The 60948-nt window shown below is 53.3% G+C and overlaps 3 protein-coding genes across 7 annotated transcripts; 1 reads left to right on the forward strand and 2 right to left on the reverse strand.

Annotated features, from left to right (window-relative positions):
* Positions 1-14623: 14623 nt before the first annotated feature.
* On the reverse strand, positions 14624-18754 carry DOK2 (docking protein 2). Of its 2 annotated transcripts, XR_009746793.1 has the most exons (6): positions 18354-18754; positions 17023-17310; positions 16817-16925; positions 16271-16452; positions 14804-16201; positions 14624-14773 (listed from the first exon to the last, which is right to left on the reverse strand). XR_009746793.1 is itself a non-coding variant. In XM_061472575.1 (5 exons), exons 1-5 carry the CDS (start codon positions 18414-18416, stop codon positions 15311-15313), a joined length of 1533 nt encoding a protein of 510 aa, XP_061328559.1. In that variant the 5' UTR covers positions 18417-18754; the 3' UTR covers positions 14624-15310. The 2 variants fall into 2 exon arrangements, 1 of the variants encoding a protein (XP_061328559.1); XM_061472575.1 differs by having other exon boundaries at positions 14624-16201.
* Positions 18755-19406: 652 nt separating this feature from the next.
* On the forward strand, positions 19407-56863 carry XPO7 (exportin 7). Of its 4 annotated transcripts, none has more exons than XM_061472577.1 (28): positions 19407-19519; positions 29895-30041; positions 31507-31600; positions 31970-32136; positions 33630-33722; positions 35872-35976; positions 36994-37159; positions 37709-37782; positions 38804-38923; positions 39345-39491; positions 40295-40467; positions 41109-41302; positions 42372-42477; positions 43693-43828; positions 44759-44832; positions 45877-45957; positions 46672-46735; positions 47881-47989; positions 48424-48530; positions 48993-49081; positions 49786-49893; positions 51281-51363; positions 51895-52109; positions 53182-53320; positions 53808-53968; positions 54800-54898; positions 55198-55325; positions 55404-56863. In XM_061472577.1, exons 1-28 carry the CDS (start codon positions 19409-19411, stop codon positions 55495-55497), a joined length of 3384 nt encoding a protein of 1127 aa, XP_061328561.1. In that variant the 5' UTR covers positions 19407-19408; the 3' UTR covers positions 55498-56863. The 4 variants fall into 4 exon arrangements, with proteins under 4 accessions (XP_061328561.1, XP_061328562.1, XP_061328563.1 ...); XM_061472578.1 differs by having other exon boundaries at positions 45877-45948; positions 46663-46735; XM_061472579.1 differs by having other exon boundaries at positions 33630-33695.
* Positions 56864-57320: 457 nt separating this feature from the next.
* On the reverse strand, positions 57321-59205 carry PBDC1 (polysaccharide biosynthesis domain containing 1). Its single transcript, XM_061472609.1, has 6 exons — positions 59144-59205; positions 58995-59060; positions 58661-58720; positions 58452-58592; positions 58268-58379; positions 57321-57541 (listed from the first exon to the last, which is right to left on the reverse strand). The coding sequence occupies exons 1-6, from the start codon at positions 59159-59161 to the stop codon at positions 57429-57431; spliced, it is 510 nt and encodes a 169-aa protein (XP_061328593.1). The 5' UTR covers positions 59162-59205; the 3' UTR covers positions 57321-57428.
* Positions 59206-60948: the final 1743 nt, after the last annotated feature.

Genomic DNA, 60948 nt, shown 5'->3' on the forward strand with positions numbered 1-60948 from the left:
CCCTTTGTGCCTGGGCTTGTCCCCTGCCTGTGCTGCCTCAGGGAGCCCAGCAGCAGGACCAGCAATAGCTGCTGCAGCCCATTGCCAGGCACCTCTGCCTCCTCCTCAGGAAGGGAAAACCTCGCTTTAATGCCACTTCAGAGGGAAAGGATCTCATCTGCCAGGGGAGGGATTCACTCTCCTTCCTTCTCTCCTCTCTTCGGCCTCACCGCCCTCTCCCTCTCTGCACCCCAGCTCAAGGCTGGGCTGTGGCAGAGGGGAAGGGTTGCCCAGCCCCACCAAGGTGTCACCTGAGGGCTTTTGTCCCCAGAGCAGCTCCCAGGAGGGAGAGGCACAGCTCCAAACCCGGCTTTTCCCTGCATTTTGGTTCCTTCATGTGCAGAGAAGCCAACACAGACCCTCACCCCCCAACACTGCTTTGAGCAGGGGCACTTTGGGCTTCCCAGTCCGCTGTGCTCCTGGAGCATACAGGATCCCTATGGGACGAGTCTCCCCATGTGCTCCCATGGGTGTTCAGCTGAACTCATGCAAAACCTTACAGGAGTCTGCATGCTCTGTCCCTGTCCTTGTCCCTTCCGCTGACCTGGTCCCTGTCCTTATCCCTATGCCTATCGCCATCCCCATCCCTGTCCAAGGCAGGGCACAGGGCCTCTGGGAGAACATTAGCACACCCAGCCATGGCTCATCCTCCATGTGAGCACCAGGGACAATGGGATCTAACAGGATTTGATTCCCTGAGCACATTTATTATCTCGCCCACAGCAGCCACCTGATGGAGGGACCGGGAAGGGGCTATGAGCATCACATCCTGTGGGATTAATCCCAGCAGCACTCCCACTGCAGACATCGACTGTGGTGCATCCCTGCTCCAGCCTTACCATGAGCAGCCAGCTACCTGGCCTCTCGTTTACAATTTATTCCAGGGGGATTTACAGCCCGTGCCACCGGGAGCTCCTTAAATCAGGGGCTGGACATGGGAAGCACCACGTCGAGCAGCCTCCCTCCGCAGCCTGTGCTTTGGGCACAGGGAGGTCTCAGCCTCCTTCAGGAGAAGGGGAGAGGGGTGGGATGGAGGAAGCGGCTCTTCCACCACCAGCTCCATGGGGGCACACGAGGGGCTTCCCCTGCCGCAGGCCTGGCAGCACAAAGAGGGCTCTGTCTGGAGCGAAGCTGCGTGGCCATTGATGAGCTGCTGGTCTTGGCTGGAAGAAGGGAGGCACTGAGGGAGGAGGATGGGAGAGGGAGAAGGGTGGAGGCAGGGATTTTGGGATCGAAGGAAGCCTGCGAGGCACCATCATGCCAGAGAAGCCAAGTGAGCAGCAATACAGCCCTGCGAGTGTGTATGGCTGGAGAGAGGCAATAAAAGCAACACCACAAAGCCAACTTTCTTATTCCACATCTGTGAGGTGACGATGCTGATGGCCAAAGCCCATTGTGAAACACAGTGGCTGGGCTGGACGCTTGTGGGATGAGAGGCAGAGGATGGCAGCTTGCTGCTCCTCTCCCCAGATTATACTCCAGTTCCAGAGGGTCACAATCCGGCTGCAGCACCCCCCTGTCAGCGCTGCAGAGGAAACCCCTCTGTGGGACTCGGGTGCCTTTCCTCGAGCCGGGCTTTGCCTCTGTGATAAACGTGACCAGAGGATTTCTCCCTCCTCCCGTTTGTCTCATTAATTTGAGTTGGATTTTCTTACCCTCCTGACTTCAGGCTTTAATTCTGCAAAGCGTTATCACATTAATAGGAGTCAAGGTTGTTCAAGTGATGGATTATGCATTAACAGCTTTATTCATGGGGGGCAGGACCAGCCTCCGAGCTCTTCCCAACACTCAGCGTCGTCTCCTAGTCCTGAGCATCTCCCTGGGCAGTGAGGGGTGACACAGTGTCCCCAGCTCTGTGCTGGGATCCTGCCCTTGGCACGAGTCGAGCAGGGGGATACGTAGCTAAGGGGATGCGGACGCATCCCTGCCTGGATGCCCAGGGCCTGCAGGGATGCTACTCCCCCTCCACTGGTTCCCTGCCCCTGCTCTCCAAGAAATGCTGTGTTTCAGGCAGCTGCAGCAGTATAGGTCCCACGTGGGCTTTTTTGCACCTTTGAGGGCTTGCAGGGTCCCATGTGGGTCCTGGGGGTGGCTGGAAGGATCTCACCCCTGCTCCCGGTCCTGGGGGCACTGATGAGGAGGGGCTGCATTGCTCCTCGCTGTTCCAGACACACCTGCAGCCATCTGCATGCTTGCTGCTGCTGGGGAAGCCCTGCATCCTCCATTCTCCTTCAGGCAGTGTCTGACTCGGGTTTTCCACCCAAGGGTGCCCACAGAGAGCTGATCTCCAGGGGCTGGATCTGTGGATGCTGTCAGGGCTCACCCTGGCACTGACACTCATTCACTCCCTCTGGGTGTCCCTTGGGGGTCACATTTGCAGCACTGCTGACAGCAGCCAGCTCGTAGCCAGTGGCTATGGGAGTCCTCACAGCACCCCGACACTGATGGACCCCGACAGCTACACACAAAGCAGAGGCTATTTTTTCCCCTGCTGCTGTTTTCTGAACTGTTTCTCCCTCTTTCTCTGCTGGAGAAACCAGCCCCTGCCCTGCTTGACTCCCCATCACCTGATGTCTTGGGGATCACGGGAGAAAAGTGGCACCTCAGAGGCATTGAATGGAAAGGAGCCAGGCTGGTACTGAGCTGCATCCTCGGAGCATGAGCAGCAGGTCAGGGAGGGGATTCTCCCCCTCTGCTGCATGAAGGGGAGATCTTAGAGCAGCTCCAGTGCCTAAAGGGGTTACAAGAAACCTGGAGAGGGGCTTTGCACAAGGGCCTGTAGGGACAGAACAAGGGGAATGGCTTTAACCTGCCAGAGGGGAGGTTGAAATGAGCTCTTAGGCAGAAGCTCTTCCCTGTGAGGGTGCTGAAGTGCTGGCACAGGGTGCCCAGAGAAGCTGTGGCTGCCCATGGCAGGGGGTTGGAGCTGAAGGAGCCTTAAGGTCTCTTCACCCCAAAACAGTCTGGGGTTTGATGGGACAAGGGTGAAGGACAGAGGCTGTGAGGGGCCAGTCGGCCTCTAATGTTTGACCACAGAGAGTCATGAGCCCAGCAGCAATGGGGAGGGGTCCCGGGGCTGTCCCCAGTGTCCCTGAGCAAGGGCAGAGCTGAGCCCGCTCCGGAGAGAAGCAGCTGGAAACGTGGATGCAGTTGACTTGCTCTGGGTAATATCTCCTGATGATTCCGCTGCAGCATGCTGAGGCTGCAGAGTAATCGAATTAGGCAAATATTATGGGGAAGAAAATGGGCAGATAAGTAGCTTAAAGTGATCGAAATGACCTGAAGGTGGCCATGCAAGTGGTCTGTATAATATCCTGTAATAACCCTGTCCAGGCAGCTCCGGGGAGGCTGAATTCCAGTAACAGGGCATCTGACCAGGCTCATTCGCAGCAGCAGGCGAGGCCTGATGAATCCTGGTCCCATGGGAGGCCTCAGCCCTGGACCACCCCCTTCTCCCAGCAGCCAGGCAATAGGGAGCCTCCCCCAGCCTTGGGGTGCTGGGACACCCCAGTTTTGCTGCTGGGGCAGGATATGCTCCCCCCATGGAAGATGCTGTCGCTCCACAAGGCATCCCTAGGGATGCCTTTATCAGGGTCAGGCTCAGCGAGAGACACCACATTCCCATCTCCCAGTCAGCCTGATAAATCACCAGGACAGAGAGCATGAGACAGGGGCAGGAGGGATCGATATGGGATGGCTCACACTGAGAGCTGCAGAGCCCCAAGACCAACCCAGGCGGGTGCACACAGCAGAGACGGGAAAAACAGGGCAAAAGGATTCAAAGCACATCCCAGGAGCAGGATAAAAGCTGTTTTAAACCCCTCCTGTCCCTTCTGCACAGGTAGAGAAGCCGGGAGCACTGAAAGGAGGTGATAAAAATAGTTCTTCTCCCGGCATTGAGCAATGAAAGAAGTCGGAGCCGTCAATCCGGCTGCCTCTCCCCAGGGATGCTGACACTGCTGGCGCGGGCTGGGAGCAGAGCCGACCCCCCCGGGAGGGGGGACTGGCAGGCACAGAGCAGACCTTTCATTCCCCCCCCCGCGTATTGAAGGAGATGAAGGGGAACCAGCGTTGAGAGGGAGCAAAACCAGTCCTGGCTGGAGAGGCACCGCCTGTCACCCTCCCACTGCACGCTGGTGGGTAACGAGACGCTGCCGCCAGTGCCAGCCCTCGCCACGAGCAATTAACCTGACAGCATCCACTGCCCCGGTCCTCCCTGCGCCGCTGGAGCGTCCCGAGGGCAAGCAGGAAGCTGGCAGCAATCCCTGGTGGGAGCCCAGAGCTCTGCCCACGTCCCAAACCCCCTCGAGCATGGTGCGGTGCAGACACGGCCAGGGCAGCGGCTCCTGGCTTTGGGATGTCCCACAGCGCAGCCCAGAGCTTCCCACCCTGTGTCCCCTTCCCTGCCAGCAGCCTGGCTGGGAAAGACCCTGGCCTTTGCGCCACCCCAGGCGTGAGGAGCCCCTGATCTTTGCTTCAGATTGTGCATAGCAATGAGAATGAACCACAAGCCACCTTTATGGAATGGAACCAATTTGTGCCACTGGGTTGCTTTCCAGTTAGGGAAGACAAGAAAACCAAAAGAAACGCACCCAAAGCTGGGTGCCCCGATAGAAAAGGTATAAATGAGATGTAATCCCGTGTGCTCGTGGAAGCAGCTCTTGAATGAGATTGACTTTGACAGCCTAATAAATGTCAGCTTCTGACAGGCCCTGGCTCCAAGATGAATCCTCCAGACTCTAATTGGAGACATGATGCTCCCATTACTCAGGACAAAAATCCCACCTCCCTGCCTCGGGTTTCTCCATTGATAAAATTAACTTCTTGTGTGCCCCCAGTTGACTGCAGCATTGCTCTTCCCCTGGAGAATTTGCTCCTGCAGGCTGGAGGCGATGGAGAGGAGCCTTGGAGATGGCCAGAAGGGTCCTTGCTCTGAGCAGAGAGGGGATGGGGGGTACAGGAAGACCCCCCCAAACCTGCAGCATCCTCAGTGAGCCCATCTGCTGCCTCAGAGGAGGAGGAGAGAGGGATGGGAATAGGGAGGAGGGGAGAGGGAAGCTGATAGCATCTCCCTACCTGGTTTTAATTATCCTGTCGGATTTAGCAGGCAGATTGCAGCCCCGCTCGCAGCTGCTGACAGAGTCTCAGCACTGCTGACAAGCAGAGATTAGCTGGGTAAGCTGGGGATGAGGCTGAGGGCTCCCACCTTGCTCTGTCTCTACCCGTTGGCAGGTCTGGGGTGCAAGGAAAAGGTGGTTTTGCTTCTGAAATGGAGCTGGAAGAGGGGCGGCTGCCCCCTCATCCCCGCCATCCCCTTCCCAAGCAATGCAAGAGGAGCCCTGACCAGCCAAGTAGCGCTGCCAGGCAGTGCTGCTCCAGGCTAATGGTCCATATTTTGTTTACACGTCCCTCTTTCCCACCTAAGAGATGCTCCCGGGCTCGCAGTCATTTCCCTCTCCTTGCTGTTGCCTCCTGCAATTACTCCCCAGCATTTGCATTTAATGATAAAGCCCCGGCTGGGGATTGGAATAGATGTCACACGATCGGTGCTTTAATAGTGACACTGCTCCCTGTGCTGGAAAAGGAGGGGAAGAAGGGATAAGGAAGAAGTGGGAGCAGGAATCCAGGGTGGCAGGACCACAACGAGCATGCACAGGAGCTTTGCATGCAGCTAAACTGGTGCCACATCCCCTCCCCAGTGCTGCCAGCATGGAGCAGGGCAAGGATTTGGAGAAGCCAACCTGGAGTTATCCAGCGAGGATGGGCTCGTCCTGATGGATTTATCCTTAATTAGGCTGTTCTGTCTGCTGCAACAGAATGCAATAGCCAGAACATTTGCTGGTGCTGGCATCTGCAGCACCTCAGTGTCCAGGAGCAATAAACATATTGCTTTGAGAATGATGAGTTCCCCACCTATCACTTAGGAAATAGTACAGAGGTGAGCTCTGATTTCAAGAAGCTCTTTTTGTTCACTGGGCTCCTGATCCCACATTTTGCCAGTAATGGATATGACACACACGGCTGTGTGAAGAGGGATGAAGAGGGAATAGTGAAGCAAAACCCGCAGCAAAGGTGTTTGCACACCTCAAATGGCTCCTCTGTGGAAACCATAGGGGTTCAGCATCGTCTGAGCTGGACCCACCCGCACAACCCCCCCAGCACATGGGCTGGGAGCTAGGGAGGGAGGTTTAAACTCAGAATGTTGGGAAATGGGGGGGAAAGTTCCCTGTTGCAGGAGGGACCCAGGACACCCCATTGCACCCGGTGCGGCTCTGCAGCCTCCACCTGCTAAGAGGCGTTCGCCGGGTGATGAGCAGCAGTGCCTGCGGTTACAAATAGCTCCTCTGATTAATTGCACGGAGGTGACACGGCTTCTGCTGCCGTCTCTGATGAGCTCTTTGGGGACCCGGGTCACATTGTGAGCTCTGCTCCCGCCCGGGAAGGGCTGGAGCCGCACGGGGGGAATTCTGCAGCCATGGCAGAGGAGTGGGAGCCCCAAGCCCCATGCCCGCTGCTGCTGCACAGCCCAGGACCCCACCACCGATGAGATGGGGTGCATGAAATGGCTTTTGACTTTGGAGGGGCTGCAGGGAGGGGATGCCAGCAGCTTCACAGGGGTGGGGTGTGACCTTGGTGCTTTTCCATGGCAGAAAGGATCTGATATCGGGCATACACCACTGTGTGCAGCTTAAACCCCCAGAGTTTAGGACGGGTCACACTGCTCCGTGTGAGCATCCAGCGACAGCACTTGATCCTGCTCTCAAAGTCTCTGTGCCTGCGCTGCAGCCTGCAGGATGCTGCAGGAATGGAGGTAGACGGCGAAAACCTTCTCTTACCCCCTCCCTTCATAGCAGAGGGGTTGGGAGGGGGCTCTGCACCCCAGCACGGGAGAGGGCAGCGGTGCCACGGGTCCCCGTGCAGAAGAATGGAACAGAGCTTGGGAGCCACCGTGCTGCTGGAGGCAGCAGCTCCCCATGAGCCGCGCACAGAATCAGCCACCACCAGCAGAAGGGGAGCTCCTGCCGGAGGCCATCAGCGAGCCCCCAGCGCTTCCAGGGAGAGTCCCCGTCCTCGAATCCAAGCCTGACCTGGCTCCAGCCATGGAAATCACATTTTGTCTCCCAAGGCATGCCCAGACGGTGCAGTTCAGATGGGCGACAGCATCAGTGTGCAGGGTGCCACCCCTCCCCACCGCACAGCGGTGATGAGCAGCTCGGGATGGTCACAGGTTGGTGCAGGAGGAGCTGTACAGCCCCAGCAGCACCGACTCAGCGGGGATGAGGCGCTGGTGCAATCTCAGCCCCATCTGTGTCAGGGACCTAATCGCAGGCGGCAGCCGGGCTCCGCGCCTGCCTGCGCACGATGATATTGGTGTCAGGAAGCATCAAGAGGAGGATGCGCAGCTCAGAGCGGGGATTACATCCCTCGTGGGAGCAAAGCAGCAGCCCCGAGCTTTGATGTTGGATCCCAGGGGATGGGGGGCCTGGGTGGTGTGGGTGTAGGAGATAATGTACGGACACACAGGGACAAGGAGTATAGCCAGGCTGTTTGCAGAGTGAACACGGTTAAAATGGTTCAAGACATAGAGTCATAGAACCCTGGAATGGTTTGGGTTGAAGGGATCTTAAAGCTCATGCAGTCCCAACCCCTGCCACGTCCAGGGACCCCTTCCACTGGAGCAGCTTGCTCCAAGCTCCTGTGTCCAACCTGACCTTGAACACTGCCAGGGATGGGGCAACCACAGCTTCTCTGGGCACCCTGTGCCAGTGCCTCAGCACCCTCACTGGGGAGAACTTTTGCCTGAGCTCATACCAGGACTGAGGCTTTGAACAACCCACCTCTGGCTCCACAGAGATGGGGGGTGCCCAGGAAAAGGAGCAGAATTACCTGGTCATGCAATACTGACCCCGTTCACACCAGGACTATTCCTGCACTGGCACGGAAGCAGCAGAGATGCAGCCTCCTGCACCTGTACCCTCATCCTCAGGCTCCACGGGGTCAGGGAGCAGATCTTTGGCACAGCACCCCCCTTTCAAACCTATTACCAAGGACCTGATTGCCTTCCCCCGGCTCGTCCTGCAGCCCCTCCAGCATATGCAGGAACCTACAGTGCATTATTGCAGCCATCATCTCTTTGAGGTCCCCAAAGCCCCGCTGGCCATCAGCTAACAGCCCCTCCACCTCCACTTTATGCCCTTTACTCTGCTGGGCTAAGTGCCCTCCCCATTCACTCTCACCAGGGAATTTCAGGGTTCCTGCACTCTGCTTCCTGCGTTATTGATCCCCAATTCCCCCCATGGGGATCTATTCTCTTATTGCTTGTTTTCCCCCCTAGCTGCTCTGCTCCTGCTTCTCCAGCCCCTCTCACCCATCAATCCCTCTCTGCTCACCCACTCCTACACATCAAGCATGGAAGCTGCATTGCATAAGGAGCCAGGCCTGGGAGCCCCAGGCTGCCAGGGGAAGCTGAGCAGCAGAGAGCAGAGCCTGGAGCTGCTGAGGAGGAGCAGCGTGAGCCAAGCACCTCTGAGCAGGCTGCGAGCAGCGCTGGCGGCTTCTGAGCTCAGGCTGAGCCCAAACCAGCCTTTCCCCACTGATCTTCTATTCATTACCAGTCCCAGACTGGGCAGTAAGCGGTCCCCCAAAGCGGCTCCGAGCTGATGTTCCTACAGCAGAGATACATAGGAATGCAAGGGTTTGGGAGTCATGTGTAAGGAGTTCTAGGAGAGCAGAAAAGGCATCACCGGCCTTTCGGCTGCTGTGGAGCTGGGATGACTGCTCATGGGGAACAATGAAGTAAAATGGGATCCTTAAGTGCTTTTTCCCACCGGGCACCTCAGCCAGTCTCCACCCAGGTGCCTCTTATCCCCCAGGATCCGCAGCATTCCCAGCCCTTTGTGTAGTTTGTTTATTTGTGCTCGCTGTCTCAGCTCCCTTCCCGCCGCATCCCAGACAGCGGATAGCATGCTAATCCAGTCTGGATTGGCAGCAGCACCCGGAGATGGGGAAAAGCTGCTTGAATTACAAAGGGAGCTTTGATTCTGCACCTGGATTTGCTTCTCAGCCCCAGTCTCTTCTATTGAGGCAGGGATGCTGTGCCCTGGGGCTGCGAAGGCAGGAGATGGGCAGGGAAGGTGGGATGCAGGGAGCAGGATGGAAGGGAATCAGGAGCAGGAGACGGGGGTGACCATGCCCTGGGCTGCATCCCCAGCAGCTTGAACAGAAACATATTGTTTCTATGATTTCGTGTTTGACACTGGTGTGATGCTGCTGGGAGAGAGAAATGCTGGGGAGCAGGTCCTACACATGGGCTGGGGGCTGCAGCCAGGAGTGTTGTTTATGGGATGGGATGAAGACGTGGGGAGGAGATGACGGTGTGGGCTCGGGAGCAGCTGAGGAAACAGCTGATGTTGGCAGCAGGGCCAGGAGACCTGGGTTCAATTGAAGCAGGAGGAGTCTGGGGTGTCCACGGGGGCAGAACTCAGGGAGAAGTGGATCTGTGACTCAGTGACTCAGGGGTTCCATTGCAATTCACTGTTGCCTGCAGCTCCTGGACACAGTGATTCAGTCACCAGCTCCACTAATGGGGACTGCAGTTAAGACGTGAGCTTTACTCCTTGCCCCGCCACCACCTCCACACTGGCACCTCCTGATGATGCCACCCCTTAGTGCCACCTCTGCATCCCTGGGACACGGCCAGGGCACCCCTCCCTTGCCGGGTCCCTCCCTCCCGTAAGGCTTTGGGACAAATCACTTCTCCGCCCCATGCTGGGAGCATCGCGCAATCACAGGGCCGGCGTCAGCCCAACCCCTCATTAGTGCCATGCCCTCACTGCTCCTATTTATAACCCAGCGCTCCCAGCCTGCCCTTGATAACATCCCCGGGCTCCACCTCCCCGCTCCTGTCACTGGCACAGAGCAGCTGCTATTTATACCCCTCTCCCCTGGAGATGCTCTCCCGATTCCAGTCGTGCTGCTCCTGCCTCCCCTTTCCTGGTCTCCGGGGTCAAGACAGCGATGCTGATCCAGGGCAAAGGCTCGGAGGAAGGGAGGAACAGAGGATCTGAGTGTGATCCCTTGTTGTCCATCTCCAGGCAGGAGATGCACAGGCTGTGGAGTGGGTTAATCCAGCAGGATCTCTGGAGCCCTCCAAGGACATTAATCTTGCCAAAGGGTGAAGAACACGAGGCAGGGGGACCCGTGGGAACAGCTCTGCAAACCAGCCTTTCCCAAGGAGAAGGGTCTGACTGGAAGCTGAGGCAGGACCGGCAGAAAGGAGAAACCCTTTGGGTCAGGATCCATGTCCAGATGAGTCCCCATTGCTGTGAAGAGACCTCGCTCTCCCTGCATACCTGCTCCTGTCCATGCTGTCAATGGGCAGCTGTGGGCTGAGCCCACCCAGGGTCAGTGGAGTCAGGCAACAGCTCTGTGCAAAGGCTCCATGGCATCAGCTCATGCTGCCCAGTAAAAATGGAACCCATTCTTTATTCTCACCAGCTATTTTGGGTGCAATTGCTGTGTTTCAGAGAGGAAACACTGCTCTGAACCCTACATTAACACCTATCAGTATGATTTCCCAAGGCAAGTTAAGGAAGCAAAGCAGCTCTTAATGTGTTCTGCGGTCCTGGGTGCCAAAGTGTTCACAGATGGCTCAGGACTTTTCAAACCTTCTAGCCGAGCTGGAAAACACCTCCCCATCCATCTCCACATCCAGGAGATGTGGGTGGGAGCCTAAAGCTCCTCCAGCTCCAACCCCTGCCACGGGCAGGGACCCCTTCCACTGGAGCAGCTTGCTCCAAGCCCCTGTGTCCAACCTGGCCTTGAGCACTGCCAGGGATGGGGCAGCCACAGCTTCTCTGGGCACCCTGTGCCAGCGCCTCAGCACCCTCACAGGGAAGAGCTTCTGCCTAAGAGCTCATCTCAATCTCCCACCCCAGCGCACAGCAGAGGTGGGGGGGAGGCCCCTCCCTGAGCTCTGGGGATGCACCCAGCACACGGGGGGTTTGGGCTCAAGCGCACACTGATGTGTGGGGAGGACGCTCGCTTCAGTGCTAACCCAGGGGGGTTCTGTGACTACGGGCGATGTGAGACGCTGGTGGTGACCCCGGGCACCGCAGCCCCTGCCCTCGGTCCCCGCGCACCTCGCGGCGTGGCGGCAGAGCCGGGCATTAATCCCTCCCGCTGCACATGGAGCCATCTGGCTGGTGCTGGCCCTTGTGCCGCAGCACGGAGGGTTGTTAACACACAGCATATGCTTTGCTTGAAATTAATACTAACTCCTCAGCTCTCAGCAGCTGCTGGGTCTTGGCTCCCCTTTCACAGCGATAACCGGGAGCAGCGGGGTGGAAATCCAGCCGCTTCCCGGCTCCTCTTCTAATGAGCTGTGTCCCTGGGAAAGGTAGCGCTGCTCTGCAGGGATAGCCTGGCACTAGGTAGGGAATGGCCTTTGATAACCAGGTACACGAACCCGGTGCCACAACGCACAAGCCCTGGGACTCTTTAGGGACCCCGGGTTCCCCCCACCAAACCCACGCAGCATCCATGGAATGAGCAAACCCTTCCTGGGCACCGACCTGGCTGGGGAAGGGCAGGTTCCAGCAGCCTCCTTTGCTGTTTGTTGCAGCTGCAGCAGAAGAGTGCTCAGGAGGTGTTTTTTCCCTTTCCTTGCTAACCCATCAGGCTGGGCAGGGGGCTGTGGGGAGGCTGGTGGGGATATTGGTACTATACTTACCCAAAATCTGCAGGTGGAGGAGCTCTGTAAAATATACAGAGCAGTTTCTGTTCAAACACTGCACTCTGAGGCACAGGAAACGTGCTGAAGGCAGCCACTGCAGCCGAGACGAGAAGGAACATCCCCACATTCAATTGAGGTTTTAAACACAACCTGCCCCGTGGTGGCTCTGTGGCTGCAGGGGGACAGGCAGGGACACAGGACTCTGAAATTAGGGCTCTGGCTGCTTCCCCCTTTGCCATCATTAGGGTCCAGCTGATACCTGTAATGGGATTCCCATAATGACAGTGTAGGAGCAGAATGGAATATCCAAAGAGCTACAACGCTCTCCTGGGCTCCGTGCAGCGCTGCTGTAATACAATGTTGGTATTTTAGCCTTTGTCAAATACGTGTCACTGGAAAATGGTAAAGAGAGAAGAGCTTCTCCCTGAGAGCTCATCTCAGTCACACCTCTGGCAGGTTCAAGCCATTCCCCTTGTCCAAAGCCCCTCTCCAGGTTTCCTGTAGCTCCTTCAGGCACTGAAGCTGCCCTAAGGTCTCCCTGCTGATGCCATGTGTCCCATGCAGCTGTAGGCTTTCCCCCACACACACATTATAGCTGTTGGTGGAAGGAGAACAAGAGCCTCTGCTCCAGTCCTGCTCCCAGCCGCAGGAGGTGTGGGCTGCCCGAGCTCCCCAGATCGATGCAGTGGGTTTGCAGGGTCTGAGCACATCACCCTGCAGCCGAGCCGTGGGCAGCAGAGGCCACGGGATCAATGAGGAGTGAAGGAAATACGGCTGCGGACACGCACCTTTACAGCTTCCTTCCCCCTGCAAAGCTGGGGTTTAGGACTTTGGCAATTGCCAATTAATTTTGCTGAAGCCAAGGGCAGGAAGGCAGCCCCGCTCTTTATGGGCACCCAGGCAGTGGGGAAACAGCCTCCTTTCCCCACTTGTTTTCCCATATATTGTGGACTGCTGCCATCCTCAGCAGTGACCACTCCTGCACTTCTCAAGCCACCAAAAGAGAAGAAAAAGCAGGCTGGATGGCGCGAGGAGCTGTGTACCTTCACTTGGCCACCTCCCTGCTCCTCATCCTCCAGCCTTGGCAGCAGCTTCATTTGCTCCCCATCCCAGAGAGGCACCAGGCGCTGCAGAAGGCTGACAGGCAGAGAGAATCCAGACCCTCCCAATTAGGTAATTTTTTTGAATGAAGAGCCCTGCTCCACCCTGCACAAGGCCTGGGACTGATAAATCCCAGGGCTGATTAGAGGCTTGTCATTTAGCACCTCTAATGCCTCCCTCCTAATAGCATTAGGACCTCCTTGGCAAGACACTAATGCAGTTTGCAGCTGCAGCGTGGCGCCTGCAATCCGGCTGCGGAGCAAAAGGAGCACATCTCTAATCCAAGGAGACAGGGATGAAAAAGGAGCTGCCTCGACGAGGTGTGTGGAGCAGGGAGAGGAGAATGGTCCTGGGGTGCCTGGCCCCAGGAGCATCGTCTCCTGGCCATAAGCAGCATCCCCCTCCTGGTTGCTCAGCGAGCTTGCTCCTTCCTATTTCCTCATCCTCACTCTATCCCAGCAATCCTCACACCCCTCTTTCCTCGCTCTGCCTCTTCAAGCCTTGCCGAGCCTTCCCCCGGGATGCTCCTGGCTTTCTGCACACCCCTGGTCCATAGTCCTTACCCTGGGATGCAGCTCTGCCTCACTGCTGGAGGGAGGCCATGGAGAGGGGCAAATCTTAATGCTCAGAACAAACCTGTTTTGATGAGCTGTGATTTATAATCATAACACAATAATGACAATAACTCCCTAATCAGACTAAAACATTCTCCATTTGTCCAGGGCTTTGAGCTGTCATCTCTTCCACCCCTCCTTCCCATTGATTTTGTTTTCTCAGCCCTTCCAGCCTCCTTTCCTGGACTTGATACTCCAGGATATGTCCCCTTTTCCACCTTAAACTCCCCATCCACACAGACAGGGCAGGCAGGGGATGCTGTGAGGAACCTATTCCAGCAGCACCCCCCCAGCCCCTGCTGCTGCCTCTGTGGAATGTGATTAGTGCCATCCCACCCTCGTTAGCCTGCTGCCCTGCTACAAATCTCATTACACCCGGAGGATCTGGAAGCGGAGTATGGAAGGTGTTTCTATTTCTTTGGTTAATGAAGAAAAATAGCAGTGGGGTCGGGCTCAGGAGAGGAGTGTGTTAACACTGATTAATAATAAATAACCTCCATCATCAGCACTAATTCATTATAGCACATGCTTAAGCAATTGATTCCTGCTGAATGGCATCATGCCATCAGGAGATCCCATCGCTCCAGCTAACTGAGCCAGGGGCACCGCTGGATGCTCCCATTCCTGCCCAGGAGATGCTCCCATTCCCTTCCCTTTGGAGATGGGAATCAGCCGGCTTGTGGACAGGGATCATCCCTCGCTGATGTAGGGAGAGACCTGGGAAAGGTTGGGAAGCCATAGGCTGAGGAGCTATCTCTCATCCCTCGATTCACCCTGCCACCTCCTAAACCTTGCCTGTGCCAGCCAGGAAAGTCCCAGGGCATGGCAAGACCTGCCTTGCTCCATGCTCTTCCTTGGGCTGATGTTCAAACCTCCATGAGACTTGTTATTGCTCCTTTTTGGACCAATTTTAGGTGTTTCTGCACAGGCAGCATCCCCATGCCCTGTGTGGTCCTGGCTGGGGCAGGGAGCAGAGCCCACCACTGCCTGCAGAAGGGGAGCACGGACCCCAACATTTCCCATTCACTTCAATCCAGCATGTGATAGATGGATACAGTTTTAATCAGTGTAATATATAAAGCTCTTAATTTGACTTATTAAAAGTCGGCACTTTGGATTTTCAGGATCCAGGAAATTAACTCAAGCACCTAAGCATTTATTTGATTGAAAGAGATTATAAATAATTCATGCCTTTTCTTTGCCTTCCATAGAAGACCTGCCGGGAGGGACCCACCAGGGCTGGATGTCCCCTGGCAAGGGGAGAGGAGAAGGAGGAAGAGGCTGACTCAGAGCAAGTCAGGCTGTGCCAGGCCACCTACTGCATCTTGCAGTGCGGGATGTACATCCCAGGGATGTGCATGGTCCACATTCATCTTGCAATGTGGGATGCGCAACCTGAGGCTGTAAATGGTCCAGCTGCATCTTGCACTGTGGAATGTGCATCCCCGGGCTAAGCATCACCCACCAGCATGGGCTCAGCGCCCCGGGGCTGTGCAGGGGGAGCCGCAGCAGGCAGGGCTGGGGTTCCCGAGCTTTGACTGGGTGAGGAGTGGGGCGTTTGAAGGGGGGGTCCCTGCCTGTCTGTCCCCTCCCTGCCGGTCCTGCGGGCGCACAGTGCCCCCCAGCGGGCGCATCCCCGGCTGCCGGCGCCGCAGCTGGCCAGATGTGCCGCCGCTGAGGAGGGATGCTCGGGAGGAGGAGCGCTTCACCCCATCCCCTGCATGGGTGCGCCGAGCTGGGAGGGTCTCAGCTCTGCCGGGGGTGGGGGTGCCGGCTGTGGGGTGAACCGGGGGTTCCTCTCCTCTCTCCATCCTCCTCCCGCTCACTGCAGGTTCTTCCTGGCAAACTTGAGGACCACGTTGCCGTAGTCAGTGCTCCCCAGCCACTCCTTGCCCTGCAGCAGGAAGGGCTGCCGCAGGGGGACCGCTCTCTTGGGCACGGCATAGTCATCCCGTTGTGCGCTGTAGGGGTACTCGTGCCCCGTGGGCTCCTCCGGGGCTGCCTGCAGCCTCCACGCCTCCCCCTTCACCTCCTCGGGCTCATGGTAGATGGTGTGAGAGGAGAGGCCCTCGGGCTCATCATAGATGTGCTCAGGCTTGGGGGCACTGGGGTGGGGAGGAGGCTCTTTGCCTGCTTGACCCCCGGCCATGCTGATGCTGTTGTAGAGGGGGTCGGGGGCATCCTCAGGGTGATGGGCCACGCTGCTGAACCTGCAAGCTCCAAAGGCCTTGGCGATGGCATCAAAGGGGACAGCGTACTCAGCCTCGGTGCTCGCCTTGGAGGGAGCATCCTGCCTCCAGCCCTTCTCCAGCACTGGGGCGTTTCCCCTCCGGAGGGAATTGCGGGGCTCAGAGTAGGGGCAGTTGTCACCATGGGAGGGTAGGAAGGAGCCTGATGGTTCCCCAGCCCTAGAGGAGCTGCTGAGGGGCATTCCCAGCTTGGCTTTCCCCACCTTCTCCCAGGCTGGCTCCAACGAGGGGCACTTGGTGCCACCGTCAGGATCCTCACGCCCCTGTGCCCAACTGGGCATCCTGGCATGGCCATGGGACCAGGGTGCACCATCCTCCCGCCACGGCTCCTCGGCCCCCCGGCTCTGGTGCTCGTTGATGGCCAGCTCAATGGCCTGGAAGATCTCATTGCCTTGCCTGGTCTCAAACTCAAAATTACCTTCTCCGGATGCGCAGCGCCGCCCGGCCTCAAAGGAGAAGGTGACCTGGGGAGGGACAGGATCAGGTCCTGCACCACAGCCCACCCCAGCCCACCCGTCCCAGATCCCACTTACCTTATCCCGCCCAAAGCGCCGCAGGAAGCGGTAGGGCCAGCTGTAGAGGGTCTCCAAGGTCTGGGGATCCCGCAGCTCCAGTGCCTCTTTGCCAGCTTGAAGGATGCACCGGCCCCAGAGCCGGCAGCGCTCAGAGGACTCGGTGGCCCTCACCGTCACCTTGAAAGCCTGCTCCGAGCCAGCTGGGGGGGAGAGGGTCGTGTTAACACGTGCAAGGAGCAGAGCTGCCTCTCCCACCCCAGAGAGATGCTGTGGTGGCGAGGAAGTGGTTGTCCGACCGATAAGGGCTTGCGGGCCCCTGCCATGCAGGAGCAGTCCGATAGCTCAGCAAAACCCAGCGGTGCCAAACCACAGAGCAGGAAGATGTTATTTTGGGAGAAGACTTTCCACCACGCTGCCTGCAAGAAGCCGCAAGGGGGGCTGCTCACTGGTGAAAAACTGGCTGAGACACCCAGGAATGGGTGATGCGATGCTGCAGGAAACACAGAGCCCTCCTGTGCCAGCAAACCCAGTTCTAGGGCACCTTCCCCTCCGCCCACCACCTACCTTTGCTCCGGGAACTGTACAGGCAGTTTTCCTCCATGGAGAACTCTCCATCGGTGTCCAGTGCACTCTGCTGACCCTCCTTGCTTGCTGCCTGCTTCTCCCTGCTCCTCTGGACAGGGACAAGCAGCGGGTGAGCACCCCCCCGGGATGCCTCCACACAGATCCTGCTGTTGCCCCCAGCCCAGCTATCCCTATCCAGCACGTACCAGGAACGCCAGCGAGCACAGCTTCTGGATCCAGTCGGCCGCCTCGGTGGTGTCGGTGGCCAGGAGGTACCTCCTGTCCGTGGTCTCCAGCAGGAAGGGGACGGTGTCCTTGGGGCAGGCGGCATCACTGCTTGCCTCTGCCACGTACACACAGTCGCTCAGCTTGACCAGCCTCTTGCTGCTGTCGCCCTTGCGCAGCCTCTCAGGTGCGGAGCCCTCCACGAGCTCCAGGCGGGCCATGGAGCAGGAGCTTTCCCGGTACAAGACACCCCAGAACTTCCTCCATTTCTGCCAGGGGAGCAGCAGAGGGGGCAAGGTCAAGGGGGTTTTGTTCGTGTCTGCAAGGAAAGCACCCGGCTCCAGTGGAAGGGGTCCCTGCCCGTGGCAGGGCTTGGAGCTGGAGGAGCTTTAAGGCCCCTTCCAACCCAAGCTACCCTAGGATTCCAGGGGTGAAAGCCCAGCATTGGCCAGCTCCGCTGTCACCCTTTCAGGAGTTTTTATCCCCTTGGAATCACACACGCATTCCAATGTGGGAGGACACTGGCGCAAACCCGTCCATGATCCAGGCAGGGTCCTGCACCCTCACCCTCTCTGGTTGGCCAGGATGGGGCAGCGAGGAAGAGCACCCCTGGCGCACAGCCCCAGCCAGCAGCGTCCCGGCACCGGGATCCATCCCGTGCCTGCAGGATCCAACAGCCTCCAGTGCTGAAGGACCCAGACCCTCGTTTGCTCCATCTTCCCTGGAAGCACCAACATTGAAACCGCTCCCAGCCCGCGCCCCGAGGCGGCAGCAACGGCCGCGGGGAGAGGAAGCAGCGGCGGAGGAAGTCTTGAACAGCTCAAACTCCTCCGCATCGCCCGCACCGGGGCCGGGACCGCGCCTGCACCCTGCGCCCTGCCTGCACCCTGCGCCCTGCCTGCACCCTGAGCCCTGCCTGCACCCTGAGCCCTGCCTGCACCCTGCCTGAAGCATTTTGAGCCCCAGTTGCAGGTGGCCATAGGGACCCAGGATCTTCTTTGCCCGTTCCCTGGGTGCTCCTTCCCCTTCTTGCACAAGCAGGAGCCGTTGCTAACCCCCCCTGAGGACAGGATGCTCTGGGGGCTGCACCAGTTGATGCCCACTCCGCAGATCCTCCGGGGGGGTCCCACTGGCAGGGTTCTCTTTGCAATGTCCCCAGCACCTTCCATCCCCTTGCCCAATGCACTAGTGGAAACCTGATGGATGGGTGGGAAACCAACGGCTGGGATCATCCCATTCCCATCAGACGTAACACTCGTGTCCAGGCCAGCCGGGCCCCCATGCACCGAGCATCCCACCGCCACCTCCTCACCTTGCCAAAGGTCTGCTGCAGCTGCAGGTGGAGCACCCCCTGCTTCACCACCGCCTCCTCCATCACCCATCCACCAGCATCCTCTGCCTCTGTCCCTCCGCCTTCTGAGGTCACGCACCCATCGTGCCGGGTCGTGACGTGTGACGTGTGCTTTGGGTTCTGCTGTTTCCTCCTCGTGGCTGAGCTCTGGCTTCCTGCCCCATGAGCTCCCCATAACGGGCAGTGAGCCCAGCCCCACACCCGGCCAGCACCGTGCCTCAGTTTACCCAGCTGAGAAACAGGACCAAGGCAGTTCCAAGGGCCGCTCCATTGGGGTAACAACCCCCAGCTCTGCCCCTCTGCCTGCTCCCAGCAATCCCAGCCTGACCCAGGGCTCCCAGTAAGGGCTGGCGCAGCCCCAGCCTCCAGACTGGCCATGGTGCAGGTGGGAAGAGATAAGAGTGTGAGTGGGGAGGGTGGTTTGGAGCTGGAAGGAAGGGGTTTGGGGTTCTGTCCAGACATGGGGACAGCAGGGGCTGATGGGGTGCTATGGGGTGATGTGGGGGCACCCAGAGCACCCCAGCCTCGTGAGAAGGAGCACCCAAGGGCGCTTGGTTGGGTGTCGGCAGCACCAGGTCTGAAGCCCACCACCATGAAGCCCCGGATGCTGCCCCAGTGCTGGGCCAGGGCTGGAGGAGACACAAGGTGTGCTCCTTGGCTGGGGAACTGGGGGAACTGGGGTAACTGGGAGCACTGGGAGCACTGGTGCAGGTGCTGCTGGGCACAAGGCTTGTCTCCGGCCACTTAACTGGGAGCCGCTTGTGCAGCACACTGAGACCATGAGGGCAGGGCGCTGGTGCCGGGCACCGGGAGCACTGGTACTGTGAGCACTGGTGCGGGGCACTGGGGGTACTGGGATCACCGGTACCGGGGACGCCGGTACTGGCAATGAGGCCAGCGGCGCTGCCGTTACCGGGTCACGACGCCAGGGTGAGGCGCGTCCCCTTTAAGCGCCATGTCAACAAACCCTCCCTTGCGTCGCCGCCGTCGTGACGTCATGGCGCGGCGGCTGGCGCATGCGCTGTGCCTTTTGTGGCGAGGCAGGGCGGGGGGGCCGCGGCGTGCCGGGCCCGGCGGAGGCGGAGGGAGCGGAGCATGAATGGAGCAAGATGGCGGATCATGTGCAGGTGAGGGGCGGCAGCGCCGCGGGGCCGAGCTGCGGGCGGCCGGGCCGCGCCTCCCTCCTCCGCACGGCGCCCCTTGTCCGCCCGTCCCTGTCCGCGCGGCCTGCCGCGGGCACGGGCCTCTTCGGCGGCGCGGCCGGGCCCGGTGCGGCCGGGCCTGGCGGCGGTGGTGGCAGCGGGCCCGTAGGCCCCGCGGCCCGGTGGCTCCCGGTCTCTTCCCGGGCTGCGGGAGCCGGCGAGCTCCGGAGGCCTCCGGGTTTTGGCTCCTCGGCCCGGCCTTCCCGTGGCGAAAGGCCGCTGGGGAGGCGGCTCCCGGGGCTGCAGCCGCCGGTGTTACCGGCAGAGCGGCCTTTGCCTCGCTGCCGCCGCCGCGGGGTTTCCGAGCGGTGTTAGCCGCAAAGCTTCGGAGGAAGGAGAGTCGGGCATCCCCCGCCGTGGAAACGAGCGGCCGGTCCCCCCCCCCCCCCCCCACTGCCACGGCCCGTCCCTGCCGCCCCGTTCCCGGTGTTCCTGCAGCCGCCATCCCTCGCCCCAGCGTTGGGTTTCGGCTTCTCGGCTTCTGGGTTGTTTTCCAGCCGCAAAGGAGACTTGGTTCTTGAGTAAAGCGCTTTGATGGGCGTTAAAAACAAGCTCCCAGTGCGTGGACAGGAGCCGAGAGGCGAGTAAAGGTGACGGTGGCTTTAAGAGCCGGGTTTGCGCCGTGCGATGGCAAAACCCGCGGAGGGTCGGTGCTGGTGCCGGCACTGGCAGAAAGAGGCAAACGAGGCCCGGGTGGAGGAGCCGGTGAGTCCGGGGGTGTTTGCGCACCGTTGGGCTCGCAGTGTGCAGGAGCCCGGCTCAACCCGAGTCACAGCGGTTACATATTAGCCCTGCAACTTTCAAATAAATATATTCTTCACATGATCCCCTCGTGAACCACAAGGGTGAGCAGTTTATTAACCGAGGCCAGAGCCGAGCGCGCTCAGGTTGTCTGGCAAATGTCTCTTGGGCAATCTCAGGGGAGGAGAGGAATTGCTGTATTATCAAAACAATTCCCAGGCTCTCAATCTCAAGAAACTCCCAATTGGTTGAGCCCTACCTTTAGAGATCAGCTGGGGAGCCTGACCCCAAAAGCACTTAAAGCAGCTGCTCTTGTTGCTTTAGAATCACACGTCCTTCCCTGCGTTCCTTTGTTAAATGGGGACTGGAGCAAATGGAAGCTGGAGCTGGAAGAACAGGACTCCAGTCGCTGTGTTCACCTGGTTAAAGTGTAACAGCAGGAGCCTGGGAGATGTTTGACTCGGGGGAAAACTGATTTGCAAATACAGTTAAAGCACCTGCAGGTGGGGGCAGTTCCTATGTGGGACAGCCAGCACTGACAGAATGGCTGGGTGCTGTCAGGGGATGGGGTTTGCTGGCTTTTCACTGCCTCTTTTCTTCTCTCTACCCCAGGCAAAAGCTCCTTCAGAGCTGCTGTGAGGTCCCCTTCAAAACTCGCTGTGGGTTTTGCGGCTGGCGGAGGTCGTGCTTTGTATTAATACATTGATTTTGTGATGAGGTGGCTTCCCGGAGCCTGAAACACGCATCTCTGGGACATGGCTTGAGCTGAGGTGCCCCATTAGACATCGTGTTCATTTAACAGCGATTATTGAGTTATTCAGTGCCATAGGGAGATGACTCTGAATAATTGAGAGAGTTGGTTTATGGCATATGCTTTGGGAGTTGGTCCTGGGTTTAATGGGAACAGGGAGCTGGAAATAAATATAAGCTGTCAGAAGCTGTGTGGAGTTCAGCAGGTTTGTGAAGTCTTGCTGCTGCTTTGTGAGAGCTTTGCTTTGGGTGTTGCATGTTCCCAGTGGAGCTTCTGGCGTTGTACCTGCTGTGCTAATATGTGGTGAAGCACAAACCCATTTTTTATAGACTTTATCTGTGCTGAAGTTATTTACAGTGTGAAGCAGCAGTAGGGATACAAACTTCATAGGCTGTAATGGAAGAGAATATCATGTTCTTGTCTTTAAAACATGTTCTGCAAGCTGAGAGTGAGCCCCCAGTTCTGTTGGTGGGAACTGTGGTGAGGAGCCCTTTGAGGGGGGACTGTTCAGTGTCTGGAGACAAAGGCTGCAGTGATCCTGAAGCAGGGGTAGAGAGAATCAGATGATTTTGTGTGGCTGAAAAGGAGTGCTGCGGTCTGAAGGCAAACTGATCCCCACCAATTTTTCCACTCCTTGAAAAGCTCCTACCACCTTGCCTTGAATTACTCTTTGTTCCTAGTCTTGTAAAGCATCACTTGGAGTAGAGCGAGAGCAGCAAGGATGTTGCTGCAATGAGCGCTGTGGGCAAACAGGAATCCCCTTCCCCTTTTACTTCCTGCTCTTGGAAACAGCTTTATAGCATCATTGGTTTTCTTCCACTTTCGCAGCCCCTTAGATGTTTTCCGTGCTGCTGCCCTCAGCTGGGATGTGCTTACTGGACGTGCCTATTCCTGTGAGAAGGTTTGTTGTAGGACGCTGTGACTTGGAATATTTCATTTGGCTCGAATTTTAAAAAGATTGGTGCACTGATGGAAAATTGTTGGTGCTTCTGCATGTTAGTGCAGCAGCTTGCCCTGAAATAAAAGTAGTTGGGACAGTGAGTGGCTGCTTGTCATAGGACAATAGGAGATCTGCCATCTAAATAGGAAATTGAACCCCTGTTTTTGTTTTCACACTGTGTGATTCTAGGTTTGGGGCTGTGTTCCTCTCTGCTGGACCTCCAGCAGAACCAGGTAGGCTGCAGACAAGTGACAGAAGTGTACATCGCAGCACAGTTGTGGAGGAAGCTCAGTGCGGGGAAAAAGCATCATGTGAAATGGTGTTTGGGTGTCCCATCCACCACGTGTTGGGTTTTATGACCATTTCCTATGGCAATTCCTTCTCCATCCCTCCCAGGACCCAAAGATGTTTTCCTTTCTGTGTTTCTATATTCTAAAGGATGTTGGTTTGGCTTAGGCACAAGCTCAGATCTGGCCCTGGGAATCTCTAACATCCAGCTTGCTGCAGAGGGAACCCTGGAGCGCAGGTTGCCTGTTTCCCGGTTGAGATCTCCAGCCCCTTGCACTTGCTGCCAAATACAGATTGTTTAGAACACTTTTCTGTTTGGTTTAGTTCAAGCTTTTACCTCCTCCATGTCATCGGATTCACTGAAAGCTCTTAAGGACTTGGGTTGGTCTTGGAATAGCCCAAGGGAACACTCTGGACCTGGGGAGGTAGAAACACTGGTTTGCCTAAAAATAGAGCTGGCAGCATTTCTTTTGCACATTAGGCTCCTTTTTTATTATTTCAAGTTATGTGCTTGTTTTAAAGTGCTCTGTTGGGATGCTCAGTGCAGAATTCCAGTGGGAGGTGTGTTGGGAGTTGGGTTTCAGAGGTGTACAGTTGCATTTCAGTATCTCAGCATCTTGGCAGCCAGACTTCAGTGTAAGAAAAGTGGCTCCTTTGCAGCTCTGGGGACTCTATGGCCAGCAGCCAGCATCTGGAGAGTACTTCGGAGGTGCCTTAGGTAGCAGACGAGGTGTCCCATGCATAGCTTGGGGTGACAGCAGTGCTTTTGCTCCTGAGGATGGTGCTCTGAAGCATCCCAGATGGGAAAGGAGAAGGTGTTGGCTTTATGGGTGTTCATGCTCAGCAGCAGCCTGCTGAAAGCCAGGCTCAGGGTGAAACCCTGACCTGGGGGAAGCTTTGTCACTGGATTCAGTGAGTTGGAGCTACTCTATGTTAGGTTGCAGTCCCATCTGCAGCAGTTCATCTCAAAGCCCCTTCTGTAGCACAGAGGAGAGCCAAAGCTTGGGTTGCTGTGAGCTGGGTACTGCCATAGCAGGAAAAGAAGGGCAGGAGAGTGGCCAGGTCAGGCTGGGAGCCTGCTCTCAGATGCCTGGTCTCTCTCTCCGTTAGCAACCAAGCTGTTCCCTCCGGGGGCCAACACTAATACAATTAAGGAGGATTTGTTCATTTTAATCATTTTAAGAGAACACTGGATGCTCTGTAGCTCAAGAACTTTATTAGTCTTAATAGTGCTGCGTTGCTCTTGGTTTGGGCAGCACAGTGGTGGTTTGTGAGTCTGGGGCTCAGGTCTGCTGAAGTTAGTTACATTTACTGCTTAAATCACCAGCAAAATGGTAAATTTTGTCTTCCTGTTTCTCAGCTGTGGTTTCCAGGTGGCTGTTGTGAATAGTTTGTGGTGCTTTCTGGTCATGTGCCTTAGCTGCAAGACTCTGCATGGGTTTTTAAGAGTGTTACCTGTGTCTGAGGTTACACTTAGTTTAACCAACATAATTCTGGAGCATCTTTGGCTTGGTGTGCAGTAGTAGTGCTGATGCAGCCTGGCCCTGTGCATGCTCTGTGCAGCTGCAGCTTTGATTTGCAAGAAGGAATTTGTTCTTCCTTTGCTCACACAAGTGGCAGAGCCTGGAGGCAGAGCCCACTGAGGAGGTATTCAGCAGCTGGTAGATCCTTTCTGGCCCTGTTACTGACTGTGCAAGGAATATAGGACTTAAACCTTGGAGGGGAGAGTTTGAAACTGCTAGTGCCTCAGCACCCTCACAAAGAAGTTCTGCGTAAGAGCTCATCTCAGTTTCCCCTCTGGCAGGTTAAAGCCACTCCCCCTTGGCCTGTCCCTGCAGGGACAGGATGTTTGGGTTGCTTCTACCAAACTAATAAAGGATGCTGTTGGAAGATAGCTGCTAAACCACCCAGAAAATACCTTAGCAGAAGCTTGACATTTTGGGTTTGTTTGTCATTAAGGACAAAAGGTGCAGTTTGTGCATGGTCTCTGCTAACTCTGGTCACGGGTTGCCAGCGGGAAGCTCGTTGCCCTGGTGTGGTCAGGGTAAAACATCAGCTTCACGCTCTGGTGCTTGCCATCTTACTGGTGGCAGACTTTGAATATCAGGTGATGTAAGATCTCCATTATAAATGTGCTTTGATAGTCTGATCCTTGTCTTCCTTCTCCCCTCCCCTTGCCTGTTGTCCTGTTCTGGAAGCAGAAGTACTTCTCCAGGCTGAAATACGTGCTGCACCTCAGAGCAGTAACACCCCGGAGCGGAGTGCTGTGAACAAGAAGTAATTTTTAGCAGCTCTTTGTCAATTTAACCTGGTTTTGGGTGCAGTTGCCCTGTGATTGCACTGTGGGATGTGTTCTGTTGTCTACCTGCTCTGGGATGTGTGTTCTGCAGTTTTGTTCATGCTGCAGGTGGGTGGAGAAGAGCATCGTGCCAGGATGCTGCTGCGTGTAGTGTATTGCGCTGGTTAAACATTCTGCTGTGTGCTGGCTTAGCAGGACTTACCTCATGCTTTCCATGCATAAAATCAACACCCAGCTCAAAGCAAAAAGTTGTGCTTTAGCACTGGAAGAGAAAACCACGTTTCACCCTTCATCAATTGCCTTCTGCCTTCTCCCCTCACTTGAGATCATTCAGGCTGTGGGTATAGCATAAAAGCCCGCTGCTCACAGCACTTGCATAGTTTAAAGTGTAATTGTGGGTTCTGAGCTGCAGTTTTCAAATTAAAGCTTTTAATGCATTGTTCCGTATTCTGGTGTAGTTTATGAATAACACAAGAACAAGAAAATGGAACAAGCAAATCAAACAGAAGGTATTTACAAGAATCTGACAGGCAAATTGTGTCCTTACCTGCCTGATGAAGACACTATCTGGAGTAGCATCTTAATTTGATTTCTTGTAATGCAGAACTTCTGCTCTCTTGGAGCAGGATTTCCTGCAGACTCTGTGTGTTCTCATGTTGTAAGGTCAGTTTATAAAAGAAATAGCCTCCGTTTTTCTGCTAAATACCCACACTTCAGGGTCATCTTAAACTCCTTCCTATCCTTTTAATTTGTTATTCTGCATCCATGTACCAGCTTGGATGGGGCTTGGAGCAACCTGCTCTAGTGGAAGGTGCCCCTGCCCATGGCTGGAGGTTGGTACTGAATGAGCTTTAAGGTCCTTTCCAGACGAAACCATTCCATGATGCCCCCTGTGGACTCACAACTCTCCATCTGGAAGGCATTTATGACTGTCCTGCAGTGGCATTTTCAGTGATGTTTGGCACTTCAGCATGCCTTTTACATGGCTCATTCCAGCACCCATCAGCCTGACTGAAGTGTTCTCCTGTACTCCCCTTGGACAAGGGTGTTGCTGCTGTAGCATCGGAGTATTTTGGTTGAATTCCTCTTGGAAAACTCTGCCCTTGTATTGCCCATTCAGAGGGTTTGTGAACACAGTGATTGCAGGAGTTAGAGTCCAAGGACATTGTACTGGCAAATGCCAGTTCTGTTGTTTCTCCTCTGGCACTCAGTAATGTCTGTGCCTGACACTGGTTTCACCAGTGATTTGAAGGGGATTTTGCTTGATTCCTTTTGCTGTTTCTGGAGAGTAAGTTTGAGCAGTCCTGGAGTAGCTTTAATAGCTCATATGGTCAGAGATGCAGCTACCAAGAGAGATACGATGTTAATGAGCAGCTCGGGAACATCCATGGAACACTGCAGCGGGGTATTAGCTGTGGCATGTTAAATGAAAAAGTAAAGAAAGCCAGGAGTGACTCATGCTCCCATTGTTGGAGCAAAGGTGTTGGTGCTGCTCCAGCCTCTCCTTATTTATCCTCAGATGTGGAGGAGAACCTCCTTGCTGCAGTTAGCAGACTGATTGTGCTGCTATCCTTGCTCAGGGGCCTGCCGAGTCTTCCCACTGGGAGAAAGGCCTTGCCTGGGGTAGAATTGAGGAACTCCTTAGTTCCCAGGTGTTACATCACAGGGATCTCTCATGACTGCCTCAACAGCATCAGTGGGGATTGAACTCGGGACTGGCTGTCTTGAGTTTAGTAGAGATCTGTCATGGTGTGGAGGCTGTTTCTTCAAAGCGGGATGTGATTTATTGCTCCAGAAATGAGCGAGCTTTAACATTGATTTACTGAACTAAGACGAGGCGACGTGATTCAATGTCACCTCTCCTCAGGCACAGCACGTTTCCCTCAATGCTCTAATCCCTGTTGACTCCAAAAGCTGATGCTTTGGACCATTGTGTCTGTCCATAGAATCCTGGAATAGTTTGGGGTGGAAGGGACCTTAAAGCTCATCCAGTTCCAACCGCCTGCCAGGGGATATGGGGCAGCCACAGTTTCTCTGGGCACCCTGTGCCTCAGCACCCTCACAGGGAAGAGCTTCTGCCTAAGAGCTCATCTCAGTCTCCCCTCTGGCAGGTTAAAGCCATTCCCCTTGGCCTGTCCCTACAGGCCCTTGTCCAAAGCCCCTCTCCTGGAGCCCCTTTAGGCATTGGGGCTGCTCTAAGGTCTCCCCTTAAGGAGCCTTCTCTTCTCCAGGCTGACCCAGCCCAGCTCTCTCAGCCTGGCTCCAGAGCAGAGCTGCTCCAGCACTTCTCCTATAATAAATATTCCTTAGGCATAAAGTGTTCAAGGCAAAGGAAAAATGGGTCATGGTCTCTTCCCACCACTGGGGTGCCCCATCCTGGAGGTGCAAGGGTAAGTGCTGCTGGGGCTGCTGCATGCCCATAGTGAGCAGGGACATAAATCCCTCATTGCCTGCCCCAGCGCTTGCAGAGCCTGACTTTGATTCCAACATATGGGGGAATCAGTTGGGGGATACTAAAATGGATGAATGTGCTTGGGACAAAAATAACTGTATTAAACATGTTGCAGGCTCTCTGGCTCAGGGAGTCACTAACCATAAGGAAGGAGGAAGGGAATGTCTTGGAAACAATGTATGCCTGGAGGATCTACATGCACATCCTTTAGGATATAAGAACCACCACCAGCAGCAGAGTTTGGAAGGATCTTGTTAAGCCAGAACACTCCAGTGCAGATGCTGAATCTGTGGGGTTGTTGCTTGCCTGCTCCACCCTGAGCAGTCAGGGCTGGCTCTTGGCTCCTGCTCACTGTCTGCCTCTGCCATCTCAAGCACACCAGTGTGTGTTTCCTCAGTGTTCTGAAGTGGGAACTCTCAGTGTGGCCAAGTCAAACTCTGATGAACTAAACCTGCCCAGAGCTTACTGCAGCCTTTGGATGGGAAGAGCAGTGCTTAAGCAGCCATGTAATATAGGATCAATTCTGCAGCCTTCCCCTGGGACTCCTTTTAGGTAGCTGTTACTCACCTTGTAGTATTTATCATTTTAAAGATGATCACACGTTGTCTTCACCATGGGGAAAACAGTGAGCAGTGAAGGGCTGTATTTGTAGCTTGTACTATAAATGAGATTGATGGGTTAGGCTTTTACTTCTCTGTTCCGAGCTTCACAGCTGCTGAGTGCCCAAACATCTGAGGCTGTGAGCAAGGGGTGCCATCGATGAAGGAAAACTTATATCTTCAGTGTCTGATGTGGTGCAGAGCTCCTGGGAGGCTGGATTGGGAATTCCTGCTCTGGACTGTGCAGCCTGTGTGGACAGAGCTTTCCCCATGCAGGGCTTTGGTAGAAGGAGCCCCTGGCTCTCTGCAGGTTGTTGGGCTGCAATAAAACTTCCATCCCTGGAGGTTTTGATGAGAAGCTCTGTGGCAGTTTAGGCTTCTCAGTATGAATTGGAGCCATGTGCTCCTAGCTGGGAGATGACCGGCGGTTCAGGTTGTCATTTAGCTTTTATGGTGTGATGTATGGCAGAAAATGGACCAAGTGGGGTTTATTTTTTATTGCATCAGTACTTTGGTTGTGGTAGTTTGTGTTGCTGGAATATGGTGTGTGCAGCTGTAGGGAAATCCTGGGATTTCAGTGCTGTCCTGTGAGGAGCCGATAAGAGCAATTCGGAAGGCCAGGAGTTGGCAGGGAAGGAGCTATCGGCCACTTGGGCCTGCCTCCTGGGACTCAGCACTTCTCCCAAAATCCTGTCCCGAGGGCTGCCACACACTTGGGAATCCCCATGGGCTCCCCTGAGCTCCCATCGCCACCTTCTGCCTTCCTGAGGTGCAGAGGACCCGGTTCTTTTTCCCAAGAGTTTTGGGAGCTGTTCCTTCTCCAAGGAGCAATAACCACGAGGTTGGGTCAGTGGTAGTTGTCCTCGGTGCTGGTTTGCTCCTCCCCTCACTGGTGATACAGCCCATGTGTGCAGTGCTAGCAGGATGCCAGTCTCCCCGTTTCACACACTGCTGGCTCATGCCTTAGGCCTTATCTGGAGTGCGCAGAGCTCCTGCCCTGCATAATCGTTACAGGAAAGAGTATTTTTTTTTCTTGGAAGAGTAAGTATTGCCCAGTGGTTGTAGGGAAATGATCCCTGCCCCTTGCCGCCCCTTGTGCGGATGATCTCCAGCTTTCCAGACGGGCACTGAAAATCATAGAGTTCTGGAATGGTTTGCAAGAGACCTTAAAGCAACCTGCTTTAGTGGAAGGTGTCCCTGCCTGTGGCAGGCGGTTGGACCTGGATGAGCTTTAAGCTCATCCCAAACTATTCCAGGATTCTGTGATTATTTAAAAGAATAAACAAATCAGAGCTCTGGAATATGGTTCAAGGTAAGGGAATCTGCAAAGGGTCCCCCCTGTGTTTCTTCTGACACTGTCTTATCCAACGATCATCTCAGCATCCAAGCATCCAGAGCTTGTGTGTGCTTTTGGCATGGAGCTGCTGTGCTTGTGTAGGAGTGGAGCCACCACTGACCCCATCAGCAACTCGGCTTCGCAGAGCTCTCTCCTCGGAAGCTAAACCCAGCAGGCAATATATCCTTCTTATACAGAGCACAGACGTTCTGCTGAGCTTGTAATGCTTCACCTCTGGAAGCTCAGAACAGAGCCCTAAAGCAGGTGAAAATACCTGCTCATTAATGTAGCAGCAGGAACCCGAGGGAATACTTCTATCCATCTGGGAAGTCACTTTTTCATTAGGAGACCCAAGATTTCACTGGGGGAAACCATCTGCCTGGATCACAGCTTATGGCAAGTATTTTCCAGTTGTTTGAGCACAGAGAGTCTGCCTGGTAGTTTTATTTCCCTTCAGAAGTGTTCACAGAGATGCTGCTCAAAGGCTCCCATCTCATTCTTCATTTGCTCTGCTCTGCTTTAGGTATTTGCATGTGAAGGTTTAACACAAGATCCTTCCAACATCCCAGGATGCTGAAGTCTTCCCTTATGATGCCCTGCAAAGGGAATATAAATGAAGTTTGTAGGGATTTGACCCTGGATGACAGAAAAGGTAGACTTGAGGATGTTTTTTTTTCCCTTCAGTTCACTAGATTAGGATGATACGTTACAGGATGAGGTGTAAAAGGTTTTCCAGACCCCAGAAGCCATGTGGTGAGGTGTGTTTCTCTTTGTGCAGACAGTGAAGTTGTACGTGTGTATATGTATATACATCCCTATAACCCGGGTTAAACTGCTGCATAACTGAACTGTAACCCCTCTTGTTTCTAACTGCTGTGTTTTCCTGTGTTCCAGAGCCTAGCCCAGCTAGAGAACCTGTGCAAGCAGCTCTATGAGACCACAGACACCGCGACACGGCTGCAGGCAGAGAAAGCCCTGGTTGAGTTCACCAACAGCCCCGACTGCCTGAGCAAGTGCCAGCTGCTTCTAGAAAGAGGGAGTGTATGTAAAGCAATATAATTGTCCAGAGGGTGTCTTGGTGTTTTGGGCATTGATAAGGGAAACAGCCTCAAGGTGTGATATGCAGTGTTTATATCCCATACCTTCTGTGCTCTCATGTATCTCAATCCATGGGCAGCCTGTGCCAAAAAAGCGCTGGCTCTGATGGCTAATTCTGCTGCTGCAGTGGTTCCTACAAATAGTTGTCAATTCTGATGTCTTGTGGCCTTGCTGCGTTCCTCCCAGGCTTCCTGAGACACGGCAAGCTTCAAGTTGAAAACATTATTATGGCAGTGGTATTTCAAAGACTGTGGGAACTGCTGCCTGCTCTGGAGGCTTTGGGGAGAAGAAACTGGTGTGTGTAAAGAGGTGCAGTGGGGATAAAGCCAGCAGTGCTGCTTCTGGAATGTGTCATTGGAATGTTTCCCTGCTATAGTGTTGTCTTAATAATCTAGCAGTTTAACACAGGGAAAATCAGATCATGTGCTTTAGAATTAGTGTAACAGAAAGGATGTCAGAGATGCCAGCAGTAAATCGTGCCTGGTGCTTTCAGCTTTCTTTTTTGAAGTGGCCATTGGGTTCTTACATTGCATCAGCACAAAGAATGTTTAACAGGCTGAGCAAATGTACACACAGCAAAGGATTCCACATTTGGTTCAACTTGAAGTCCAAACCAAACTGATTGAAGCGTTTATGTTCGAGCTAATGACTGGTTTACCTGAGCATAAATCAAGTTTTAGATATATAATTAGAGGAGCTCCTACAGCCCAATTTCATTTTGTGTGTGATCCATTGCCCCTCCGACCCTTGCCAGAGGGTTGTGGGTTTTTTTGTTCAGTCTGGATCTGATTTATCGCCATTATCCTTGGGAATGTTGGATCTCCTGCACCTTGGATACTCAGCTTTCTGCAGTATGTATATTCCAGAAATGAGCATGCAGAATGCTTGTCATCTCCCCGGCTGTGATCTGCAGTCGGGTGCAGCCAGGCTTTGAGGTAGTTGGTTGCCCTCATCTGTGAGTCTGACTTAGGTTACAGCTCAGTGGTCCTGTGCTGTGCTGGGAGAAGCAAAGTTTTACCTGTGTTTAGTGGTCAAGCGGAAGTTACAAATGCTTCTTAAGGCACAGTAATGTACTCCTATGGCTCAGAGGGCAGATTGGCTTTTCCAGCCAGGTGTTTAAGGTAACTTGGTGTAGTTTGATGCTTGCAGTTTACTCCGGCCTTCAGTGGTGGTTCTGTTGTCTTCTGATTTTCAAAAGCTCTTTAACACTTCAAACACTAATTTGATTTACTTTAGTGTCTCTAAACACAGAATAAATGCTATGGAAAGTATTGAGATTTACCAATGAAATGAATGCTTTAAACTCAAATTTCTAGAGAGGAATTGGCTTAAACCCCAGCACTGCTGCTGATCTGACATGTGCAGTAAAATCTTCCTTGTGTTTTGCTTTCTGACTTTCTCTTTGCAGTCATCCTACTCCCAGCTGCTGGCAGCTACCTGCCTTACCAAGCTCGTGTCACGCACAAACAACCCATTACCATTGGAACAGCGAATAGATATCCGTAAGTGCAAGCCTCAGTTCTAATCACACTAATGGGAATGTCCTGTGGGCTTTCACCATGGCTGGGAGGTTTTCTGCAACCTACTGGGCTTTGCATGGACATTCTGAGGTACAGGATGCCCGAAAGGCAAAGAAACATTTCTGTGTATCAAGAGTTCTGTATCAAGGGTTTGTAGGGCAGAACTTTCACCTGCTTCTAACCACTTCCCAGATCTGTTCCGCAGCTTTCATATGTTAAAGGTACAAGTAAAAGGTCAATATTTGTATCTGACCTGCTACTGGTTATTTTTTGTACTGCTTTCCTAAAGCAGTGTTATCATCAGTCCCTTCTGCCAAGTTTTCCTTTGCAGATACTTATTCTCTGTTTCAGGGAACTATGTGCTCAACTACCTTGCCACGAGGCCAAAGCTGGCAACGTTTGTCACGCAAGCCCTAATCCAGTTGTATGCCAGGATCACAAAGTTGGGCTGGTTTGACTGTCAGAAGGATGAATATGTCTTCAGGAACGTGATCACAGATGTCACAAGGTTTTTACAGGTCAGATTTTCTTTGTGAGATGAATACACACCTTGTGGCACTTGCAAGTCCGTGCTCTTCCAGCTGTTGTGTAGCACCTCAGTATCCTCTGTGCAGCCCTTCATCTGGGCATTTGTTGGTGGAATAGTGACTGCCAGGGCTGAGCAGCTGACAACTGGCAGGACAGGTCAGTGGTTTACAGCTTGAAGCTTGGTGTGGCAGGGGTTTATTTCTGGATGCTGCCACCATTAGTATGCAGTGGTTAAGACCCATCTTCTAGCGTTCCAGTTGCACAATTCTTCTTTCAAGCTTCAGTACACCCTGCTGATGAGTGCAAAATGGTAAACACGTGGGTTCATTGTCTAGGAGGGAAATAATGTGCCATGCTTGACTTGCTTCCCTTCACTGCAAGGGTGACACATGCCTGGAAATGGTGTTAGATATTTAGCTGAGTTATCATAACAAAATATAGCCCAAAACTAGCGTGTTAAACATGTTCCTGTTTCAAATTGTCTTTAAGAGCCTCTTAGTTCATAAACATACGTGCTACCACCACAGTGTAAGGGATTCATTCCCAACCCAAAAGACTTGTGTAGGTGGAAGGTTGCCTGCTTAGGTTTCCTGTTCTGGCTACTCTAGTGTACAGGAGGCTGCTCTTGATTTTAAAGCTGTGGTTCAGCAAGGTTTGCCAGTGGCTTCTATCAGATATTATCATGTAAATACCAAGACTGTCATCAGGAGCTGGTCCAGGAAAGAAGTGACCATGTCCCAGGCCTAAGTATGCCTCAGTTTCTCTTGCAGCCAAGTTGAGATGGGGGTCTGCAAAGCAAGGTGGAGCTGGGAAAGGAAACATCATTTATTAGTTGCAGAACAGAAACTGGGGCAAAGGAAGAACACAGGTTGTTTCTCTTCAGTCAGTTGATAAATGGATTAACGTTCCCAGAGAGGAGGTGTCTGTGACAAGCTCAGCTCACAATTGGCCCCTTGTTGGGTGTCTCCAGTGCAGGCAGAGGCTGAGCAGGCTATGGAGAATGGAGTCCCTTGACTGGGAGATGGGCTCTGTGTGGCAGGAGGGTGGCTGGAGAAGCCTGGTCAGCTGCTGCTTGTGGTGTTTGAGGCCTGGAGTTTAGAAGGGAGAGTTTATCTGGCAGTTTTAATAGTCAGGTTCCCACAGAGCCTCTGCTAACATGAAACTGACTTTTGGAAAACAAACCCTTTCAGAGCTCAGGCACAAAATGGTTGATTAAACCGTTAAATGAAAGGAGCCTGGTTTTATTAGCTCCTATCACCCAGCTCTTCAGACCACTTTGCATTGCTCGCAAAATCCTGCATTTCAAAAGCATGTTTAAAATTCTCTTTTGGGGTTGCTCGTGGCGTTTTTCCAGTCACAGTTCTACAAAGGTAAAGCACTTGTACACAAACGTGTCTCCAAGCAGAAAGGTGTTTGTATGCTGGTGAAGCTTCATAACCCCCTGGCACTGCTAACTGCATTCCTTGTCCCTTTGCTTTCCCAGGATAGTGTAGAGCACTGCATCATAGGAGTGACAATCCTGTCCCAACTAACTAATGAAATTAATCAAGTAAGTGCTACAGCCTTCCTCAGTGAAGTAAGTGTCCCAATTTTCTCATTCATATTGTTGTGTCCTGCTGTGTGGTGTTGGGGGTTGGTTTGGGTTTTGGTGTGGGGATGTTGTGTTGGGTGGTGTTCTTTTTTGTTTTGTTGTTTTTACCCAGTCACTGTTGTGAGATGCTGAAACCTCCTGTCCTGAGAAACTGTTTTGTTTCACTGGCATCTTCCATCTTCTCCCATATTTTGATGTGATTTGAGATAGAATGGAATCCCAGACTGGTTTGTGTTGGAAGGGACCTTAAAGCTCCTCCAGCTCCAACCCCTGCCATGGGCAGGGACCCCTTCCACTAGAGCAGCTTGCTCCAAGGCCTTGTGTCCAGCCTGGTCTTGAACACTGCCAGGGATGGGGCAGCCACGGCTTCTCTGGGCACCCTGTGACCATTTCCATGCCCAGGCTTTTGTACAACCCCAGCTCCATCTCCACAGGGGCTGGTCCTTCACCTCCTTACATCAGGGATAGAAGCAAGTGTGATGACCTCTAGAAATGGTTCTGTTTCTGTCAACATCTTTATCCAGTGCTACACTCCTGCTTGCAGGAGGATGGGCAGCACAGAAGCTGGCACCTGTCCCAATTCCAGTCTCTACAGGTTGATACTAGAATAGGCAATGAAGTTAAAGCCTGATCAGAAATCTCTTCCTAGGCTCTTGGCTATCAAACCTGCCACAGTTTACTACTCCTTCCTGAGCGTGCTCTGTGCCAGCCAGTGCTCAGGGCTGCATTCAGTGACTCATCTGGGAAAGTCTAAAACTGCCATTACTTGCAAAATAGTAAATGTGCCAACGTGGCCACTCATCAGTGAGGTCTTGCTTGTGTACATGGCAACCCCCACCCCCCCCCAAAGCTCCTTCATGGGGCTTCTCTTCAGGCTTTTCTTGGTAACTGGTGAAACTTCCAACTGCACTGCACGACAGTTGAAGTTCCTCAAGCTCTGTTTGCCAAGGTGCTTGTTCCATAAGCTCCCAGAACAAATAAAGCAGAGTGCTGGTAACTGTTGGGAAGTCTCAGTTTTCATCCTGTGAGTACTGCACAGGCTTGCCCACGGGTGCTGAGTATCCCCTGTGCTGCAGCAGTTCACTGGTGGAAGGTACGTGGCCTCCTGGTGAAGGAAAAGAGAAATGCTTATTCACTGTGAGCCCAGACCCACGTGAGATCTGCAGTGACCACAGAGAGAGGAAATAAGGCTCATTTCCTGAAAGAGCCTAAAATCTAATAGCAGGAGGTAAGGGATGGTAATTCAGTCATTAGAGCACCTGAGCAATTTAGGTTCAGTTCTGATCTGCTGGGTGATGCAGGGCTTCTTCTCCTTCTCACCTGCAGTATAAGAGACAGGACTGTTTGCAGCCTCCATGGGGTTGTTGTGATGGTTCATACATTGAAGTGAGGTCTGCGGTGGTTAGAGCTGCAGACTCCTGCAATGCTGGATGAGAAGGCTGCATATTTAAGGTTAAAAGAGGTGTAGTAACAAAAGCATAAGGAAAGTGGAGCTTCACATTGTGTGCCTCTGCTTGAACCAGCTGGAGACTTTGTTATCCAGTATAAAGCAGTTTGTGTGGATTTGCCTCTTGAATCTCATCTCGCCTTTTTATTCTGCTACAGTGAGAGGTCCAGAACTGGAGCTTGCTATGATAGGTACAGCACAGTCCAAACTGGCTGGCAGTGGTTAACTCTCCTAGTTTCTTCTCATCTGTGCAGGTTCAGGAGGGGAATTAGGATTGCTGGGACTTGACCATGTGTCTGCCCAGGGCTTCAGATAGGATCGAACTCTCAGGAGCTTGGAGCACTTTAGAAGGCAGTGTTGGAGTTTCTAAAATGACTGAAGTACTTTTGATCCTGCTTTGGAAGAGATTGAAATGAACTTGAGGGTAAACCCACCCTTGCTGTCAGGCAGGGTGCAGGGAAGCTGCACTGTGAGTATTGGAGGTGGAAGGTCCTGTCATCAGCAGTATGATTTTATCCATGGAAGAGCCATAGCACAGTGCATCCCCCTGGAGTAGCCAACTGGTGTGACATCGCTTTGGGGAGGAAGACCTGGGTGTCCCAGGGCTTAACAGGGCTCCGCTGTGTCCTGCTGGTCTTGTTCCACCTCTGCCCCTCAGGTCTAAGCATTGCTTTTCTCTCTGCTCAGGCGGATACTACTCATCCACTGACCAAGCACAGGAAAATAGCCTCTTCCTTCCGTGATTCATCTTTGTTCGATATTTTCACGCTGTCATGCAATTTACTGAAACAGGTAAGGAATCTGTCATTTGGCATCTCTTTTGGGGCTGCGTGTTGGGTAACAGGCTTTGGGCTCTTCTGCCTAAGAGCTCCTCTCAATCTCCTCTTTGGCAGGTTAAAGCCATTCCCTTTGTCCTGTCCCTACAGGCCCTTGGCCAAAGCCCCTCTCCAGTCTTCCTGCAGCTGCTTTAGGCACTGGAGCTGCTCTAAGGCCTCCCCTTCAGGAGCCTTCTCCAGGCTGACCCAGCCCAGCTCTCTCAGCCTGGCTCCAGAGCAGAGCTGCTCCAGCCCTCGCAGCAGCTCCGTGGCCTCCTCTGGCCTCGCTCCAACAGCTCCAGGTCCCTCTTCTGCTGTTGCCCCAGAGCTGGATCAGGACTGCAGTTTTGGGGTTTATTTTGTTATTAGTTTGGGGATTTTTGGTTTGGTTTAAGTACAGAGTGATAATACAAAGCACAGGCAGGCTGGCCTGTCCCTGGATCCCAGACCCAAATGCTGCATTTCAGCTGCAGTGAAATGACCTGACATTTCATGTCCATTGAGTTCTTTGTGTTACTTGAGAGTATCCCTGTGTTCCCTGCCCATGGCAGTGTGTAACCAGAGCAGGGTTTGTGCAGATCATCTGTGCAGCAGTAATGGAGGCCCTCATTTCCATAGGAGGGGTAGGTGGAGCAACAGGATTCCCTGCTGCAAAGTGCTCCTCAGGCAGGAAATGTATTCTTGTGTTTAACCTTAATAAGAACTTCCTTATCTCTGGAATCTCATGGTATGATTGTATGCTGGCAAGCCTGGCTAGTTTTCCTCCTGTGCAGTACAAGCTGAGTGAAAAAGAAAGTGCTGTTTATCCATCTCTTGTGAAGATAAAGCATGTAAATACACATGCTGCCTGTGAAAGTATGTGATCACTGGTGTTGGTGCATGTGGCATGTGATCCTTATGATTGCCACATCCTGTTTCAAGTTAAATTACTGCCTCAGACTCAGCTGTCAACCTTGATTTCTTTTTCCTTTTTGTAATTCCATGTCTTTTATAGGCTTCTGGGAAGAACCTGAACCTGAACGATGAGAGCCAGCACGGGCTGCTCATGCAGCTGCTTAAGCTCACACACAACTGCCTGAACTTTGATTTCATTGGCACATCAACAGACGAGTCCTCAGATGATCTTTGCACTGTGCAGATCCCAACTAGTTGGAGATCAGGTAAGCTGGCTGTGATCTACGCCACAGCAGCTGAGAGCAGGGCTGACCTGCTCCATCCCTTGCTGTACTGCAATAAACGGCCATGTAGGATGTCAGGTGTAAAATCCAGCCTTTCCTTAGCGCCATTACAAAAGCAATTCAGTTGGGGTTGGCTCTCTTGGGCTATAAAAACACCCTCTGCCCTTCCAGTCTTCCACCTGCCAATTCAGGAAACAGCAAATGGTTGGGCTGCTTTAGAAATGGCAGTACCAAGTGACTGGGCACCTGCTCTCAGCATCCTTGCTGTTCTCACCAGTCACTTTGCAGGCAGTTTCACAGATTGTGTGCTTAAAATATCTCCCTATAATTTTGTCTTAGCAGCAAGTACCAGGAGATTTACTTTATTTCTAGGAAAGGAAATGGGGTAAAAATGTCAAATCCCTTGGGAATGTGTTCCTAGAGTGGTACTTCACATGACAGTACACATGCCATGGTTGGTAAGCTGAGCTTTACACCTATGGAAAGCAGTAGATGGAGGTGTCCTCAGTATAATGCTCTGTTCTCTTTCAGCATTCCTGGATTCTTCAACCCTTCAGTTATTTTTTGATCTTTATCATTCCATCCCTCCTTCGTTTTCTCCTCTGGTAAGTTCAGTGTTTATTTCCCTTACAGACTCCACTACCAGGCAGTGTGTGTAGGATTCATCTGGGAGACTTACTGGTGATTAAAATGCCTTAGGCTGGCTTCACACAGCTGCCTCCACACTGATGACACTGCCATGTGCCATAGTGACAAAGGATCCAGTGCTGCTGCTTGTATCTTGATGCATCTGCAGGTTTAGATTTGACCTAAGAGCAGCTTGTTTGCTTCCAGCCCCCTTCCTTGTCTTTCCATAGCTTGGAGCCTGCCTGCTCACTCTCCCAGCCACCCCTTTTTGAGGGATGCTATTCCCACTGCACTGCTGAGTCAGTCCTAAAACCGTACTGCGAGTAGGTAGGGAGCACAACTGATCAATGTACTTTCTCCTTCCACACTTTCAAACTAGGCCATGTCCCAGTTGGATGAAGTGGCCAGTAGAGCAGCTGAACTGAAAGATGGATTATTTCTTCTTTGAAAAAAAAGACCTGCCTGCCAGGCATTGCCCTCTCTGACAAATACTTCTCAGTCAGAGCTGGTCAGAGGGAATGAGGTTTTGCCTCTGGGTAAGGCTTGCAGGGTGCCAGTCCTAGCTAACTGCTGCTGCTCTTCCAAATCCTATTCACTACCCTGTTACTACTGCAGTGGCACCCTGGGAATTCACTCTGGATTTAAATTCCAGAGGGTGGGTTGAGATCGACTTACTTATTTTTATTCCTGCCTTTCATTCTGTCTCCAGCGATACTTCTCCAAGTCTGAGTTAAGTTCAGCAGCTTTCCCTGCCAATCCGGGGGCATGTTCAGTCTGATGCAATCTGTATTCTCCATCTGAAGAAATCCCAGCATCTCTGGGAGCAGAGTTTGGAACACACCTTTGACATACCCAGATGACACAGCCGCAAAGAGAAGGAGCTGTTCCAGAGCATGCAAAGGAGCAGCAGACTGAAATGATTCCTTATGTCATGAAAAGGAAACGTGCTGTTCACTTTATTGCTCTGATTCCTTCCTATTTATTCTTTGCCCCTTCCAGGTCCTGTCCTGCCTGGTGCAGATAGCCTCTGTGCGCAGATCCCTCTTCAACAACGCAGAGAGAGCAAAGTTCTTATCTCATCTCGTGGATGGAGTTAAACGAATACTGGAAAACCCCCAGGTGAGTATTTGGATGCAGGCAGTGGACTTGGGTCCCTGCTTACTCAGCATCATGTTTTTTCACCAAAAATACTCTCTAATGTGTGTGTCCCACTTGTGGCAGTGGGGTGAAGGGTGCAACATAAAATCCCAGGCTGGTTTGTGTTGGAAGGGACCTTAAAGCTCATCCAGTTCCAGCCCCCTGCCATGGGCAGGGACACCTTCCACTAGAGCAGCTTGCTCCAAGCCTGATCCAACCTGGCCTTGAACACTGCCAGGGATGGGGCAGCCACAGCTTCTCTGGGCACCCTGTGCCAGCATGTCAGCACCCTCGTCTTGCTGCTCTCTTCCTTTTCCTACCATTCCACCATCTCTGCACCTCCTGTAGCTCACCACCAAGCACTGGGGAGTGTTTCTCAGTTCTCCTCCTGTTCTTCTCTCAGAGTTTGTCAGACCCAAACAACTACCATGAGTTCTGCCGGTTGCTGGCCCGGTTGAAAAGCAACTACCAGCTGGGAGAGCTGGTGAAGGTGGAGAACTACCCCGAGGTCATCCGACTCATTGCCAACTTCACCGTGACCAGCCTGCAGGTACAGAGTGGTTCTGCTCCCCCTCGAGGTGTGCTCGTGCCCTTTGTCTTCTTTTCAAACAAAATCACAACCCTCTTAGCTGTTCTTTGCCCTGTAATTTGCTGTTATTTTACCACAAAGCCCCACAGGCTCTGACAGAACCCTGTGGAGAAGCATTGATGATTCTCTGAATTCCTCCTGAATGGAGCAGGATGTGAGGGAAGGCAGAGCTGCTGTGCTTCCAGAGCCTTCCCATGTCCTAGCAGAGGGCAAAAAACCCAGCTTGTTAAATAAGATTTATTTTTAGACTTATGTATCAATCACTATTAAAATGCAGTTGAAGGGGTTGCTTGTAATATGAATATCATGCCATATTCTCACTGTGTTTTCCACTGGTGGATACAGCTTGTAACTGCACCCCTGCACAGAATATGGTCAAGGAAACTGTATAGCTTGCATAATGCCTTTGTCTCTTAAATCTTAATATTTATCTGGGAAACAGCTTTAAGCTGTACATTCTACTGGGGGAGCTGCTCACAGCACTCTACAGCATGAGCTCAGCAGCAGTTTGGGACCAAAGACTTTGGCTCAGCTGCACCACCCAGGAGCTAAGGATTGTCTGTCAGTGTTCACTGGATGCTGATAATGCCCATTGCATTCAGGTGTAAAATTCGTTGCTCACATTGGCACCCACAGTATTAAAGCTGCTAGATACTGCCTTGTCTGTGCTGTGAGTGCAGATAACCTGGGTGGAAGAACCAAGATCATAACTTGGTTTCCTCGCCCTCTCCTCCCTGCTTTCCTGCCCTCTCTTTCTCCTGCAGCACTGGGAGTTTGCCCCAAATAGCGTTCACTATCTGCTGAGCCTGTGGCAGCGCCTGGCTGCATCAGTGCCCTACGTTAAAGCCACAGAGCCTCACATGCTGGAAACATACACCCCAGAAGTCACAAAAGCTTACATCACATCCAGGCTGGAGTCTGTGCACATAATCCTGAGGTAAGCAGAGCAGAGGGATGGCAGCAGCCTGCCTGCCAGCACCAGGCTAACACAGCAGGCTCCAGTGTGTTTCCATTCTGAATTCCTGTTTAGAAATGGGTATGGCTGCAGGAAGTTCTGGGAGTCACCATTGGTTCCTAAGGCTGGTTCACCTAAACTGCATGTTCTGCCTCTGAAGTTTGTTTTAAGATGGCTTTTTTGAGACCTTGCTCAATCTCCAATGGCTGAGATTGACCTGAGTGGTCTCTGGTTATGTTTAGAATTCATCTTATCAAACATCTGCAGCATACCATTTACACTGCCAGCAGAGAGGAATATGTATACAAAGTGTGACTCGGTTGTTAAATCTCTGCTGTAGGATGGCAAAATTACCTAAAAGTATCTTTTGTTTTCCCTTTGAGTGTTAGTGCAGCCTACAGGACTGTTAATGCCTGAACTGGTGTGGGATGAATTCCACCTTGTGTGTGTTTGTGTTTGATGAAGACAAATGATCAAATAAACTAATGCCTCTCCTCAGGAAGACTGACCAGCTTATACCGTTTTAGGTATCTTAACAGCACGGTTACCTGGTTCTGGAGTTTGCAGTAAACTTACTGTTGAGGTTCGTGTAATCTTTTGTAATCTGCTTTCTTGCTCCTTAGGGATGGTTTGGAGGATCCACTGGATGATACTGGCCTTGTACAGCAGCAGCTAGATCAGCTGTCCACCATTGGCCGGTGCGAGTACGAGAAGACCTGTGCTCTGCTCGTGCAGCTCTTTGACCAGTCAGCCCAGTCCTACCAGGAGCTGCTGCAGAGTGCCACTGCCAGCCCCATGGACGTTGCTGTACAAGAAGGTGAGCGTGCTTGAGAACTGTGGCCTATGAGCTTGCAGTAGGTTGCCCGTTCTCCTGAGCACCCTGTCAGAAGCCTGCACTCATGGTGAAAGCCCTGCACCCAAAGCTGGGAGGCAGATCTCACAAACAGGGTGGTGCTCGTAAGGTGTAGAATATTTTTGGCTGTAGACAGACACAGCATTGCTGCTGAAGATATTGCTGTCCTACAGCTGACTCCATTCCTTTTGGGGGGAGATGTAGCACTTCCTTCCCCAGGCTTTCAGAGATGAGTTCTGAGGATGTTCCCCCATCCAGAGGTGGTCAGCACTGCCTGGCCCCCTCCCTCTTTTGTCAGTGGCAGGTTATGGAGTGCTCATTTGAATCTCCCCACTGAGTACGGGACAGAGACCTCCAGCTGCTTGTTGGTAGTGAGTAACTGGGAGTGAGGTTTTCAGCTGATGCCGGTGCCTGAAGGATGAAGGATGCCCACAGTGTTGGGTGCATTCAGCGTGCAGGTTTTGTACTTGCCTGGCTGGTTGGTTTGAGAATTGCTTAATCCTGGTTGTAAAGAAACAGCTCCTTTGGAGGCTAAAGTTTAGCTGTGTTATTCCCCTTCTCTGATAACATAGCTGGCTTCCTTGTCTGAGGAGGAGTTAGGCACATCAGCACAGGTGTGGAAACTGTTCCTCTTCCTTTTGAAGCAGTATTGTCTGATCTAACACAGCACTTCTTTATTTCTCTTTGTATGTGTGGGCAAAGCTCCACATGAGGTTGTCTTCTCCACCAGCCACATGTACTTTGAAAGAATAAACACTGCCTGCTGGTGTCTACATGTGTTGAAACACCCTGAACACAGTTTTACAAGTGGCTTTCTGCAGTGGAATAGATTTAAATAATGAAATCTTTCAGGCAGACCTCACGTTCTTGTTTCCTTTCTAGCAAAGCTGTGCCTGCAAGTGGAAAACGGAGTAATTTGGGTATAGATGGGCACAAAAGCAGGAAGATCCTCCCTCTGAATCCTGCCTTTGCCAAAACAAAATGCACCTTCCTCCTTGTGATGGGCTGGTTGTGATGTGTCTGTTGGTTGCAGGGCGCCTGACATGGCTCGTCTATATCATCGGGGCAGTGATCGGTGGCAGGGTCTCCTTCGCCAGCACGGATGAGCAGGATGCGATGGATGGCGAGTTGGTCTGTCGGTAGGGATGCTCTTTTCTAGCTGCACCACCACTGAAGACCACAAAAGAATTGCCCTCCTGAAGCTGCCACCATGTTCTTCCCCTCTTGTCACTGAGCAAGTGTGGAATTGGCCACCCTGGAAGAAGAGATTGGGGCGCTGGCTGGAGCCACTCAGCAGCCTTCTGCTGTGGCTTGGATAAATTGGGAGATGTGGGTCATGAGAAAGAGAATGAGGGAGGAAGAGCATGTGAGAGGGGGATTACACCAGGCTTAACTGCATGCATTGAAGCAGAACTAAATGCATGATGGTTATTTGCTGGGGTGGGGGGAAAAGTCTTTTTCCTAGTTAATGATCCAAAGTGATAAATACACTGTGAATATTGTAGTTCTCCTATAGCTTTAACACATCATCTAACCGATGCTAAATATTTGGGATTGTAAATCCTCTCTAGTGCAAGCTTTATTTTGTGGATGTGAGAACACGTAGAGCGACCTTGAGTCACACTGAGTGCCTTCTGCTCCAGAGCCAAATTGCTCCGCTTGGAAGCTAGGGTAGGAAAAGGATGTAACTGGGAGTGTATGGAAGCTGGCTTGTTGGTGAGCCAATGGATAACGTCAAGCCCTGGCTTCCCATGTAGCTGATGAGTTACTGAAGGGGAAGTGGTGAGACCCTGCATATATTTCAGCTGCTTCAGAGCCAGCATATGTGAGAGATGTTCAGAAAAGTCTGTTTTATCTTTTCCCACTTTGTGCTTTGTGGCACTTGCCAAAAAGAATCTCATTGCTTTTGCTCCCCTGCTCTGCTGCATATGTGTTACCTCAAATCCCTTCACCCCTTCCTTGCCAGCCAGGCCTGCTCACTGTGCACAGGTCACAGCAGTGCTGCTGCTGAAGTTGGGGTTGGCGTTTAGAGTCTGGCTCTTGTGAGGGGAGCACATTGCTCAGGTGGTTTTGATGGACCAGTCATGGGGCAGTGCTCTGAAGCACCTGAAAGTCACTTCTGCAGCAAATTAAATCCAGGGCCTTGCATCCCTGTTAAAGGGATACGGAATCCTTACAACAGCCTTGTGCTGAGGAGGAATGTGCCCTAGTGAGAGTTTTACCAGTTTTATCAGTTCTTGGCCCACAATGCCCACAGAAGGTAACAGATACTGTTGTACACAGCCGGGAAACAGCAGAAATCCCTCCTTTCTGCCTGTGTCCTTCTCCAAGGTGTGTTTTTCCCCTCTGTGCAGGGTGCTGCAGCTGATGAACTTGACAGACTCTCGCCTGGCACAGGCAGGGAATGAGAAGCTGGAGCTTGCCATGCTGAGCTTCTTCGAGCAGTTCCGCAAGATCTACATTGGAGATCAGGTGCAGAAGTCTTCCAAGGTAATCAGTCCTCTTGGCTGCATCTCTGTGGTGATGCAAAGTCCAGTAATACCTACCCTTTTAAAATAAGAGCAAGTGGCATTATTTATTCTCTCCTCTTTATAGCTGCAAACACTCCAGACATGTGCCAGGTGGTTTAGATGCGTGTCCAGTGTTAAACTCTGAGCTGATTTTGAACTACCCGGTTCTGAAAGTGTCAGGAAGAGCCCATGACTATGGCAGCAACCTGGAACTTGAGACCTGTGTTCAGTTTTGTGACTTGCTGAGTTTCTGCTGTGACTTCAAATGATAACTGTGGAAGTGTGTGGGTTGCACCACCTCATACACCTATGAGGAACCTGAGCTTAGCATCTGTACCTTGCTTCCTCAGCTCCAAAGTATAGATAAATATCCATCCTCTTCATCACAAGGCAATTGTAGATGTACTGGACTTTGCCTTGATGTCTCTTTAGAAACGCAAAATACCTTTTTTAAATAAAGAACATGTAAAGAATAGGAGCATCATCACTCCAGTCAGGTTCTCTTCCTTTCCAGTCACATATGGCTTTCCTTCCCCACCCCAGAGACTTTGAAGCAGTGGTATGACAAGGGGCTTAAGAGTTCCAGACAAATACACTTAAGATACTGCATGAAGCTGCAGATGGAGGAGCACAGTGATATCCCCTTTCCTTAGGCAAAGCAAGTGCTCCAGTATCTGTGTACAGTACCTGAACCTGCTGTGACGAGGGATATAAAGAGGTAGCAGTGATGAGGGCGAGTATTGGTCTGGATCAGACCAGTCAGCACAGAGAAGCTTGTGGTCTGGGAAAGTCCAGATGTGCCCCCCCCCCCCCCCAGGCATGTGTGCTGCAAAGGGAGGGCAAGAGAAGAACCTTTGATCAGAACTTGTTTTCTTGACAGCTTTTAATTGGTGTTGTTTCCCCCTTCCAGCTCTACCGCCGCCTCTCAGAGGTCCTGGGGCTGAATGATGAGACCATGGTCCTGAGCGTCTTCATAGGAAAAATGTAAGTGTTCCTGATGCAGGCATCACAGATTCCAGGGTTTGTTTGAAGGTATTACCAGGAGAACTGGCATATAAGGGAGTGTTGTTCAGTCTAAACCTAGTAACATCTGGTTACTGGAGAGAACACGGGCTTTTGTCAGGGCCTGAGCCACGCGCAATGTCCAGGATTGATTTATCCGTCGTGGAGCCACCACAATAAGCTGTACACCAGGAGAACGGATTCTCTTTGCAGTGTCTGCTCAGTAAAACCACAGTCAGGGAGGGGACAGCCTCAAGCACTCATGCCCTATCACTTGACTATTGGCAATCACCAGCCACGAAAGCTCAATGGGGAGGGGACTGCTCCTTCAGACTGTACTGTTCAGTCCCAGAGTAGTGCAGGTCCTTCCTTAAAACTCCTCCACTCTGGTAGGCACCTATTTGGCCTATTCTTGGCAGCTCTTCTCTGGACCAGACCTGTCCACTGGCTTTTTGTCATGGCTTTAGCAGCCTCCATTAGTGTTTTTGAACCAATTCAGTAGCTCCAGTGCTGACACCCAGTGCCATGTGCCTGGTGAGGTGCAGCCACTAGCTCCCCCTCAACTTCTATATCATCACCCCCATCTTTACATGCATGGGGGTGATGCGTTGTCCGCAAGGGGTGAAATGGCTCTCCTGGAAGGAGCAAGGGCTATTAGAATTCTGCAGCTGACAGTGGATGGTGCAGGTGCAGAATTGCATACGTCTGCATGTAGTCACTGCCGCAGAATTCTCTTACCCTTGCTGCAGAAACCAGCCCTGGAGTGCCACAGAATTCCAAGGGCCTGGGTATGGGCCAGTGTAGCTTGGGACCCAAGTAGTGAAGATTATCTGAAGGATAATTTTCTAGTCAACCAAATGTAAGTACAGTAATTTTATACCAATATTTTGTGGCTTGTGATGTCTGTGGTCTCGGTGGAGGGTGGAGCTGATGATGTTGGGTGGCACTTGAACTGAAGAATCCGCCGCACAGCAAAGGGGAAGCCAAGCAAACCCCTCTGATCATCCTTATTGTCCTCTTTCCTAGCATCACCAACTTGAAGTACTGGGGTCGGTGCGAGCCCATCACCTCCAAGACGCTGCAGCTGCTTAATGACCTCTCCATTGGATATCCTTTTAGAAGAGCTGTTGAGTCTGCAGAGCACTTGAACCTCAGGATGGGGGAAGAGTGACCCAGATGTTCAGCTGGAACAGGAGCACTCTGCGTGGAACAGATTTCTGACCCACCTCATCTTCTGGGTAGTGGGAAGAGCAGAGTGAGAGTGCGAGCACTTGGTCAGCGTCTTGCCTAGATCCATAGAGCCCCAGACTGGTTTGTGTTGGAAGGGACCTTAAAGCTCATCCAGTTCCAATCCCCTGCCATGAGCAGGGACACCTTCCACTAGAACAGCGTGCTCCAAGCCCTGTCCAGCCTGGCCTTGAACACTGCCAGGAATGGGGCAGCCACAGCTTCTCTGGGCACCCTGTGCCAGTGCCTCAGCACCCTCACGGGGAAGAACTTGTGCCTAATATCTAATGTAAATCTAGCTGTGGAATTCCAGTGGATGGCTATAATGTAGGTTTTCTCTTTTGGGCCATAATTTTGTAGCTTTCCATCCGCACTTAATTTGTCTTATGGTCTTCTTCCTGACAGAGTAAATAAAAATGGTCACTGCAGGTCTCTGCAGTAGAGCTTTATGCAACTTAGTTGCTCTTGAAACAAGTGGAATTGAGGCTAGAATGTATTCAGTAGTACAGACATAAGTCCCCTTCCAGGTTTGCCTTTGCAAGCATTTTAAGAAGTTTTCTGCTGACTCTGCTGCTTCCTTAACACCCCATTTACGTACAGCAGTGTTAGAAAGCTGGTGAAGCTGAGCGCTGTACAGTTCATGCTGAACAATCACACGGTGAGTCCTTCCACCTCCTGCTTCTTGTCTCACAGCAGCCTCCTCCATCTGCCTGTTGCAGCTGAGATAATCCCCTCAGTTTAACACCTGGACTCACTTCTGAAGCTTCCCTGTCTCCCAGATGCTTCCATCCTAATAGATGCCACGTATGAGCCAGGATACTCTGTGTTCCATCTCTGTTCCATTTGGAGGGGCTCTAATTATGTGGTACCTTTCATCCCCAAGGTGTTAATGGGGGGGATCTCTGCTCTCCACTGAAAGAGCCGTCTCCAGAGAGAAATGCTGCAGCCAGGCAGTGCAGCCAGGCAGTGAGCACTTTGTGCAACTTATAGCATTATATATATATATATATATATAAAAATATAACAGCATTTCACTGTTCCTGCTCTCATTCTGAAAGTGCTGATTTGGAAGAAGTGCCATGGCTTACAGTGCTTATGATAGCAGCCTTGGGCCTTGGTCACTGCCACTGTGGGGGTACTTCCAGGGTGGTGATACTCATTGTGCACACGTGGGCTGCTGGTTGAAATCAGGAATGTCAGACTGAGCAACTAAAGCCAGCAGTGAAGTGTCACATTTCTAACTCACTTCTGTGTGCGTGTGGTCATCTCATGACTCCCAGCACCACACCCAGCAGGTTTGCATTGACCAGCGGCAGCAGGCACTGTATTCCTTGAGCAGGAGATGTTTTGCAGGCAGTCCCATGTCCTGTGTTTAGTCCAGAAGCTGCATTCAGACTGCACATCATCTGGGGATACTCTTTCCATGGAGAACAATGGTAGAGTAACTGGGTTTTCAGCAATTTAATGCTTACAGGGTCCCAAGAGAGCAGACTGCCTGTCTGCTCTGGAGGCAAAGCAAGACTTCCTTGTTCATCTGGTCTTGGGGAGTTCTGAGATGAAAGATGACAGATAGCACTGCTGGCTTTGCCAGTGGGCAGGGCACGGTGCCTGTTGCCCTCTGGTGGTATGTTCTCTGAGATGCCTGGCAGATGTGGTTAGCAAGGTACCCATGTGCCTCCCTGCTTCTCATCCTTGCGTTGGCTGGGCATCAGCCAGGGGAATGAGGGCTCCTCAGCCCTCAATCCAGGAGCCTGTTCGGGGTGATGGTTCCCCTTTAACCCATCTCTTCTCTTCCCTTTGCAGAGTGAGCACTTTTCCTTCCTGGGTATTAACAATCAGTCCAACCTGACTGACATGAGGTGTCGGACTACGTTCTACACTGCACTTGGGCGTCTTCTCATGGTGGATTTAGGTACTGGAGTCTGTTCCTGGGAACCAGAGCAAAAACTCTGTGGTTTGGGGGTCAGGCTCTGCTGGGAGCTGTGAGCTCCTTCAGGAAAGGATGCTGGGAATGAGAAAAGCCAAATGGGATAAGAAAAAGCAGGGGAGAGAAGCTTGAGAGTGGGTTTGATGCCATGTCGCAGAGTACAAGTAGGCCACAGGTACATGGCACCAAGACTGGGGCGAAATTTTCCCTTTGTAATATTCCCAATGTTTTCCTGATTTGGCAGTTTGTTCTAACCCTTATCTAGAACCTGGATATTGGCATCAGTAGACCTGTGTCTGTGTGTCTCTGCCTTGAGCTCTGCAGGTCCAGCATAGGCAGGAGTCAGGGTCAAGGATGTGCACTCTGCTTCCTCCTTTCTTATCTCCCTCTTTCCTGATTTCCTTTTCTTTCTCTTTCAGGGGAAGATGAAGATCAGTATGAGCAGTTCATGCTTCCTCTCACAGCTGCCTTTGAGACTGTGGCACAGATGTTCAGTACAAATACTTTCAATGAACAAGAGGCAAAAGTAAGTTGGGCAGGATCTTCCCTGTTATCCGTGCTCTCCCTGCTGTTTCCCTCAGGGGCTTTGACATTTTCAGTTCAGGCAGACATGAGAGAACAAGTAACTCATGCAGAGTGAGAGCCATTCTTCTGAATGAAACAAGCAGATGCTGGAGGGATGGAGGCTTTCCTGCCAGTGTATGGGAAAGCAGTGGTGCACCTTGTTTGTACCCTTTGGGGTGCAGGTGGAGTTCATAGTTGGAGCCAGCTTTCCTTCTGTTTGGAATGAAAAACCCCAATACTGTCACTGCACTGGCTCAAATGAAAGAGGCACTGAAGAGGAAGAACTATGTCTGACCTGGGATTGGCATCTAGCACAGAAAGGCTGTATTCCTGTTGGGGTGGGAGCAGCTGGGCTGGTGGAGACAGGGAGGGAGAGGTCCATATGTGTGGCAAGTTTTAACATCTCTTTTCTTTTGCAATGCAGAGAACTTTGGTTGGCTTGGTGAGAGACTTGAGGGGAATAGCCTTTGCCTTCAATGCCAAGACCAGCTTCATGATGCTGTTTGAGTGGATGTATCCTTCTATTGCCCTAAAGCTTGAGTCCTCATGTCCCTCAGAGGGGAGAGAACGCTGGCTGACTGCATCCAAATGTCCTATTTTCCCTGCTGAACCCTGACTGGGGTTTCTCTTCACTTGTATAGTACTCAGTATCCTGTCTCTGAGCCCTAAAATAGGTCTGTCTGTAACCAAGTCAACCTAGAAGTCTGCTCAAAGCTGCTGTTGGGGTTTTTCCGAGTGGTCCTAAAGAGATTTGACCTGCAAAGCACAAAGGCTTTTAATGGGATGCGTGCTTCCCGGCAGCAACAAAAGCTTCTTCTCTTGCTCACCAAAGCCAACAGCAGTTGGTATCCTTGTCCTTTTGGTGAGAGCATAGCTGCTCAAAGAGCAGGCGGGCTGGGGAAGGTCAGCTGTCTGCACTGTCACATCTTTGGTTCTGGCTTCCCTTTCATTGAAGACCTTTTTGGTTCTTGTTTGTCCTAGCATAAGAAGTGTGTTTGCAACTCCTCAGCACACTGATGAAGAGGTTCTATTTTTAATTATGTTCATTTTTTGTGTGATAAAGCAGACCCCAGCAAGCAGTATCTCTTGTTTAACCCTGTCACATAAGCTGCTTCACAAGGTATGGGTGCAGTACACAAAAGTAAGCTTTTTGGTAGAAATCGTGACCTTTTTTGCTTCAAGCAAAGTCACAACATTCCTTAGCTTTCACCCTGCAGTTACCCATCCTACATGCCAATCCTGCAGCGGGCCATTGAGCTCTGGTACCATGACCCTGCCTGCACTACACCCGTCCTCAAACTGATGGCTGAGCTGGTACATAATAGGTATGAACCTGCTGCCTCTGAAAACTGGCAGGGATTTGTGTCTGTGCTGCTTCAGCCTTCGGGGGGGTGTCAGTGCCCGGCTGTGTTTTCTGTACTTGGGTTATTTATGCTCTGAAGGCTGCAAAGGGGATGGGGGGGACTGGCTCTGTGTCAGCAGAGAAGAAAATCGAACGCTTCAGATCTCATGACTCAGACCAGAGACACGATCAATAGCACTGGATTCCTTTAGTGTCTGCTTCCAAGGGCAGCAGTACAAGATGAGGCGGGCAGCTCATGTTAATTTTTAAAGCCTGTGTTTCAAATGAGCCTTGTTCTCTCCGGCAGCCAGATGAGCACTTTTGCTTTAGAGCATCAGCTCTTGTTGCCAGCAGAGAGGTACCTCTGATGCTGTTCACATCACTCAGGCTGGCTGAGCTGGCAGCGGGAGGCTGCCAAGATGTTGCTCTGGCCTTCAGCCAGCAGCACACAACCCGAGAGGAAGGGGCTGTTGTTACAGCTGGAGGAAGGGACACAAGGTTCAGGCACAGCCATTTGAGAGTCCATCCTGGGAGACTTTGCCCCAGGGCAGCAGGGTCTTTGCAGTAGGACAGTCCTGTGGAATCCATCCACTTGTTTGTCTCCGAGGTGAACTGGACACCGTGCTGAACTTCAGTTGTAAGATCTAGTCACTGCAGGGGATAAAATGCCAAGCTCTGAATTCTTGATTGTGTTATGAATAGGAGCTAGTCAGCCTGCCCTACAGTGCTGCTTCCAAGATGTTGGCTGTGTTTGTGTACAGTAGCCAAGTGACTATTGCCAAGACAGGATTCCAGCCTCCAGCTCGGAATATTCCTAGTGTCTGTGAAATACAGGCCCTTTCTTCTGTGACAGCAGAGCTGCTCTGTCCCTCAGTGCTTGTGTCCTGTCTGGCTTTGGTAAGGAGGAGCAGGATTCTCTCCCAGGCCAGGGCATTTTCATAGAATCAAGGAACCCTGGAGTGGTTTGCCTTAGAAGGGACTTTAAAGCTCATCCAGTTCCAACCCCTGCCACGGGCAGGGACACCTTCCACTGGAGCAGCTTGCTCCAAGCCCCTGTGTCCAACCTGGCCTTGAACACTGCCAGGGATGGGGCAGCCACAGCTTCTCTGGGCACTCTGTGCCAGCACCTCAGCACCCTCACGGGGAAGAGCTTCTGCCTAAGAGCTCATCTCAGTCTCCCCTCTGGCAGGTTAAAGCCATTCCCCTTGGCCTGTCCCTGCAGGCCCTTGTCCAAAGTCCTTGTTGAACCCTGGGGAGCATCCCTGGGAGGAGGGTGCCCCAGCAGGCAGCAGCCATGAAGGTGCTCCAACGTTAGCTTTGGTTTACTCCCAGGTGTGTTTAAGCCCCAATTTACGCTGTCTTTCCGTTAGATCCCAACGGCTGCAGTTTGATGTGTCCTCTCCCAATGGCATCCTGCTCTTCCGAGAAACGAGTAAAATGATAACTACATATGGTGAGTGTGCAGGGGGATCTGGGCAGCCTTGCTCTGCCCTTGAGTGCTCTGCTTGCTCGGGGAGGGAGGGCTGGGGCCCTTGCCAGCTCAGACAGCCTGGGCTGGGGAGCAGTGCCAGCCTGCTTGCTGAATGCATGCTTAGATACGGGGAGATGCTTCTGCTTGAGGTGCTGGGTAGGCAGGCGAGCTGCAGGGCAGGGTATTTGCCATGGAAAATGAGGAAGAAAATGCCAGCAAGGAGCAGGAGCCCAGCTGAGCCCCTTGTGAGTGTGCAAGGTGACATGGGCGAGCCTGTCCTTCTGCTGTCCTGTTTCCACAGCAAAGTGACATGCGGTCGCATTCTGCCGTGGGTCCTAGTAGAGCCACACTGAACTTGCAGCGGGTTCCTTAACCTTTGGCTGGGGGAACGAGTCTTTGACGCTTCCTGCTGACTCCTCAGTCATTCCTTATGGCTCCACTTTTTGTTTTCCCTGCTCCCTGGGGGAGAAAGGGTTTGGATGAAATACTGAGTCCGCTTCTGTGCTCACGCAGGAAATCGTATCCTAACGCTTGGGGAGGTCCCAAAGGATCAAGTCTATGCCTTGAAGCTCAAGGGGATTTCCATCTGCTTCTCTATGCTGAAGGCTGCACTGAGCGGGAGCTACGTCAACTTTGGGGTCTTCCGTCTGTACGGGGATGATGCACTGGACAATGCCTTGCAAACCTTTATCAAGCTTCTGCTTTCCATCCCTCACAGTGACCTCCTGGTAAGCTGAACCCGTGGTTAGCAGGGGAAGGCAGGTTTGGAAGATTACACGCCAAAGGAATACTTTAATCACAGAGAGGAGTGAACTTGTGCCGCTGCCCGGAAGCACAGCTCTAGGCAGAGGCCAGGAGGAACTTGCAGCTCCCGGATGCACAGCTGTAGGTGCTTCGTGAAGGCTGCAACACCCCCAGCAGCCAAGGACCGCCCCCCCCGGGCAGCCCTGCTGCTGCTCAGCTCTGCAGCATGGTGCACTCCAAGGCTCAGCCCAGCAATTAGCAGAATAATTCCTCCTCCATCTGTAAAACACTTCCTGTGAGTGAGGGATTGTTCTTGCCTCTGTTGCCTGTGGGCAGAGATCTGGATGCCTCAGCAATTAAAACATAACCTGCTTCCTGATATCCGCCTACAGTCTTGCTCTGATCCACACCTCATACAGAAACCCATTTTGCCCCAGAGCTTGGAGGCCCCATCAGCACAGGCAAAATACTGAGGAGAGAGGGCAGCAGATACTCCTCTCTTACTACCATAGCAGGATCTGAAAGGAGTTGTTGCCATCTCTCAGAGCGCATTTGGCACGTTCTCGATTTAATATACCAGTGGCCAAACCATTGCCCTTTGGAGACGGGGCCCCTGGTCTGGGGGCTGCTGAGAGGTCTGTGGCCCTGCTGCTGAGCACAGCACCCTGCATGTGGATTCTGATGTGAGCTGGCGCTCTGCTTGGACACCTGGGGAGCCAGGCCTATCTCTGCATCTCCAGCAATGGCATGTACTCACTCACACTCCCCATTTAGAAACAAGCAGAGCAGGGGGGAGAGATGTTTCGATAGAACAGCGTTGGGAACCTGCTGGACCATGGTTGAGCCTGTTTGAAAGGCTTTTAGTGGTGGAGAAGGGTGGAAAACATGTTGGCCCATCAGTTCTGCTGTGAGAGGTTGGTTTGTTCTCTTTCCAGGAGATGCAGTAAGCAGTTCTCAGATGATTAATGAATGGGTTGGGTCTAGCAGAACACTTTAACTGGTGGTTACAAGCTAGGATGAGAACTTAGAAGTCTTTTTCTCTCCCTTTCTCTGCAGGATTATCCCAAGCTCAGCCAGTCATACTATTCCTTGCTGGAAGTTCTTACCCAGGACCACATGAACTTTATAGCCAGTCTGGAGCCTCATGTGATCATGTACATTCTCTCTTCCATTTCAGAAGGTCTCACTGCACTAGGTAACTACTTCTGCTCTCTGTGGTGCTCTTAGGGCTTTGATTTGGAGGTGGGGAAATACTTTGGACTGCTTTGAAAGCATTTCATGTATCTGCTAGCATTTCAGGCTACCAGATAAGTCAAGACATACCTTGTCAATGGGTGGAGGAGTTTCACCTCTGTTAAAGCTGGAATATTAGAGATAGTTCATATCACAGAATCACAGAATGGGTTGTGTTGGAAGGGACCCTAAAGCTCATCCAGTTCCACGCCCCTGCCATGGGCAAGTACACCTTCCACTAGAAGAATATCAGTGAGGAATATAAAAATATATCAGAAGATGTAGCAGTGAGGAAGTTGCTGACCTGTTTAGGGTTAGGTTCTTGCTTGCAAAGCCCCTAGAAGGACCCACATGAGTGGTGATGCTTCCCTGGGAGCCCACCCAGTGCATCTGAGCGAGGGAAAACTCTGGCAGTGCCCCAACCCCTCCCTGCTTTCCTGTTCTTGCAGACACCATGGTTTGCACAGGCTGCTGCTCCTGTTTGGACCACATTGTCACCTATCTCTTCAAGCAACTCTCTCGCAGCACCAAGAAGAGGAGCACACCTCTGACCCAGGAGAGCGACCGCTTCCTGCACATCATGCAGCAGCACCCGGAGATGATTCAGCAGGTAAAGACCTGGCTGGTGTTGGGCCTTGTTGTGACACGGCACAGGAAGCTCCTTGAGTTGTCTTAGCATGATGTAATGTGGGGGCTGCATGACCCCTGCTCTACACCCCCAGGCTTTTCTGGAGCAGAAAGGTGTTATTTTTGCTAGTATTGCATCTTTTCTGTATCCATCTTCTGGTAGGTCTGATTCAGTGCCATGCTTCAGGGCTGTGCTTCCTTGTGCAAGGAACACCATTTTTTCATTTCAGATACAAAAGGAAGTAGCCAAAAATGAGCTTTTGCCCGTTTTTTTTAAATGAAAGTTACAGAAAGTGCTGGTGGTTGACAGGAATGAAGCTGTGAAATGTACCTTCAGCCAGAGAGCACGTGTGGTTCCACTGCTTTAACAGATGTGAGCCAGGGTTTGTGTAAATCCCTGGAACAGCTCAGTGGTGCCTGTGCACTCGGAGCAGAGCAGGCATCAGCAGGTCCCTGTGCTTGACAAGGCTGGAACAGACCTTAAAGTTCATCTGGCTGGACTGGAGGAAGCTCCCTAGGGCACCAGAGCCTTTGCTCCCTGCATTTAAGCACTTCATTGCCTTGTTTAAGTGAAGATGAGACAATTCCCCTGGAGTACATGGCCTGCCAGCCTTCAGCACCTCCTCCATGTGCTTTCAGTGAAAGATCTGCACCTTTTGATGGGGGTTCCAGGTCCTCATCCTGTCCCACAGTGCTGAGAGCTCCAACGCTGGGGGCATCAAAGGCGAATCATTGCTCCCGAGCTGCACAGTGCTGTGATGAGGACAGCTGGGATGGAAGGGCTGGGTTTAAACCCTCACTTTCCTTCTTCCAGATGCTGTCAACAGTGCTGAACATCATCATCTTTGAGGACTGCAGGAACCAGTGGTCAATGTCGCGGCCTCTGCTTGGCTTAATACTGCTCAATGAGAAGGTAAAACATCCCACCAGGCTCCCGGCAGGGCTTGAGGGCTTGGATGAGGCTGGAGGGAGCTGAGCCATGTCAGAGAGGGGCTGGGGCAGTCGGGTTGCGTGTCAAGGGAAGGGTGTGCAGCCCTTGGCAGCAGCCTTGGCACTGAGGAGTCCTGGTACTTTGAGGGCACCAGGAGTCACCTGAGGAGCTCTGACACGTTTCCTCCCTCCTCCGAAGAGCCTGGCGACAGCTCTGTCCCAAAGCCACGGTGGCTGTTGGTTCCTCTGGGAATTAACCCATCCTTCTCTTGTCCTGCCCAGTATTTCTCGGACTTGAGGAACAGCATAGTGAACAGCCAGCCCCCGGAGAAGCAGCAGGCGATGCACCTCTGCTTCGAGAACCTCATGGAGGGCATCGAACGCAACCTCCTGACCAAGAACAGGGACAGGTGAGTACGAGCCGGGGCTCTCCTGGGAGCAGCGCCGCGGAGGCTCCGCTCTGACGCGCTGCTCTGCCTCTGCCTTAGGTTCACACAAAACCTGTCGGCCTTCAGGCGGGAGGTGAACGACTCCATGAAGAACTCCACCTACGGCGTCAACAGCAACGACATGATGAGCTGACATCTCCCAGGCCCCCTGTACAGAGCAGCATCTCTTTGGCCTGGCCCAGAGGGGTAACCATTTCCGATGGAAAGAAAAGAGGGCGTTTCTAAATCCCTGCTCTTCCCCCAGGGCTGGATTGCGGCCCACCCATGCTCCACATCCCAGGGGAGGAGGGAACAGGAGGGGTTGTTGAGCTCACGGGGCAGGGTGCTTCTGTTTCCATGGGAAGGGGGTGGAAGGGCATAAAGCCAAGTGCAAGAATCCAACGTCTCCCAGCCCGAATGTCTGCGTGGAACGCCAGCGCTCTGCTGCAGTCTGCCTTGTATAAAACATGTACATTTTTTCATAACATTTTGAACAAGGTTTATATTGACTCAGTTTAAAAAAAAGAAAAAAAAGGAAAAAAAAAGAAAAAAAAGGCAAAAAAAAAAAAGGCAAAAAAGGGTGTGATTGGGCATTTTTACAGTCCTGGTGCACCGGTGCTGCGGGAGGGTGTGAGTGAGGAAAGCGTGGCCTGAAGCTTTACTGGGCGAGGGGTGGCTGTGTGAAAGTGCAGAGATCTATTTAGTGACAGTGTAGAGAGAAATGAAAAAACCACAAAAAAACAACACAAAAACCGAGAAAAAAAGGAAAAAGGCAAAAAAAAAAAGAAAAAGGCATTGTAAAATTCCAAAATGTATATTTTTTCTTATTAAGCCCCTTGAAATCACAACTCCCCCCCTCCTGCCCTTGTTATTAGGAACTCTAAGCCATGGCGCGTGCTCTCTCATTCGTGCTTGCTCGTGGGTGTCTCCTGTCCCCCCGCTGTCGCAGCAGTAGGCACTGTCCCCTCGTCACCCTGCTCCCCCAGGGCCCTCGCCTCCCTCCGCTCCCCCTTTCTTTTGGCTTTTAGGGTGTCTTTTCTCCCCCCTCAGCCGAGCAGGAGCACAGGGGGATGCTCCCGGGGCCCGCAGCACACGGAGGAGGGTTCTTAATAACAAGGTTTTGCCTCGCATGAAGTATCCCCCCTTTGGGAACGATTCCATTCTCTTTGGAAGCCACCACAATGTGTTTTGGATCTCAAACCCACTTCTGGAGGAAAGCAACGGGGGAGGGAACCTGTTTGCCTTGTACTTTTTCCACTATTGTTGCTGCTAGTCGTGTGCATCCCCTTGCTCAGCTCTTCCCACACTCTGTCCTCGGGGCTCTCGTTTCTCTGCCCAGGCACCACCTTCTCAGTTTATTTTATTTCCTTCATTTTGTTTTTCTCCCCGTTTTCTTCCCTCTGGCGCCTGTGTGTTGGGTCCTTTCCGCGTGAGCAGATTGCTGGTTGACTTGTAAGGGTGTTTGCTGCATACAGTGTAAGCATTGTGACTGCAAATAAAATTTCAATGGTTTCTACTGAGCAGTGTCTGGGCCTGACTCAGCTGGGGCTGTGTAGGGAGATGGAGCAGAGGCAAAGGGCAGGGTCCTGCCCCTCTGTCAGGGCACTCTCAAGCACAGGCTGAGGGAGAAGGGCTGGAGCAGCTCTGCTCTGGAGCCAGGCTGAGCGAGCTGGGCTGGGGCAGCCTGGAGAAGAGAAGGCTCCCGAGAGCAGCTCCAGTGCCTGAAGGGGCTGCAGGAAACCTGGAGAGGGGCTTTGGGATATAAGGGATATGAGGACAGGCCAAGGGGAATGGCTTTAACCTGCCAGAGGGGAGACTGAGATGAGCTCTGAGGCAGAAACTCTTCCCTGTGAGGGTGCTGGGATTTCAGGCCCCGTCCAACACAGCCCATTCCAGGTCTCTGTGATCCACCTGAAATCCCAGCGCATTCGGCGCTTTCTGGTCCAGGGCACGTCCCACAGCTGAGCACAGGGAATCCCTTCAGTGTAAAAACGTTTATTTACAGTCTGTGATGGGGTGGGTGCAGCCCTGCCCGGCCCCCGCCTGGCCACGAGCTCCCTGCCCCTCTTGGAGCTCCTCCCGTCCTCATCCCGATGCCGCTTCCTGAGCTGCCGGCTCCCTGGCCCTGCTGTAGACAGCGCTGTTCCATCCCTCCCTGTTGCGAGCGATCTCGATGGCAAAGAACTGGATCCTGGTGGCTGAGAGAGGAGAGAGGAAGAACCTGAAGTGCTCGGGATGGTGGGGTCAGCTCTGCCCTAGCGCAGGGCTGGGCACGGGGGCTCAGCTCAGCTCTGCCCTAGCGCAGGGCTGGGCAGGGGGGCTCAGCTCAGCTCAGCTCTGCCCTAGTGCAGGGCTGGGCACGGGGGCTCAGCTCAGCTCTGCCCTAGTGCAGGGCTGGGCAGGGGGGCTCAGCTCAGCTCAGCTCTGCCCTAGTGCAGGGCTGGGCACGGGGGCTCAGCTCAGCTCTGCCCTAGTGCAGGGCTGGGCACGGGGGCTCAGCTCAGCTCAGCTCTGCCCTAGCGCAGGGCTGGGCAGGGGGGCTCAGCTCAGCTCTGCCCTAGTGCAGGGCTGGGCAGGGGGGCTCAGCTCAGCTCTGCCCTAGTGCAGGGCTGGGCAGGGGGGCTCAGCTCAGCTCTGCCCTAGCGCAGAGCTGGGTACAGGGGTCAGCTCTGCCCTAGCGCAGGGCTGGGCAGGGGGGCTCAGCTCAGCTCTGCCCTAGTGCAGGGCTGGGTACAGGGGCTCAGCTCAGCTCTGCCCTAGCGCAGAGCTGGGTACAGGGGTCAGCTCTGCCCTAGTGCAGGGCTGGGCACAGGGGCTCAGCTCAGCTCTGCCCTAGCGCAGAGCTGGGTACAGGGGTCAGCTCTGCCCTAGCGCAGGGCTGGGCAGGGGGGCTCAGCTCTGCCCTATCCCGGAGCTCCGCGCACCGAAGATGCTGTTGTCCTCGGTGTAGCCGCCGCGGCAGTCCAGGCGCAGCAAGGTGCCGTAGTTGAAGTCCTCCACCAGCCCCTGGAAGCGCAGGCAGAACGGGCGCCACTTCTGGGGAGGACACGGCCCAGGTCACACCGGGGGAGGGCAGAACCCGGGTGAGCCCCCCCACTGCCCCAGCACCTCCTTGGCAGGCTCCGACTTCAGCTCCTCGGGGTCCAGCACCTCCACTCGCAGGTCCCCGAAGGCGGCCCTGAACTCGCGGTAGATTTGGTCATCGACCTTGGTCAGGTTCAGGAACTTGGGGTCGACGGAGGAGATGAGCTGCGCCGAGACACCGCAGGGTTAACGGCGACCCCCCCGGCGCCCCTCTGAGCCCCCCCCGGACTCACATTGAAGTAGATCTCGGCGTGCTGATGGGCCTTCATGGCCCAGGCCAGCTCCACGCGGGGCTGCGGAGGCAGGAGCGGGGTCAGGTGCAGGATGGGGGCAGTTTGGGGGTGATGGCGAGGGGGGGCTGTGCCCACAGAGACCGCCAGGGTCGGGCGCTCACAGGCGATGCTGTGGATCCGCAACCCCCAACGCGCCCCGGCTGAGCTCTGAGCCCCCTCGGGGCTGGGGACCCCCAGGACTGGGGAGCTGGAGCTCAGGCAGCTCCGAAAGTAGGGACCCCCCTGCGCTGCCCCCCCCCCCGGGCTGGGACCCCCGCCCCATCCCAGCACTCACATCATTGCCGAAGGCCTCGGCCGGCAGTGACAGAGCGTGAGCGGCCGCGGCGGCCTCGCCGGGTCCCTGCGCGGGGAGAAGCTGCTGAGGGACGGGACGGGGCGGGCCGGGACCCCCGGACCCCGACCGAGACCCGGCCCCGGACCCACCAGTCCCGCCGCCGCCATTGACAGCGCTGACGAAAGAGGCTCCGCCCCCCCGCGCGTGCGCCCACGGGGATACGGGAACGGGCACCGGGGGGCACGGGGGAGCGTGCGGGGTGGGCAGGGAGCGGTGGTCCAGGGCAGCGGCATCAGTGCAGGAGGCACACGGCAGGATGCAGTGGTCCAGGGCAGCGGCATCAGTGCAGGAGGCACACGGCAGGATGCAGTGGTCCAGGGCAGCGGCATCAGTGCAGGAGGCACACGGCAGGATGCAGTGGTCCAGGGCAGCGGCATCAGTGCAGGAGGCACACGGCAGGATGCAGTGGTCCAGGGCAGCACCATCAGTGCAGGAGGCACACGGCAGGACAGGGTGGTCCAGGGCAGCGGCATCAGTGCAGGGGGCACACGGCAGGATGCAGTGGTCCAGGGCAGCGGCATCAGTGCAGGAGGCACACGGCAGGATGCAGTGGTCCAGGGCAGCACCATCAGTGCAGGAGGCACACGGCAGGATGCAGTGGTCCAGGGCAGCACCATCAGTGCAGGGGGCACACGGCAGGATGCAGTGGTCCAGGGCAGCGGCATCAGTGCAGGAGGCACACGGCAGCATGCAGTGGTCCAGGGCAGCACCATCAGTGCAGGAGGCACACGGCAGGATGCAGTGGTCCAGGGCAGCGGCATCAGTGCAGGAGGCACACGGCAGGATGCAGTGGTCCAGGGCAGCACCATCAGTGCAGGAGGCACATGGCAGAAGCTGCAGGGCAGGGTGGCCCAAAGAAGGGCCTGTGACATGCCAAGCGGTTCACACAGTCATGAGGGGTCTGATTGACTCCAAGGGTGGGTGCTATTAAGGTGTGAAGGGTGCTCATTGGCTGATTGATTGATTGAATGAATGAAAGAATGATTGACTGATTGAGTGATTGATTGAGGCCCTCTGCCTGTATAAGCTGCCTTGGTTGGGGCTGCTGCTGTGTTTGGATGCTGCTCTTGGGTTGGTAATTGCATTGTAGTGACTGAGGGTGAGTTCTCTAACTCAGTGCTGGCTCCTGGGCTTCTGGGGTGAGCTGCTGGGGTTGGGGATCCCTCAGCAGGGGGTCCCCAATGAGCAGCTCCATGTCCTTTACAGACAGCATTGACATGGGCAGGCCTGTGCCTGTGATCTGGGGTGAGCATCAGCAGCATCGCTGGGGGCTGCTCCCCCTTTCCCTGTACTTCCAGCCTGGGGTTACTGCTCTGCCTTTTGTGCCTGCAGTTGAGTTGTGAGCAGGACTCCTGCATCCACCAGTCTCGCCATGGAGCAGGGACCCCGCACCCCTAATCCCAGCCCTCCCCTTCTCTCCAAGCAGGAGCAACGGCTCCCCTGAGGATCCCCTTCCTGCAAAACAGGGGCTGGTTGGGGTCTCTTTGCACCATGGGGTTAATGCTCATTGCCCACAGCTGGGAGGGAAAGGGGGTGATGGGAGGGGGGAAATGCAGGGTTGGGGGCTCTTTGGGCTGCAGGCTCCCACATTCAGCCCCATCCCTGCCAGGGCGAGGAGCCAGCCGGGGCAGGAAACCAGCAGCAAAGAAGCAGCAGGAGCTGTGTCAGAGCCCATCCAGGTACCGGGTGTGGGGCAGTGGGGTGGGTGTGAGGGTCCCTGCAGGGCTGGGAGGGGACCCGTGTGTGCCCCTGTTTGAGTGGGGCTGGATCCTCCCCAGCCCTAAAGCAGGGTCAGGGACTCGCACGGGGCCTTCTCCTTCGCTTCCAGCCGCAGAGGAGCCCTGAATGCTGCTGCTTTTGGGTTGCCCCTGCCCAACAAATGCTGTTTTGCGCC

The sequence above is a fragment of the Pezoporus flaviventris genome, unplaced genomic scaffold, assembly GCF_033815535.1.
Source record: "Pezoporus flaviventris isolate CSIRO_AGI_PZ_B2104156 unplaced genomic scaffold, CSIRO_AGI_Pfla_v1 ptg000071l, whole genome shotgun sequence".
In the NCBI taxonomy this organism is placed as follows: domain Eukaryota; kingdom Metazoa; phylum Chordata; class Aves; order Psittaciformes; family Psittacidae; genus Pezoporus; species Pezoporus flaviventris.

Bases quoted from the DNA above. Each gene is read 5' to 3' on its own strand.
- XPO7 (XM_061472577.1), top strand. From the start codon at position 19,409: ATGCGCTGTGCCTTTTGTGGCGAGGCAGGGCGGGGGGGCCGCGGCGTG. The intron at 30,042-31,506 runs GTATGTAAAGCA...TTCTCTTTGCAG, and splicing joins TGCTTCTAGAAAGAGGGAGT to TCATCCTACTCCCAGCTGCT. The intron at 46,736-47,880 runs GTGAGTCCTTCC...TTCCCTTTGCAG, and splicing joins TCATGCTGAACAATCACACG to AGTGAGCACTTTTCCTTCCT.
- PBDC1 (XM_061472609.1), bottom strand. The intron at 58,721-58,994 runs GTGAGTGCTGGG...CTGCCTCCGCAG, and splicing joins CCGAGGCCTTCGGCAATGAT to CCCCGCGTGGAGCTGGCCTG. The intron at 58,593-58,660 runs GTGAGTCCGGGG...GTCTCGGCGCAG, and splicing joins ACGCCGAGATCTACTTCAAT to CTCATCTCCTCCGTCGACCC.
- DOK2 (XM_061472575.1), bottom strand. From the start codon at position 18,416: ATGGAGGAGGCGGTGGTGAAGCAGGGGGTGCTCCACCTGCAGCTGCAG. The intron at 17,311-18,353 runs GTGAGGAGGTGG...CTCCCCTGGCAG, and splicing joins TGCAGCAGACCTTTGGCAAG to AAATGGAGGAAGTTCTGGGG. The intron at 16,453-16,816 runs GTAGGTGGTGGG...TCTCCCCCCCAG, and splicing joins GTACAGTTCCCGGAGCAAAG to CTGGCTCGGAGCAGGCTTTC.